Here is a 72,089-nt window from a genome sequence, read left to right on the forward strand (position 1 = left end):
AAAACACTCTCTCACTCCTCTCAAACTTGTCCATACATGCTTTACACTCACCCAAAACTCATCTTTCGCTCTTGCCACTCGGTCCTCTGTCGGCGCATACGCACACACAGTCGCCCACACCTGTATACCTACTTTCATTCTCACCCATACAATCCTTGCACCCACTGTTTAGTACTCTCATATATTCTCCTTCCACTTCTTGCTTATCATCAGACACTGTCCCTCTTTGCCCTCTCATTCTCATTTAACTCCCTCACATATTCCTAAACCGTATTCCCATTCTCTCACCCTTTCACCTTACCATTTAGTTTTAGTCAATCCACATATATCCACTCTTGCATCCTCAAGCACCTGAACAATCTCTCTCTCTCTCTCTCTCTCTCTCTCTCTCTCTTTCATTTCATCATTCACTCCTCTCACATTCCATGTCCCCACCCTTAGAATGTCCTTTGTCCGTTCCTTAGTCGTCAACGTATGGTCCGTCCTGGTCCGAGGCGCTTTATTCGCTTGTTTAGTTAGTTCTTTTTACGGGGTGGGGCACTAAGCCACCACCAACCCTTTTAGTCGCCTCATACGACAAGCAGGGATACTGGGAGAGTATTCTTGAACCTCCCCTACCCCCAGGGGGTAGAAATAAAACCACATAATGGTAACTGAAACTAAATAATGTAGATTCATAATACTGAGAGGGGTGAAGATAAAACTATTTTCAATATACAGTTTCTGTACATTGGCATCTTTATTAGTCGCTTTATATTACATTTTTTTTTTTTTTAATCAAGCCCACAGTAAATTACACAAAAGTTGTCTAGTAAAGTATCATTGCTGTCTGTAAAGCTTGTTTACTAGTTTCCCCAGCTTACAATATCAGTTGTATGGAAAAAGTTGTGATATTTTGATGCACTTTCCTGACTTACAGTGAAGAGTAATTGAACGTGTTTATTGACCGTTCCCTTCGCTCTTATCTGGAGACTTGAACCCTTCGTTGTGACTGAATCTTAAGCTTACTAAAGTTGTCTGTGGCATCGACGATATATTGTACCTAAAGTAGCATAACCCTAGCTAAGGGGTTGACGAAAGCTGTTTTTATTCCTTTCAGTTTTTAATCCTTTCAGAATTGGAAGGAAGAATCCAAAGGTTTTCAAGTAAACACTGGTTAGACAAAAGACATGATCTGTGTAGATGTTACATTGAGCCAATTATGGATTCGGGTTACTGGCCATCTGCTGTGTGAAGATTGGGTGTGAGTAGAAACAGTGTTTTTCTGCACTGCATGTAAACACTGGGTGCAAGAGAAAGGTAGTGAAGTGAGTGGCAGTTTGAGATTGGCGATGGAATCCACGTGTAGTAGATGTAAGGGTATAGCTAGAGCACTCGACGATAGACCAATATGATCCTTGGTTGTCGAAGGTGGGTCACTAGAGATTGTGAATAAAGTCTGCTACCTTTTAATGCTATCAGTGCACGGGCTGGTGCCAGGCAGAGTGACACCGAGGGAATGCGTAGTGGGTGGAAATTTTTCAGTGAACTGCTGCCCATTCTGACATCTCGAGTATTCTCACTGTACACAAAAGGGAAAGTGTTTGGTATCTATTTTACAAGTATCATACAGTGTGTCAATGAAACATAGGATGTAAAAGAGGAGGATATTGTGAGAATGGAACAAAACCACAGTAGAACGATCCACTGGAAATATGGAGCAAAACCAGATGACTGGATATCCTAAGAAGAACTAAGAAGACGGCTGGGACTGGATAGCATCTGAAAGCAAGTAGATAAGAGACTGAGATGATCTGAATATGTCGAGAGGATGGACCAAGCGAGATGGATGAGGAGGTGTGGAGATATAGAGGTGCCGGGCCATTGACGGAAAGGCTGACTGAGGACAAGAGAGCGGTGTGTACTGCCCTTAGATCACGAAGGTATTACTCGAAGGCTGGCGCAGAACACAGCATGGTAAAGTTCTCAGGTGAAGCCCTCTGACTCACACTACATGGAAAACAGACTTGAAACCGAAAAATGATGATGATGATGATGATGATGATGATGATAACTACAGTATTATTATTACTGTATTATTATTATTATTATTATTATTATTATTATTAATATTATGTTATTATCATCCCTGAGTAGCATTACATGAGCAATAAACTCCAACCATCTCTTGGATATAAACCTTCACCGGCTTAATCCGATTAGAGCATCGTAATTACCCACTAAACCACCAGGCGCCAAAATTTGGTTATATGGTTATATTATTATATAATTATATTGTTATTATATTATATTATCATTATATTATATTATTATATTATTATTATTATATATTATTATTATTATTATTATTATTAATGTTATTAGCATCTGCTGCTGGTGCTGCTGCTGCTGCTGCTGATAATGAAGATGATAATAATGATGATGGCTATAATGACGAGACAGAGATCCTTCTTGGGCTTAAATTAATGGCCCAGAAGCAGTCTTAATTAAATTAAGCCATTGTATTAAAGAGATCAAGGCCATTTTTTAAATCTGACATGAATTTAGTTCTTTTACAAACTGAACAAAGCTACACTAGGTATTGTGACAACTTCTTTGTCCGTGTGTGCAGTAACATACAAATTTCTAAATGCACAAATAAACTAAGAATAAATACAATAAAAAATAATAACCCGTACCCGAGTATCACCTTTGTGGTGGTGTGGCCTGATGCAGGGTTGTGATGGTCTAGCACATTTAAGGGTACATGATCAGCCTATTTCCCAAGATGGCATTGCAGCATAATTGCAATGCCTTCATTCCAAGGGGGCATTCGAACCACTAGGCCACCAGGTGCCTATGTCAGTTTCTCTGATGTGAACCTGATTGTTTAAGTCTGAATTGTGTCAAACTCGTACTTCAGATATGCAAGGCACTGTTGTGGCAACTGGTTATTATGGATGTGAACTTGATGGACTACAGACCTATGGCCACTTCAGTAGTGTTCTCAAACAGTTGCTTACCAGTATACTTAAATCCTCACTGTGTGTCGCCTGTTTTATATGATGTTCATCGCCACTTAGTCCGCAATGAATTACATAAAAATACATAGGTGAAAGCTTCGTTGCTACCTGTGTTTTAGATTCGTCGTTTCCTTCATCTCAGAGTAAAATTTGCTTGGAAAAAGATTACATATATTGGAACACATCGTTTATATGGTACGTGGACTGCCTTGAAAGCTTGCCTGTGTTGTGCGATTGAGGTAAGTGAGCTGGTTTTGTGTGAGGGCAGAGTGGATGGCTCGCAGACTGTATTTTGTGTTGGTACTGAAGCAGAGAAGGGCAATGGTTGCATCGCAGTTTGGTAGGATGAAGTACTGTCAGGGAAGGGCAAAATTTGTGAATGAAACAGGTCATGAAGAACGAAATTAGGTTAAAGATACAAGATGGCTGTGGTGGCCTTGAGTTTGTGTAGCATTTCGTTGGGCAGTGATGCGACGTTTTAGACCTTCAGCCCAAGGACGTGTTTTGATTTATTCTTTGCACCATCAAATATATATATATATATATATATATATATATATATATATATATATATATATATATATATATAAATATATTTAAATATATAATTTTTTTTTTTTTTACTTTAAGGACGACTTTCATTATTAGAGGGAATATGTATACAGTAGTCTTTATTATCCTCCACCACAATTATACATCTTCCCAAGTTGAATAACATCGTCTGATGGTAGTCTGATTTAAAATGAAAACATACTGTAGCGAAGGATTTAAAGGCGTGCAGTAGACCTGTGCACAGCGCACAGACACTGCTCATTTATTGTTTCTTTGTGGTGGAGGGGGCGTAGTATAAGGATGGTATGGATTTGTTTTAAAACAATGAATTGTGCTCCTCATTTCTGACTAGATGAAACTGTGTTTCTTGGTGAAGGTGAGATATGTGTGTAAAGATATACGAGTGCGTTTAGTTACTGATTTATAAATTCTGTTATATATGAGTGTGTTGTTCCAGATGACTGGTTGAAGAGCGTGGTTGTAAATGTGTAAAAGGGGAAGGGCGATGCCGTGGAGAGAGAAAATTATGAGGCATGAAGCTTTTGGACTAGGTAATGAATGTCATGGAGAAAGTACTAGATGATGTGATAAGGGAAGTATTGAATATTGAAGAGATGCAGTTTTGGGGTTTATGCCAAGCAAAGGAACCACTGATAAAATATTCATCCTTGACAGCTTCGGGAAAAATACAGAGGAAGAAAGGAAGAGTTGTACTTTGTTGATCTGGAGAAGGCTTTTGACAGTGTTCAAGAAGGTGGTAAAGTCAGCAATGAGAAAAGTTGTGACTGATGAGTGGATGGGAGGAGTCATGTACAGTAGGTAAGTTTTCGCACTCAGGTTAGAGTGAAAGGAGGTTAGAGTGATGAATTTCTCTGAAAGTTAATGTACATCATGGGTCAGATTTAAACCTATTATTGTTTATCGTTATGCTTGAAGTTCTCTCACGTGACTTCAGAAATGAACTTCCATGGAAGGTGTTAGATGCTGATAACTTGATGCTGATAGCGGAGAATGAGAAGGTAGCGGAGGAAAGATTTAGGAAGGATTGAGCTGGAATGGTGCACAAGGGTTTGATGGTAAACGCTGATAAAAGTGATAATAATGTCTTGGGCTGGTGGAGGTACTGTCAAAACAGAAGGAATGTGGCCACGAGCAGTTTACCACAAGAGTGTGGGAAGTAATTCCATCTTGTGCAGTGTTTGTGATTAGTGAGTGCATAAGAGGTGTAGTGGTTTTAGAAGTAGGTTGCAAAATAATGGTGATTTTATGTGTGCGGTATGTAGGGGACAGCATGCAAAAATAATGGTGATTTTATGTGTGCGGTATGTAGGGGACAGCATGCAAAAAGAGACGCAGGAAAGGATTAATCTTGCAGAAGAGTCTCTTGAGTGTTTGGAGGAGTTTTGTTATTTGAGGGACATGGTATGTGCTGGAGGTGGGGCTAGAACTAACTCAGTGGTAAGGGAAAGAAGTGGTTTCAGAAGTTCAGGGAGTTGTTGGGCCTCCTGATACTGAGAGGGCTCTCAGTGCGTGCTAGGAGGTCCTTGTATGCAGCATGTGTGAGGAGTGTAATACCATGCGATAGTGGGACTTGGGCGGTAAATGAGGAGGAGATTTGTAGGCTCAAACGAACAGAGATAATGATGTGTAATGCGTCCTTGAGTGGTAGGCCGGAGTTAGGGGTTTGGATTGCTAATGAAGAATTGAGAGGATGATTGGGACATATGTATCAGTACTGTGATGAGAGAGGGTAGACTGAGGTGGTCTGGGCATGTGGAGAGGATGGAGGATGACATTGGGTACTGAGGGTCAGAAATGTGAACGCTGAGGATAGAGTTGCGAGTAGCAGACCGAGAAATACTTGGGACAGAGTCATAGAGGGTGGCCTCAGGGATCAGGGACTGAATAGAGAGGCTAATAGAGATCGAGCAGCTTGGACAGCCGCCATTAGGTGACTAAGGCTGATGCATGCAAGCATGTTGGAGTCTTTATAACGAACGAACGCATTGCTAACTGGGTTTTGTTTTTTTTAATGTTTTTCGTGTTTGTTCCTGGTGTGGTGGGAGACCAGGTTGAGCTAATGTAATTTTGTTCTGTGCACTGGTACTGTTAATGGACAGTATTTCTTTAGAGTAGTTGCAACACCAAAACTGAAGTCTACGAGGAACATCCAAATGCTTTTGAAAGAGGAATGGTAACACTAATCCCGTATTACCCTTTTAGGAACATATAGCAATAGATTCACAACACTACAAAACTCAGCAATCAGCAGACCAGTTCCAGCAATACCAATACTTACTAGGACACTGGTAAAGACACAGCAAAATAACTGCCTTACTAACCAGACATACCATCACTCTCTTCAGTCCAGACACACACGAATCTTAACACACATCCAGGTCCCCCAGTTTAAGCAATCACTCCCATGAGGAAGAAACCCCAGAATTCCTGGACTTACTTTGGACAGACACATGACCTTTTCTTAACATGCAAACAACATCCGTGCAAATTAAGGCTCATCACAACTTAGAAGCCTTGAAAACACTCACAGGGACACCTATGATCACCACATGACATACTGTAAGTGGTAATAATTTAAGCAGTTCATTCGGAAGACAATTAATTAAACAAGCTCAAGCGGGGTCTTAACCTTAACAACTACAAACATGGAAAACCCACACAAGCACATTACAAAACCTTAAGAATAATAACAGGATACACAAAAGCCAGAAATATATTCCACTTGTGCCAATAAACAAGTACCCTCACTCAGGGATAGTAATATGCATGAGAGGTCAGCATACATAGTTCATTTCTTCAGCACAGGATCCATCCCACCCATGTAACTCATGTTGCACCACCCCCACTACAAAGAAACAAAAAACGAGTGGTCCAACACCATGCAGAATGCCTCAACGACACCCTTCCTCTTCCACCCAACCCTACATTACAGAAACTGATAGCCACCATAGCCATGCATAACCTCCAGCCAAACAGCGTCCTTCAAGAACCCCCACCAGACATTCTTTCCTCAGAAACTGTCCTTGCTAGGGAGACATGAGTGCATCTAGTCTGACTGATGCGGCCATCATCCTTGCCGGCTTTAATACCAACACAAAATACAACTCACAAATAATCCCATAACCCTCTCTGTAGTGTAATGCAGCCTCTACACAACATACTTTGTCACTTCATACACCGCACCATCACAACACACACATTCCTTCAGTATAACCTTAACAAAAGGTCTCGGGGAGCACGCAGCTATAGTGGCCGGTTTCCTGCAGTCCACTGGGCTCACGTTCAGATAAGCCTAGGGCTACAAAAACAATAACAACAAATTGTCTATTAGCCTCGTCTAGGCCCTTGAGACACGCTGTTAACAATGAGCTATATTTTACAGCAAGTTCTGGTGTACAGGTCTGAGGGTAGCCTGCTACAGTTTGATTTCTCTGCTATCTTTAATAGAGTGAATCATAAAGGATTTTTGTATAAACTTGCGTCTGCTGGTGCAAGTGGGTGTGTATGTACTTTGACTGAGGACATTATTTCACGTCACAGGCAGAGAATGTGGGTTGATGGTGTTTTTGGTCGTTGGTGTGGGTTATGTTTGATATTCCTCAGGGTACTTTCTGGGTCTGATTTCCTTTACTTTGTGTACGGCTGATCTGTCCTCTTTGGTCGAGAACTTTGTTTTCAGCCATGCTAATGATACAATCATGGTGCCCCTATTAATAGACAAATGAGCAGGTCTGTGCTGGCTGTGCATCTGGAATTAGTGTCAAATTTGGGACACGAAGTTCAGTGCCAAGAAAACTAAGACCACAGTGTGTGCGTCGATGGTATTTATAGTCGTTGGAGTTAGGTTGTGTCTGGCATTCCTCGTGGTAACGATTGGGTCTGAATCCATTTATCTTACACAGCTGACGGCATTTTACATGACAGAAATCCAACCCTGATGGCATTTTGCACGATTTTGTCGAGTATCTGAAACACTGCTCCTGAGACACGGCAGTCATCCCGATTCGAATGCTCAGTCACACAACCACCATACATTATAGAAACATAAAAATATCTATCTATCTATCTATTGCCAGACGCCTCAATCCCGTTTGGGGTGGCCACAAACAAATCGCCTCCAAGTAGCCCTGTCCCTCGCCATTTCACTGCCCTGCTCCCAACTCACACCTCCCTCTCTCATATACCTCTCCACCCCATCCCTCCATCTCATCCTCGGCCTCCCCCTCCCTCTTCCCCCCTCCACCTCACTCACATACACTCTCTTCGTCAGTCTTTCACCCTCCATCCTCTCCACATGGCCAAACCACCTCAGTGTGTTCCTTATAACGCTTCCTATCACATCCACATCAACACCACAACGCTCCATTATACCCTCATTCGTCAGCCTGTCTCTCCATGTGACTCCACAGGCTCCTCTTAAATAACTCATTTCCACTGTTCTCACTCTTGACTTGTGTCCTTCCAACAACGTCCAAGCTTCACTTCCGTACGTTAGAGTTGGTATCACAATACTGTCATGTAGTAACTTTTTCACTTCCATGCTCACTTCCCTGTTTCTTATCACTGCTTTCAAAGAACCAGCAACCTTTCTTCCCTGCTGTACCCTTTCAAGCACTTCACCCTCCAAACCTCCATCCTTACTCATCACACTACCCAAGTACTTAAACGTACTCACATTTTCCAATTCCTCACCATCCAACCTCGCTGTACATTCACTGACTTCACCTCTCTCAAAGACCATCACTTTGCTCTTCCCTACATTCACCTTTCGATTCCGTTTCTTATACACTCTCTCAAACTCATCCACCAAGCCTTCGTCTTCACTCAACAACACAGTATCATCTGCAAACAACAGTACAGGGAGTTTCCAAACACTATCCTCTCTCACCAGGGCCACGCCAACATCCACTACCCTACCTTGTACCTCTTTTATTACCCCGTCCATGTACAGATTGAACAACCATGGAGACATGACACATCCCTGTTTCAAACCAACTTTCAAAGAGAAAAATTTACTTAGTTCACCATCCACGCTCACTGCAGCCTTCGCACCATTGTACATACTCTTCACAGCATTCAACAACTTCCCATCTACTCCATATATTCTTAACACTTTCCACAATCCTTGTCTATCCACCCTGTCATATGCTCTCTCCAATAAAAATATCAAATTCTGCAATATGACAAGAAGCAACACAGCTTGAAATGTCAGCCCAGTTTTCAATGCACCTCAGTAGTTTCCATTTTGGTGCTCTGTTTTCCAGAGTGCGCAGTGAGCTCAGAGAGATTTGTAGATAGCATTTTCTCGATGTTTGTAAGTTTCTGGTGCAGTTCCTTAATTACATCCTTTTCTTGTGTATCCCCAGGAGCAACAGACTCTGGGTCTGTTTGGTTGGTTGTAACAATTTTAATAGCTTGTTGGAGTGTGTCGGAGGGAATGTAATGTTTTTTCCTATGCCATGCTCTTGATATCTTTCTGTTCACATACACACATTTTTTGGGACTAATGTGTGATAGCCTAAACAAAGCCTTGACCACAAATCGCGGAAACAGCTTGGAGTGTTGGACCATCCTGGCAGTCTTCTCAAAGGTGATTATGTACGTGGTTTGCCTGGAGAGCCGCTCAATCTTTCCCATGCTCTCCAAGCTAGAGATATCATCTACTGCCAGACCCACCAGGAGGTTAGTCATGAGGATGCATACCAGAAAAAGAAAGACAACGAGAATTAGATAGCTTATGTAGGCTGTTCTTGGATTCACCAGGTCTGAGTAATCCACCTCCCCAATCATCATCATCAGTGTCTTCACGAGGCTAGTCCCAAAGGTGGCAAACTCTTCTAAATTACCGAACAGAATATTGAAACTACTTGCAAAACCAACTAAGAGGCAAGCAAAAGCTATAATGAACTTGATGGTGGACTTGGCTATGCGTGTGAACATGAGCACATACAAACCTAAAATTGGGAGGCGACCACACAGCATCATGAACTCGACCCAGCCGAAAAACACAGATACAGCAGCAACCTGTTTTGTCATTGACAGTGGTATCAATGTAAGTCTATCTTCAGAACCTGCAGTTGCATTGAAGCTCATTTGTGCTGGCTCTAAGGTATTCAGGAAACTGTGAGAAAATACTACACATGCTGAAGTAATCAGTGAAATGGCCTTTGTCAGTGTTTCCCACTGATGGAGGTATTTCAGTGGGTTTGCACAGATGGTGACAATCTCAGGGCACAGAATTAAAAGATACATCAGAATATGTAAAACACGAAATATAGTCACGCTGAAAAAATCCTGTCGGATCACTGATGACTTTTGGTACACTGATAAAATGTATGCTGTATGCAACACAATGAAAAACAAATATGACAGGAGATTGGAATAGAAGAAATATTTTATCTTGCTCCACTTGAAGCAAAGACAGCTTTCAATAAGTGGATGTTTTAGGAGGTTCTCTGCCTGAGAGTTACAGAGGCAGCCAATAAGGAAACTCTGGGTCTCTTTTCCTCCAAGTGGAAATATCCCGGAGTAGTGAAAAGTGATGTGGAAATCCTGGTGGTAGCGAGACTCTGAGGAAAGACTGATATTGGCGTCAAACAACCTAGTGAGGAGGTGGGGTGCATTGGGCAGGAACTCCAGCAATAGGTTCACCCTGGACACACCAAACTCGTCCACTTGAGTCAGGTGGTCACCATTTTTTAGCAGGAGTTCACAGCAGGCTATGGAGCTGCTATTGACTGCGTAGTGGAAAGGCTCACGGTTCTTGCCGTCTCGTTTGAGGAGGAGCTCTGAGACTTTGCCAGTGTCCAGCAGGTGCTTAAGGCTTGCAGCACAGCCACTTTTGCAAGCTGCATGCACTGTCGATTGCCCGGTGGCTGTGAGAAGAAATGGGTCAGCTCCAAAAGTTAAAAGCAACTCCACACACCTAGAGAGCTTCAGGTATGCAGCTAGATATATAGGTGTCTCCCCTAGATTATTTTGCAAGTTCACATCCACTCCAGCCTCAAAGAAAGTCTGCATTATCTCCAGCACAGCATCCTCCTTCACTTGCTTTGGAGCGTTGGTGAGGGCAGCATGGAATACTGAGTAACCCTGAGAGGTACTTGAGTGAAGTAGATCCTGACATGCCTTTTCTTTGACCAAGCGGCATATAATGTCAGGGCACTGAGCGCGTGCAGCCAAGTGGAGCAGAGACCATCCCTCACTGTCTACTACAGTCAGGTCAGGATGGTAGTCAAGCATAATGAGAGCAGTCTCGGTGTTGCAAAGTCGAACTGCGCTCTGAAGGGGCGTGTCTTGAGCCGGGGTGTTGCTGTGTGTGTTTGGTGAAGCCCCGTATTTGAGGAGCTCTGCCACCCCGTCACGCCAACCCTCACTTACGGCTGTGTGCAGTGCTGTGTTGCCATGGCCGTCCAATGCATCAACCTGCCGGATCACACTATATTAGTATAATCATCATCATCATGTACCAATAAACTGCTAGAGTATATTAAAGCTCCATATGATGAAATAAAGTGGTAGAGTATAATAAAATGCCATACAGAAAAATTAACTGGTAGAGTATATTAACCTACTGGTGCCCATTGTCCCTTAAAACTGACGGACTGGGTGTTTTCAAAAGTTAATAAATGGGGTAACCCAGGGTACAGACCTATGAGCTTTGCCACTATGAGCCGAGAGGAGGAGGGTGGTATGCTAAGCACTACAGTATTTCAGAAATATTCCACACACAAGAATCTTTTTTTTTTTTTTTAAGACATGGAAGAAGGAACCAAAGCCCAGAAACCCATAAGATTTTTCACTCCAAGAAAAAAAGCAAAAATAAAATAACAGAGAGCCAAATTCAAGATCTATTCATTTCGAGATGCCTGGTCACACTGCATTTGAGGGACTGGAGGTCATAGGCAGTAGGAAATACAGACAGAGGAAGACAAGTTCAGAGTTGACCTATTGCATACATGAAGGACTGGGAGTAACGGTTAAATCGCGTTGAAAAGTTGGACAGGATAGGGATGAGAATTTATTGCTAGACGGGTGCTACACTCCCGCCGTACTGGTAGAGGGATGCAAGCAGACATTATAGAGGAGCAGTGACCATTGAAGTAGCGATAGAAAAGAGATAAAGATGCAACAGTGCAGCAAAGAAATAGAGGTTGAAGGTAACTAGTAAGAGGAGAGTTAATGAGACGAAAAGCCTTTGACTCCATCATGTTGAGAAGAACCGTAAGCGGGATGCCTCCTCACACATGAGAGTTGTACTCTAGACAGGGGCGAATAAAACCCGTGTATAAAGTCAACATCTGTGCATAGGTAAAGAAGGCACGGAGTCGGCTTAACACACCTAATCTCTTGGAAGTAGATTTTACAGGTGAAGTAATATGATCCTTTCAAGATAAATCTCGAGAGAATGAAACCTGAAACATATTTAATGATGCAGGATGGAGCTGGATATGGTTAAAAAAATAGAGGATACTCCTGCAGAAGATTTTCAGAAGTTGAAAAATGTAAGAAATGAGTTTCTGAAGCATTGAAAATAACGAGATTACTTTTACCCCAATCAGAGATATAAGCCAGGTCAGACATTAGGTGTGCCATAGCCTCATCCCTTGTTTATTGGAGTATTTGCTGAGACAGACTGTGGGAGGGGAAGAGAAAAGTGAAGAGTGGAATCATCAGCATATGAGGGGATAGGGTTAGATGAAAAGCTTAGAAAGGGTGGAGTCATCAGTGTATGAGGGGATAAGGTTAGATGTAGAGCTTAGAAGGTCATTGATGAAAAGACAGAAGAAAGTTGGTGATAGGACAGAACCCTGAGGAACACCCCTGTTGACAGCTCCAGGAGAAGAATCGTGGCCATCTAAAACAGCGGTTACAGAACGACCAGAAAGGAAGCTAGAGATGAAGGCACAGAGGGAGGGACAGAAACCATAAGAGGACAGTTTGGAAATTAAAGATGTATGCCAGACTCGATCGAAAGCCTTTGAGATGTCAAGTGCAACAGTGGCAAAGCTTTCACCAAAGTCCCGAAAGGAGAATGACCAGGAGTCTGAGAGGCAAGTGAGAAGATCGCCAGTGAAGCGTCCCTGGTGGAACCCATATTGACGATCAGAAAGAAGGTTGTGATGGGAAAGGTGCTTTAAAAATTTTTTGTTATGAACTGATTCAAAAATTTTGAAATACAGGATGTTAAAGCAGTTGGATGATAATTAGTGGGTTGGGAATGGTCACCCTTCTTTGGGACAGGCCGAATGAGAGCAAATTCCAGCAAGAAGGAAAGGTACAAATTGACTGAGAAAGGTGAAAAAGTTTGCCTAGGCAGGGTGTGAGCATTGCTGCACAGTTCTTGGGGACAAAGGGATGGACCCCATCAGGCCAGTATACCTTGTTAGTATTTAGGCCAGTGATGGCAGAAAATACATCAGATGAAAACATTTTAATGTCAGCCATGAGGAAGTCAGAGGGGGGATGTGATGGAGGAACAGCATCAGAATCATCTTAGGTGGAACTGGAGGAGAAAGTCTGAGTGAAGAGTTTGCTTTATCAGTAAAAGCAATAGCTACAGAACCATCAGAGTGGAAAAGAGAAGGGAAGGATGATGAGGTAAAATTGTTAGAAAGGTTTTTGACTAGATACTAGATGGAGTGGGAAGAATCTGAGTTGGAGAGATCAGAGTATTTAGTACGAATGAAATTATTTTTAGCAGACTGAAGAACAGACTTTGCACGTTTCTGGGCAGAAACATAAAAAACATGAAACTCAGGGGCGGGTTGGCTCCAGTACCTTTTGTAGGTCCTCTCCTTGTTGTGGACAGCATTAGAACAAGCGTGATTAAACCATTTTTTTTTTTTTTGCATTAGTCAGGATAAAAAAAAGAATGTATGCTTCCACGCCCAAGAAAATAGCCTCTGTAATGCACAGTGCACACTCAGATGGCTCTCAGCCATGGAAGCGATAATCATTTCCAAGGAAAATCAAAGAAGTAGTGCTTGAGGGCTTTCCAATCAGCAGCCCCAAAGTGCCACAGCTGCAGCTTTTTGGGAGGGTCCACAGGCCTCACAGGAGTGCTAGGACAGGTTAAGGTGATGAGGTTATGATCGAAGGAGCCAAACAGAGAGAAAAGATTTACAGCGTAAGCAGATGGATTAGTTGTTAAGCAGAGGTCAAGTATGTTGGAACTCTCTCCAAGGCAGTCAGGGATACAGGTAGGGTGCTATACAAGCTGCTCTAGGTCATTAAGGATAGGAAAGATGTAGGGTCGTTCACCAGGTGGATCAGTGAGAGGAGAGGAGACCCAAAGGTGGTGGTGAACATTGAAATCACCTAGAATGGAGATTTCAGAGATAGGAGAAATTGATATGATGTGTTCCATCTAAGATGTAAGATAGTAGAAGAATTTTTCATAGTAGAATTAAGGGAAAAGTAAACAGCACAGATATATTTAGTCAGAATGGCAGGATAGCCAAAACCAGAGAGTAGAGAAATCAGAAGATTCAAGTTCAGGAACACGAGAACAAGATATGTTGTTGTGTACATATTCACAACAGTCACCCTTGGCTCTACAATGAGTATAGGGAAAGTAGGAGGATACAGAGAAGGGTTTGCTATAAGTTGCCTCAGACAGCTGAGTCTCTATGAGGAAGAGAATGTGAGGTTTAGAGGAGAAGAGGTGGTGCTCAAGAAAGGGAAAGTCAGAGGTTAGGCCGCGAATGTTGCAGAAATGAAGAAGTGAAGCAGACAGTGGTGCCAGGCATCTCGCTTGGTCATTACCGGGAAAGGGGCGGATGGTGGGGCTTTTATGGTACCCTCCATTTGGGACTCTGAGGCTTGGTGTTGTGATGTAATTTTTAAATAAATTTTGGAATTTGGAAAGGAAGTGTAGTGTGTAATGTGTATGTAGTTTGGTGTTGACAGAGGAACTTGTATTGAAGAGCATGCTGGCCTACTCTCTGTGTTACTGAAATACTGAAAAAGTTCAGCAAAAGTGGATGGTCAGAAGCTAGTTCCAAGGGCTGATGAAATGGGAGCTCCAGCTCTCCCTGTCATCAGCTTTCCTTCCATCTTGGGAGTACTGCCCTGGTCGACTGCTGCTACAGTCTACTTCCTTTTATATTATTGAGGCTAATAACCAATTTTGTTCAACTAAGAGAAACCATGACGGTCAAAAGCTACAAAACAATAACTATCTAAAGTTACCCTTTCTTTGACGCTGGTATGCCCAGGTTGGAATGCTCAAAACTCTGTTGGAAGGCAGCTTTAAAATCAGCTCTATGTGAAGTATTTAAGTAAGCTTTATGGCTACCTGAAAGTCAGTGCATGATGACCACTAGCTTTATCACAGGGCTTCCCCAAGTTATCCTGCCAATCGTAGATAAGGCAAGTGAAGAAACGAAGTGGACAGAAAAGTGGGGTGAATGAATAGTTGATTAAAGTGAAGGAAAATGAAAATAGTTGAAGGCTGAAAGGGTGGGGGCAGTCACTATTGAGTATTTAAGGATTTTCCTAGAAAATTCAGAGTTCATCTAGTCGTTCTTTACTTCATTCCTCGTTTGCTTTGCAAGGCTGCAGGTGGTGCTGGCTGACTGTTTAAGCATGGTGTTCTTGTTCCCCCGTGGCTGGATCCTGATGACAGCTTCTTCCCTGGTGAGCTGGGCTGCTCATCTTCTGTGGCTTCCTACCCTTTCTTTTGGAGCTCTTGTCTGATTCTTGCCCACGTCCAAATGCGTTCCGTGTAGGAACAGTCGTCGATCATGGTGCACTCCACTGCACCTCCTGGCTCACTAGGTCTCTGGTGGTCTGAGGGATGCAGTTCGAGTCATTAAGTGGTTTGCTGAGGTGCAGCCTCAGTCGTGGAAATTCCAAAGACTTGCCGTCCTTCTTTATGACTTTCTTCTTGTTTTTCTTCTTGTAGTGAAGTTGTGAAAAGAGTCTCTAAGGGATGAAGGTGATGGTGGAAAGAATAGAAATGTGGAAGGGAAGAAGAACTGAATAAATTGAAGTGGTCAAGTATAGAATGATGAAAGAAAGTTTATGAATGAAAGGGTGGCGTTGGTACCCATTGCTGTTTTTATTATCTGGTTTATGTTCGTCTTCCTCCAAGTACTTGCTCTTTGTTTGTCTGTCAGCTCAAGCATTTGTGACGTCACAGGTGCTTGATCTGCATCAGGTGCTGGTGATGTCTTAAGGGAGAAGTAACTGCTGCTACTGCCTGGTTTGGGGCTGGTCTTGGGCCAGTGTTTGGTGGGTGACCTTGATGGAAGCACTGCAGCAGGATTTGGAACTGGATGTCCTCCCAGTGGTACCCTTGATGATGGGCTTCTTCCTCATAGGAGTGCACGAGGCATCCTCTGAGCTGTCTGTGTTGGTGTCAGAGTCGTAGGTAGCCTCTGGAATTTCGGCCGCCATGGTCTGCTTGGTGGTCATCTAGGCCTCCTTGGACAAAAGGCTGCAGTTAGCAGTTCAGTGGCATATCTGATACAGCATCTATCGTGAAGTTCCCCGGGGCTTGTCCTGTGGCTTGTGTCCTCATCTTCCTTATCTTGGATAGCGAGGGAATCATAAGCAGGACGTTGACTGTAGGTTGGCCATTAGTATCAAATTTCGGTAGCGTGGTGGCCAGGCTCGTTCTTTCGCCTACCACCAGGGCATGTGCTGTTTCCAGGCACATGACGATGACAGTCGGTGTGTCCTTTTAGTGGTGCAGCTGGCTGTTTCAGTAATGTCTCAGTTTCCGGCACTGGGTTGTAGTGTATGGTGATCCTTGTACAGCGCCTTCGTCTGATTCAGTGGCACTGTCAGCATCGATGGTGACGGTTGTCTTGCTGCTGCTGTTCCCGGTAAAGATTTATTATTGGCCACAGAACGTCCTTTCTTCTCTGGATTGGGTTTTGTGCTGGCATTCTTATGGATGAAATAATCATTGTCAATTTTTTTGATGTTGCTGTTGATGAAGGTACTTTCTACTTCGCAGCTGGCATGCGAGTGATAAACACAGCACTTTCTGAAGTTGAACCACTTCACCTTTCCTGTGATGTTCTTCATACAGATGTGCCATTCTCTGGCCATGGCGACTAGAGTTGGGCAAGAAACCGGCAAGCTGTGCTACCAGAAGCTCCCCTTGACGAGTCGTGGGCCAGAGAGCATTGAGAAGAGGATGTGGAGAATGGAGAAGTGAATGATGAGGGGAGTGAGTACAAGGATTTATTTCCATAGATGGAACTTGAAGAGCACGAAACATTAAGGGGAAATCTTTCATGTCAGCTGAAACCTTCTCGGTCATTCACAAGGCAGAACAATGAAATGTCAGGCGAGTCATGCTACTTAAAGTATCAACTGAAAGCTGGCTGACTGACTAACATGACATGATAGCAGTGACATCACTCGCATGACATGAAATGTCAGCGCCGACATGACATCTCAGAACTTGCATGGTGTCAGAAGTAAATCCTGACTAAGTAAATTTGTATGGTTTTGTTTATGTCTTCAGCTAGTATTTGCTTAGTTTGCCATAAAGTACCACAGGTTGTACAAGCTCTTAGAGTTGTTTTCCAGGCATAAACTGGCCAGTTGTCCGGTGATGGTTTGCATGAGGGATTGTGGGTAGGATTCTGGCTGAGCGAGGGAATGAAGGGGCCGGGTGTTGTGAAAGAAGCAGTGGGGAACCAGCACTGGCAGTGACTACAAGCTCTAACCATCCCTTTCCATCGGACACGGATGTACAGTATTGGAAAGAGGAATCCCTGTGACCTAACGCTACACTCCTGCCGGTTCATGTGTCTCCCTCCTACCCTGTTAACTCTCTCGTTCAGCTAGATTCCACATGTGTACAGAAACATCTGCAGACGTACACTCCCACCAGATAAGACCCTCCACTAATTTTGTGTTTAACTCTGCTTGTGTTATGTGTTTGTGTTGTGTTGTGTTGTGAGGTTGTACTGGGCACATATCCACGAAGGACAGTGAGTGTAATGTGCGAATTACGTGAACTTAATACTTAGGTTAAGTTAGGTTTAAGGCTTTAAGGATTTTGGTGAGGGTGTTATAATTTTACATAGTATATATACATATATATTGATTGTATAATAAATCTTAATTTTGCTCATTGTTTTGACGTACCCCGACACTGTGTTATTAACTTGATCATCTGGAGTCTTTTTATAACAACCTTGGAGTCAGGGTAATTTATTCACCTTCATTGTCTTACTCTGTGAAGGCATTATCGAAGCCAAACCCTGACACATGGCATCCTATCAGATGACATAATGACATAACATGACAACACTGAGATATGACAACACTGGCTTGGTGAGATATGACAACACTGACATGACATACAGTAGTATAGCACCACTGAATGACATGACAGAACTGACATGGTATGAAATAATTATGACAGCACTGACATGAGATGACGTAATAGCACTGACATGATGTGGCATACCAGCACTGACATGACATGACAGCACTATGACATGAGATGACCACTGACATAACAGTCTGACATTACTAATATGACATGACAGCAAGGCTCTTTATTTCTGGGTCACGGTACGTTACAACCTAGGCTAAGGTTGCTTAGAACCAGCTATAGGCTATTAGCCAGCCTCAGCCTCCTGTGGGTGCTTCCTGCATGTCTCAGCGAGATACACGCTGGATCCACCCGACTTACGACCGTGTGTTGCTTTGAGAACGTTTATATAGCCAAGGCCTGGAATTTATCTGGTCCAGCACCAGATTCTTATGCAGTCAAATAAATAAATAAATAAATAAAATAGAGATGCAGTTTCTTCCTGTATACTGAGAGAAAACATGGAACTGCATACCCATCTCTGCGGTATGTATGCCAACTGTTCTAAAATCCATGTGCTCACAATCCCCTATTTATGATCATTTCTATTTCTGGGAAGGGTAGTCTGACCCCCTCAAGAATCACTGGGGAGTCACATTCCTTAAATATCGCATTGAGGATGAGAGTTTATTGCACAACATGTACCAAGATATCAAAGTCATATCTGGTCTCCTTTCACTATTTCTGAGAGTCACATTATCGTGATCATGAAATAGGATACAAGAACCTACACTGGCAGACGAAAAATGATGTATTCCAAACAGTTTCGGCGACAGCTGTCGGCCTCTTCAGTGGATCGACAGACCAAGACTGGTACATACAAATACTGAGAAGCTGTCGCCAAAACTGTTTGGAAATACATCTTTTTTTCGTCTCCCAGCATGGGTTTTTGAATCCTATTTCTGAGAAAATTTAATCTGGTGAAGGGGGCTGGTCTCCTAAAAAATCATGGTTGGAAACTGTATACTGTATAGTGGAAGACCTTTGGAGTAACCCGACGAAGTCATCTGGGAAGTTTTGTTAAAAGCTTTCTCCCATTTCTGATAGTTTTTATTTTGGGGAGGAGGCTGCCCTCCAAGAATCATGGGGGGGGGCGGGGAAGGGTGAGAATCACGCTCCTCAAGTATTGCAATATGGATGAGAATCCATTGTACATCTCGTACTTAGATATCAAAGCCATATCTGCCCTCTTATCCCAACTTCTGAGAATTATCAATTTGGTGAGGGGGGCTGACCCCCCTAAAAATAATGATGGAAAACTTTATAAGAACAGAAGACATAATTAAGGAACCAGACGAACTGATCTGAGAAGGTTCGTTTATATCCACGTGCTCACTTACCCCTGTTGTCTGATCGTTTTGATTTATTATTATTATTATTTTTTTTTGGGGGGGGTTCTGACCCTCATGAGTCATTAGAGTGGGTCACGCTCCCTAAATATATATCGCAATACGTATAAGTGTTCATTGTGCCACATGTACTAAGATATCAAAGCCATATATGCCCTCCTTTCACTACTTCTGAGAATTTTTTTTATATGGTAATGGAGGATGACCCCCTTAGAAACCGTGGTTGCAGAACTGTATATAGTGGAAAATCTTCCCAGTAACCAGTCGAACTCACCTGGGAAGTTTCCTTCAAATCTATCTAACAGCTGAGGAGTTGTTAAAGCGCGCACGCACGCACGCACGCGCACACACACACACACACACACACACACACACACACACACACACACACACACACACACACACACACACACACACACACACACACACACACACACACAGCCTGAGTCCAGCCAACGGTATGGGGTGCGTTACCGAAAATGATACCATCCTGCTTCACAGGATAAATAAATAAATAAATAAATAAATAAATAAAGATTCTAGCCTGGGTAAGGTGCCATGTACAGAAATAAACTGGCAGAGTGCAACAGTACCGCAATATGTCACGATCTGTTACAAAATACCAACTTTTTTCGTAATACCGGGACTGTGAACTGGGGGGAAATTGAAAGATCAACTTAACAGCTTACCATGGAACATTATTTGGTAGTATTTTTACAGTTTATTGTGAAATTAACTAAAAAAAAAAAAAAAAAGGACATTGAAAAGGAAATATATGAAAAGGATTTATGATTATGAATGCAAACTGTACAGAAATAAACTGGTCGAGTGTATTAGAGTGACGTATACAGAAATAAACTGGCAGAGTGTATGATACTTATACAGAAACATATTGGAAGAGTGTATTAAAGTGGCCTACACAGAATAATGCTGGTAGAGTGTATTAAAGTGGCCTACACAGAATGATGCTGGTAGAGTGTATTAAAGTGGCCTACACAGAATAATGCTGGTAAAGTGTATTAAAGTGGCATACACAGAATGATGCTGGTAGAGTGTATTAAAGTGGCCTACACAGAATGATGCTGGTAAAGTGTATTAAAGTGGCCTACACAGAATGATGCTGGTAGAGTGTATTAAAGTGGCCTACACAGAATGATGCTGGTAGAGTGTATTAAAGTGGCCTACACAGAATGATGCTGGTAAAGTGTATTAAAGTGGCCTACACAGAATGATGCTGGTAGAGTGTATTAAAGTGGCCTACACAGAATGATGCTGGTAGAGTGTATTAAAGTGGCATACACAGAATGATGCTGGTAGAGTGTATTAAAGACGCATACACAGAATGATGCTGGTAGAGTGTATTAAAGACGCATACACAGAATGATGCTGGTAGAGTGTATTAAAGTGGCCTACACAGAATGATGCTGGTAGAGTGTATTAAAGTGGCATACACAGAATGATGCTGGTAAAGTGTATTAAAGTGGCCTACAGAGGAAGATATTGATAGATAATAAATACACAGAAATAAAGTGGGACCCAGTGTACCTGTGCAGTAATAAACTGGTATGAGACAGGAGGGAGGGAGCCTGCAGAGCCCACGAGAATACATCCCTTGGTTTTCCCACCATCATTCCCCTATCAACTTCGTGTCCATACTCTCTCTCTCTCTCTCTCTCTCTCTCTCTCTCTCTCTCTCTCTCTCTCTCTCTAAGCCCTTCACTACGAAATGTCTTCACTAAGGTATACCATAAAGACGTCATCGTACTGAAGTGTCAATGGTGACCGTGTTCAACCCCTTCACTCCACGGCCTCCCTCAGTTTTTTTTTTTTATGCAAAGAAGAAGGAAACAAAGGCCAGTAGCCCCCCAACCGTTCCTTCCAAGAAAAAAAAAAAATACATAAGAGCCAAATTCAAGATCCGTTCATTTCGAGATGCCTGGGCACACTGCGTTTGAAAGACTGGAGATCATAGGAAGTAGGAAATACAGAAAGAGGGAGACAGTTCCAGAGTTGACGTATTGCATAAATGAAGGACTGGGAGTTACGATTAACTCTTGCATTAAAGTGTTCGACAGAAAAGGAATGAGAGTTTGTTGTTAGACGGCTGCAACGCGCCCATTGCAGAGGTGGAGGGATGCAAGCAGACAGTTCAGAGGAGCAGTGACCACTAAAGTAGCGATAGAGAAGAGATAATGATGCAACACTGCGGCGAAGAGACAGAGGTTGAAGGGAGCCAGTAAGAGGAGGAGAGTTAATGAGACGAAAAGCCTTTGACTTTACCCTATTGAGAAGAGCTGTATGTAGGGAGCCTCCCCACACATAAGAGTTGCACTCTACATAGGGGCGAATATCATCTGTCCGGCCATAGCAAAAAAAAAAAAAAATGGTGTCATGGTACTGGAAGGGTTGGCGTGTGCCAAGCTGATCAGCCTCTCAAACCCATCAGAAATACGTCTCGGTCAGCCTCTCCTTCTCCTAACAACTTCTCTCCATATTCCCTTGGTGAAGAGAGAAAGAGAGGGAGAGAGAAAGACAGACAGACAGAGACAGACAGACAGACACAGACAGACAGACAGACAGACACAGACAGAGACAGAGAGAGACTCCTAACCTCAAGGGACATGCAGTCGACAGCAGAAGTTCGTCCCTCTCAGCGTGCGTGACATGAGGCTGTTGATCTGGGAACACTGTATGAGATACAGTTGACAGATATGGTTTAAATGGCTAATATTAAAGAAATGTTTTCGGAGACAAGAACAGCAGGTGGGATAATAACGTTATTGTGAAATGTATGACATTGGTGTATGTAGATCACACTCATGTGCAACACAAGACACACGATGGATTATTTGGACTAGATTGATGTTGCCAGCAAGTTTTATGAGAAACATTATAGAACGTTTGCAGTCCTAAAAGTGAGGTTGCAAGAAAACATTAATTACGATGTCAGTTATACGCTAAACATAGAAACTGACAGTGCGTGTTTCTGGAGTATACGGTTTTGTTTTGCAAGTTATATAAATCACTTCCCTTCCTGACCGATCTCCCCACCCGTCTCTCTTCTTCCCTGTCACGCTCTGCCACCCTCCACGTTTTATCTCTCATGCTTCGTATGTCTGTAGATGGAGTGTGGAAAGTAATCAGTAGAAAAGTATTACTTGAGCTTTTTCTCCTCTATCGGTATGAGGTGTTACCCATGACTTGAATATAAATGTTAGTAATATGCATAAATCGTCACTGTGGTGGCTGGGAGACATTACTCGTCACCATTTATACTATACTTATATAATCATCGTCCATACAGTGCTCCAAATACACTCCCTGTCCACCTCCTCGCCGTCTCCTTCCCTCCCCCTTCCAGTCTCCATCACTCCTCCCCCCTCCCCTGCGCCCCCTCTACCAGTATCCTTTGTTTCTCTCCTTCAACACCCCCAATCTGTCCCCACGGTTTTATTGTACTGATTCTGCCCGACTTGTCTCTCTTATCATTTCAAACAAGGCCTTGATTTCAAATGTCTGCTTTCCTTCTTCATTTTTGTCTCGGGAACCGAACAGTATAACGACGTCTGGGTTTCATATTTTATGCATTTTGGGATTTTAAAAATAAGTTTAAGCAAGAGATTAATGGCCGTGACGGTGGCGGTCAAGGGACAGTAACTGTTCAAAGAACGGCAGTCAGTGCTTCAATTTAGTCATTATTTTATTACTCCTTCTCCCTTGCCATTAATCTCTTGCTTAAACTTATTTTTAAAATCCCAAAATGCATAAAATATGAAGCACAAACGTCCTTCTTTTCCCAAAAGAAAGTGAAAAATGAAAAATAATCATCGTGTGTCTTGTGTTGCACATGAGTGTGATCTACATACATCCAGGAAGTATTTCCTGAATAAGTATTTCCAGTACTCTTGGTGATAATTTGTAGTTCTTCAGGACAGTTTTCATGTATAAGTTATCCTTCAGTACATTTGGCAACCATAATGATCGTAATATACAATGGAGATAATTTGGATGAGTAGTTCTTAGCGCAGTTACAGTTAAACAGTATAGCAGGTGTAATGGAAGCATCTGACAGTCGTGGTGACAAAATTATGGTAACTGTATTCCTATTCATCCACGTTGTCACTTATTATCAAGGCAACCATAATGATCGTAAATAGAATACAATGGAGATTATATTCCTCCGGACGCCAGTAGATTGTTCCACAGACGTCGTTATACTGTTCGGTTCCCGAGACAAAAATGAAGGTGTAAGTGGAAGCATCTGATTGTCGTGGTGAAAGGGTTAATTATGGTAACGGTTCGCTTCCTATTCATCCGAGTCGTTGTCACTTTTGTATCAAGGTCCATAAACCTTATGGGCCTTGGTATCGATAATATCGGCAGTTGCAGTGAGTGATTAAATAGAATAAAAATTGGCGGCGCAACTGCTAGGATCGTATGCCGCCGGACGCCAGTTGCAGAACAGATGTTCAGGGGCTGACGGACAGCCATACCGTTACCTTTTGTTCTGACCATATTATGCAGCAATGGGGATGGAATGATATGGATACCCTTAATGGCTGCATTCTCTGACCTTATGAGGTCATGTGTTGAGGGAGTTAAGATCAAAGTATTTCGATGGCATATTGTTTTAAATTATAAATTAAGTAGACGTATCTCATAGGTCTCACTCTAGTGGGGAATACAGTGTGGGAGGGGGGGGGGGATTATGGAAGTAGGAATACCATGGGTAAGGGAAAGGGTTAGATATATTACAAGCTGAGATACAGGTAAATACGTTCTTTGGTATAAGGAGGAGTGAGGGATACAGAAAGGGGGAAGGAGGCAAGAAAGGAAGGATTCCGCAAGGGGAGGATGGTACTGAACACTGATAGTTACGATGGACATTGCTGTATAAGTAATCTGGTTACTTGTGTGTAATACATTTGGCAATATAACGTGAACGAGTATTGTGTTTATAATGCCACTACAATTACGACTTATATTCCTGTAAATGATGGTAACTGTTTTCAAGTCATGAATAACCGATCAAGTTAGGGAGGTAAAACGATGCAGGGTCAATTAAATAAAACCGTGGGGAAGAGTTGGGGGTGTTGAAGGAGAGAAACAAAGGATACTGGTAGAGGGGGCGCAGGGGAGGGGGGAGGAGTGATGGAGACTGGAAGGGGGAGGGAAGGAGACGGCGAGGAGGTGGACAGGGAGTGTATTTGGAGCACTGTATGGACGATGATTATATAAGTATAGTATAAATGGTGACTAGTAATGTCTCCCAGCCACCACAGTGACGATTTATACATATTACTAACATTTATATTCAAGTCATGGGTAACACCTCATACCGATAGAGGAGAAAAAGCTCAAGTAATACTTTTCTACTGATTACTTTCCACACTCCACCTACAGACATACGAAGCATGAGAGATAAAACGTGGAGGGTGGCAGAGCGTGACAGGGAAGAAGAGAGACGGGTGGGGAGATCGGTCAGGAAGGGAAGTGATTTATATAACTTGCAAAACAAAACCGTATACTCCAGAAACACGCACTGTCAGTTTCTATGTTTAGCGTATAACTGACATCGTAATTAATGTTTTCTTGCAACCTCACTTTTAGGACTGCAAACGTTCTATAATGTTTCTCATAAAACTTGCTGGCAACATCAATCTAGTCCAAATAATCCAGTGCATCTGTGTCCGTAACGAAGAGTCTTCATACACCAATGTCATACATTTCACAATAACGTTATTATCCCACCTGCTGCAAATTAATATTATCATTAGGGAATATGTTCTTTCTCCGAAAACATTTCTTTAATATTAGCCATTTAAACCATACCTGTCAACTGTATCTCATACAGTGTTCCCAGATCAACAGCCTCATGTCACGCACGCTGAAAAGGACGAACTTCTGCTGTCAGTTGTACAAACATAAGCTTGTTTTTCCGTCTTACTCCAGTTTCGGATACATATGACACATTAACCCCCTTGGGCCGACTGAGAGTGAGTCATATGAGTCTGAGATTATTCAGAGTCATCATTTACTCATTCATGGCCAGAACAACTCTCAGTATTCTCTTTTGCGACAAATAGGAGCCTGGTATTGTTCATAATCACCACTGACATTTTCATCGTCAGAAGTATTCTAGTATTTCGGTCCATCTAATGACTGATGAGTTTATCCATCTGATTCATATATAGGAGCCTGAGTGCTATGAAGGCAGGGTGTCCACTTCCTCTACGAGGAATACACTATATATCTCGGTCCACCTCTCCACCTCCTAGCATCTTCGTGCTATGCCATACACTCTTCTGTATAGCCCAAACTCTACACACACACCTCCTGTATCTTACGCTTTTCTGGGTGATATACACCTTAATAAAGAGTACTCAGCGGCCCTGTGCAACACCCATGCCGTACAATTCCCTTGGCCACAAACTCCTAAGAGATGCCAGTGCTCACCTGATAAGTCGGTCACCTGGCTCACACAGTCGCATAGTTTCTAAAATCCCTTCCATGATCATTATTAGTGAACAGTACATAAATTCTGGAATAATGTAATCATTAGTTGTTATACCACTTTTCTAGACATGATTTACTAAGAAAAATACTGCAGAACAGTCACTAAAATACATGAAACAAGTGGTGCGATAGCATTCATCACAGAATCACAAGGCTCGCTGCATGCTGTTTTAAAATGCCTATCACGTAGTTTTCAAACAGATTAATGCTGCATCTGGCAAATGCTGAAGTGAATGTACCGAATGATACTTATGAAAAAAGTAAAATTTTCAAAACCGGAAACATAGGAAAATGAAACCGCCTGCCGAAATCGCTGGCGCCGAATAAGCCTAACACGTGGCGCGTGAGGTCTTCAATTAATCTGTAATAATATTTTGCGTTCAATCGGCTTTATATTATTTTTGTATACAGATATCTATCTATCTATATATTGCCAGACGCCTTAATCCCGTAAGGGGCGGCCACCAACAAATCGCTTCCATGTCGCCCTGTTCCCCGCTATTTCACTGTCCTGCTCCCAGCTCACACCCCCCTCTGTCATATACCTCTCAACTCCATCCCTCCACCTCATCCTTGGCCTCCCCCTCCCTCTTCCCCCTCTCACATACACTCTCCTCGTCAGTCTCTCGCTCTCCATCCTCTCCACGTGTCCAAACCACCTTAGTGTGTTTCTCCTAACGTTTCTTATCACATCCACATCCACACCACAACGCTCCTTGACCTCCTCATTTGTCAGTCTGTTTCTCCATGTGACTTCACATGCTCCTCTCAAGTAACTCATTTCCACTGCTCTCACTCTTGACTTCTGTCCCTCCAACAAGGTCCAAGCTTCATATATAGATTTATGAATGTAAATTTTTCACATATTGAAATAGTAAGGAAAGAATGTGAGTCAGAGTGATTAATTGGTGTTTGAACTCAGAAAAATTTTAGTCCTGGAAATGAGACGGCATGCTAGTGTTTCCATACCACTGAGCTCTATATGGCTAACAAGCATAACTGATGTAGCCACCGCCAGGGCGGCGCTGGTGTAGCGGCAGCCATGTTACACCTCGCATGATGCCCGCGGTTTTTGAACTAAGGTGTTCGTTGGGTTTTTGAAAGCAGACGATGATTCCCTAATATATAGTGCCATGGTCAGCTGTGCAGCTTCTGGATGCAAAAATGGGTACAGGAATTCATTAGAGATGGCATTACATTTCACAGATAAGAAATACATCTTGTTGCTAATTCCATAACATTACTGCCCCTTGGGGTGGGGTAGGAAGATTCTTCCCCGGTATCCCTGCATGAATGAGGCCACTAAAACTGACCCATTTATCTGCAGTCTTTCTCTCCATGTCCTCTTCTCTTCTGTTCACACTCTCTTGTAGATATTTCCATGTTTCTTCCGGCCTTTATCAATCTAGACATTCGGTTTCATGACATGGATAGTGCCCTAAAGGGTAGGCTAAGTTCTGTACTGCAGCAACCTATGGCGTACCCGATATAATTCGTTGAACTAGGCACAAAAAAAAAAAATCATAAACCATATATGTTTTTGTATTATAAGCAAAAAGTGTCTGTTTATCAATAATCACTGCTTAGTGGAAATGAAGTATTTGAATCTGAATTTAAGTGTCGGTGTTTAAGTATGGCCGTCAAAGTCACACGCCTGCGGTGGCGATAGCCTCTCCATATTATATAGCTCAGTGTTCCATACCACTGAGCTCTATAGTATGGAGAGACTGTATCCGTAGCGAGCATGTAACTTTGGCCGCCACGTTGAAACACCCGCACTAGTCGCTTTTACCATGACAATGCAATTGGAACACTGTTCCTAGCTTGCAGTTTCTGTTTCACTGTTGCCTTCATAAGCTGAGCAGTGAGCCATGGCACTATATTTTCCAAATTTATCGGCTGATGTCAAAAGGCGCGGGCGTCGGGTGTAATGCATAAACGTCATCAGCGGCAACCTGGGCCCCTTGTGGCGGGCACACAAACAATGCAGCGTTACCCTTGAGAAAGCCTCTTCATATTAAAGAGCTTAGTATTCCATACCAACCACAATACCGTTTGCGGGTCAAGCGCGTCATTGCATACAGTCTGTGCCTTAGGTCTACCAATCAAATTAATTGATTGAGGTCTTGCAATCAAACTAATTTATATTTGTTTCATATATACTGTGGATATATGGATATGAATTTTTCATTTCATGCAAATAATGGGAGAGCATGAACACTGATGGACTGAGCTATGAACAAAGTTGGTTCCGGAAATGAGAAAGTATGCTAACTTACTTTGGTGATTTCCTTTACTTATCATAATGGAGTGTCTTTTCCTCATTGTAGTGAGTAAGTATGTTAACATTTTACTTGTCACTATGGTGATACTTGAAGCACATAGAAGAAAGTAGTTTATATAGTTGACCAACTTTTAATATATTCAGTTTTCAGGTGATAACTGGCAACTTTTGGGAGTTGTGGCCAAGGCAATTGGTCTTGGGGCCAAACCTTTGACCTTGCCCTGTGACTTTAACCCCGATTTTTCGTAAAATCGAATTGCTTCATCCATCCTTTACTCTCAGACTTTCAGTCAAGCTTGATTCTCAGCCCTTCCGTCAAGCCTGGTCCAAATCACACAAATTTGTTTGAGGTCTATTAACCGATCATTTGACCTTGCCATGTGACCTTGACCACTGACTGATTGTTTTCAAAACTGAATCACCTCATCCTTGGCTAACCCTCACCCCTTTCACCAAGTGTGATTTATACTGGATAAAAACGTTTGAGTTGACCGTACTTTGATTCTGACCCTTGACCTATTTTTCTCAAAGTTAGTTCACACACTTCTTTGCTGATTCTGAACTCTTCCACCATGTTTAGTCCAAACCTGATCAAAACTGTACGAACACTTACAGACAGAAAGATATGTGCACACTCACACACAAGCACACGCCGAGCGATACAATACTCGTACACTCCCCGTGCTCTGTGCTCGGGTGTAGGAAATGGGAATGAAGGAACTTCCCAATTCCACAAGAAACAAACAACTTTCTCGGTATGCCTCCCCTCCTCCTCCTGGTAACTGACCTTTGCGCCGTGTGTGAGGATGGTGGTGAGGCTGGCCAGGTGACGGATGTGTGTGGCGGTGTGTAAGGGGGTCAAGCATCCTCCACCACCACCACACTCCACGTCGCTCTCCCTCAGTGCCTTTTGTAGCCCATCAATGTCTCCCGCCTGGATGGCCTGTCGGGATAAAAGAAAGTGTAAGGATAACTTGCCTCGCCGTCTGTTTGTTCATTTTTTTTTTTTCCTGACTTTTTGACTCTCTGTAACTGGTCATGTGGTTACTTGTCTGTCTGATTGAATAACTGTTTATCTGACCATTTGTCTTTCTATGTATCTGTCTCCTGGCTATCTGTTTAGCCAGGCTATCTACTTCTGAATTTCTTTCTAAAATTGAATAGATTTCCGCACGTCCACAGGTAGCCTACAGGCCTACACATCGGGCTGGTCGCCTATATTTTTCTGGATGTATCTCTCGATTTGTATCTGGCTACTGCTTATCTAACTTTGTCTGTCTCTGTATCTGCCGGTTGAACATCTGTTCGTGTCTATACAAGTCATCTGGCTCCACATCTGGTTAGTGAGGAATTAACCCAACTGGCTGTCAGCTTAGCACTCTGTACACCCACCAAACAAGCATCACGCCCTGGGGTCTGTTGGATATGGGAAAAAACAAGTTCCTCAAAGAAGAATGTATTAACCTCTTCACTCGGACGATGACTCGGTTTTTCTTCGCTCAGCTGAATATGTTTAGCATAGGAGAGATTTTTCGAATCGGAGGGGTCAGATAAAGCATCCCTTACGAGAACCACTACTGAGCTGTTCTACTACGCTGAACTGAATAATATCACGTTAACTCAAGCAAAATGAACAAGTACAAAAGTGCTAGACAGATGCGGGAGTCTCAGGACCCTAATACGGGGCATTGCTAATGCCGCTAAAGTCTACCAGCATGAAGCACCTCCTTTCCGAAGAACGTTAGTGGGTGAAAGACGGACAGGGAGGCTCTCGCATCCAACAATACGTCATCGGTATGAAGGGGTGAGCTGGTACTTCAGACTATATAACATCATATATCGTTTCATTTTATGTAATTTTGAAAACTGAACAATATCAGTCTGCAGTCAGACGCCTTAATCCTGGAAGGCGTGGTCACAAACAAACTGCCTCCATGTTTCCTTGTCCTCCACCGTTAGGCTGCCTTCCCCCCAACTCACACCACCCGCATTCATATACCTTTCCATCTCATCCTCAGTCTTCTTCTCCCGTCTTTCCCTCTCCACAGTATTCACATACATTTTCTTACCTGTTCTGGTAAGCGAACGAAGCAAGCGAACAAAAACACATTAATTTATTAGGGTGTGGCGTACAACACAAACTCTGTTGTCTCGGAAATTATTAAAAATACAGCGGATCTACGTACAAACATCGTTGGAAAACTTATGAAAAGTAACTGATGTTAGTTACATGACATTCATCATAATTCTCCACCACATTGCTGAAAAAAATCCAAAAAGTGCCTAGATTGCACACCAACACTGTGTTGTTGTAGAAACAAATAACCCTTTGTTATGATTTCCCCTGACGGAATAAAATAGTCCAGAGTTTGCTTAAACAGTTTCCCAAGTGTACCGTACCAGTAGCAGCGATGGGGTGACGTGAAATAGTGTTTCAAGCCTCTGAGTCAGTACTTTTATTACTCTAAATAAAATCTTACAGTGTTACCCTGAATAAAGTTCCCTGGTGTACCCACCACAGCCAAAGAGTTAAAGCTACAGCGGACTTAAGCACATTGGAAAACCGATGGAAAAATCACAGGTATTACACAAGTGCCTTTGCTAAAAAATCGCCGATATACCATTGAAAAGATACACACACACACACACACACACACACACACACACACACACACACACACACACACACACACACACACAAAAGCGCCAAATTAAGTATAAAAATTGAATGTGTGGTCCGCCACTCCTTGCCATAAGGGTCCAATGCCCTTATTTAATAGTATGCACATACTGATAATAGACGGGTCATGTCGAAGTGATCGTTGGCATCGGGCAAGTGGGATGGCACACTTTTTTATGTTACCTAAACTAACAATATTATCAGGCTTGTCCGCTGGAATACTTTCAAGTGTGGACGCGTACACTTTCTACACTTTCAAGTGTGGATGCCCATAACTTAACCAGATTCTCATTCTCCATTCTCTCCAGGTGACCAGTCCATCTCAGATACTTCTGATTCTTTCCGGCACGTCCACAGCAACACTACAAAGTTCCTTGACTTCCTTATTTGTCTGTTTGTCTCCATATAATTCCATATGTTCTCAGAAAACTCACTTCCACTCCACTTACTCTTGACATGTATTCAAAGGTCATGATAATTTGTACTAACAGCATAGACTGTTCTACGTATCAAAATGCTCCGTTTATGATTTAGATTGCTAAATGGCGTAAGGAGCGCAATATCTTTATAAATGATTGTATAACTTTACCACCTATCAGTGGCGTAGCAAAGATTTACACAACGTGGAAGGAGAGAACTGATGTATACCAGCAATGATGGCAGGATTTTGTGTGTAGCACATCGAGTAAACACAGCTGGGTTACTGGGAGTCCATTTTATTCCAAGCACGCCACTCCCACACCCTTCTTCACAAACTCACATACCTACACACACTCACACACCCAAACACTCTATCTCATATATCCAAACACCCTCCCTCAAACACCCACACACCCCTCCTCACATACTGACACACCCACGCACACACTCTCACACCCAAACACTCTACCCTACATATCCGAACGCCCTCCTTCACACCCACACACATCCTCACACACCCACACACCCTCCCTCACACACCCACACACCCTCCCTCACACACCCACACACCCTCCTTCACATACCCACACATCCTCCCTCACACACCCACACATCCTCCCTCACACACCCACACACCCTTCCTCACACACCCATACACCCTTCCTCACACACCCACACACCCTTCCTCACATACCCAAACATCCTTCTTCACATACTCACACATCCTCCTACACACACCCATACACCCTTCCTCACATACCCACACACCCTCCCTTACATACCAGCACCCCCTTCCTCCCACACCCACACACCCTCCCTCACACACCCACACACTTTCCCTTATATATACCAGTACACACCCTTCCTCACACACATACACACTCCACACATACCAGCGCACCGTTCCTCACATACTCACACACCCTGCCTCACATACATACTCACCAGAAGGACGGACGACACCGGCTCTACATCCTCTGCAATATGGGGCAGTTGGCTATCCGCTGCGTCGTCCATGCCAATCATCTGGATCGTGTCCCCATCCTCGGCCACCACCACGCTGCTCTCCTCGACACTCACCTTGCTGCTCCAGTCACGCATGTCCCACGGTCGCCGCCTGGGGAAGCAGTAGGTCAAGTTAGATCAGACTAAGTTAGACTGGTTTCGGTTACGTTGGGTCAGATTGGGTTGATTTTGCTCACACTGGATTAGACTGAGTTAGGCTGAGGTGGGTTGGGGTGAATTAGGTTAGGTTAGGTGGGTTGGGCTGAGGTAGTTTAAATGAGCTTCGGTCCGATTTCATTAGGTGACATTGCTTGGACTAGGCTTTATCAAGTTGAGAAAGACTAGTTAAGTTAGAGTATTTCAAAAAGGTTGAGTTGATTTAGGCTTGGTTTTGTTGAGCTGGATTAAGCTTCCTCTAATTGTTTTGGTCTGTACTTGGTTGTGCTGGTTTGGGTTTTGTTTGGTTGTGCTGGTTTGGGTTTTGTTTGGTTGTGCTGGTCTGGGTTTTGTTTGGTTGTGCTGGTCTGGGTTTTGTTTGGTTGTGCTGGTCTGGGTTTTGTTTGGTTGTGCTGGTCTGGGTTTTGTTTTGTTGTGCTGGTCTGGGTTTTCTTTGGTTGTGCTGGTCTGGATTTTGTTTGGTTGTGCTGGTATGTGTTTTGTTTGGCTGTGTTGGATTCGGTTTTGTTTGCTTGTGTTGGATTGGGTTTTGTTTGGTTGTGCTGGATTGGGTTTTGTTTGGTTGTGCAGGTCTGGGTTTTGTTTGGTTGTGCAGGTCTGGGTTTTGTTTGGTTGTGCTGGATTCGGTTTTGTTTGGCTATGCTGGGTTGGGTCTTGTTTGGCTCTGCTGGTCTTGGTTTTGTAGTGCTGGTCTGGGTTTTGTTTAGTTGTGCTGGTCTGGGTTTTGATTGGTTGTGATTGTCTGGGTTTTGTTTGGTTATCCTGGTTTGTTTTTTTCGTTGTGCTGGTGTGGGTATTATTTGGTTGTGCTGGTCTGGGTTTTGTTTGCTTGTGCTGGTCTAGGTTTTGTTTGGTTGTGCTGGTTTGTGTTTTGTTTGGTTGTGCTGGTCTGGGTTCTGTTTGTTGTGCTCATCTGGGTTTTCTTTGGTTGTGCTGGTCTGGGTTTTGTTTTGTTGTGCTGGTCTGGGTTTTATTATGTTGTGCTGGTCTGGGTTTTGTTTTGTTGTGCTGGTCTGGGTTTTGTTTTGTTGTGCTGGTCTGGGTTTTGTTTGGTTATGCTGGCCTGGGTTTTATTTTGTTGTGCTGGTCTGGGTTTTGTTTTGTTGTGCTGGTCTGGGTTTTGTTTTGTTGTGCTGGTCTGGGTTTTCTTTGGTTGTGCTGGTCTGGATTTTGTTTGGTTGTGCTGGTATGTGTTTTGTTTGGCTGTGTTAGATTCGGTTTTGTTTGCTTGTGTTGGATTCGGTTTTGTTTGGTTGTGCTGGTTTGGGTTTTGTTTGGTTGTGCAGGTCTGGGTTTTGTTTGGTTGTGCAGGTCTGGGTTTTGTTTGGTTGTGCAGGTCTGGGTTTTGTTTGGTTGTGCAGGTCTGGGTTTTGTTTGGTTGTGCTGGTCTGTTTTTGTTGTTGTTGTTGCTGTTGTTGTGCTGGTCTGGGTTTTCTTTGGTTGTTGTCACGAATTCGCGCGATTGTGTAGTTATACAAATTCGTGACATTGTACTTTGGTGGGAAACCACGAACTTTAATGGAAAACCCACTGTGTATCACTCAGTTTAACCGTCCATGTATGCACTTTGTGCTCCACTTACTGATTTTATTGCGCTTGTATATCGTTCGCCCTGCCTCCGTTGACCGTTGAAGTTAGGCCACGCCCACTTCCGGTGAACATGGCCATCTCTCACACTGATACCTGGCTTGGTTACATCAGTCAGCTTCGGACTGCCTCTGGAGAAGGTACTCGTTGTGCCAAGCGTTGAGAGCAGGGTCTCCGTTGTACAGCAATTCCCCGCATCTCCACACCGAGTCAGTGATCAGCGTAGTGGGCTTAGCAACGAGCAGCACCTGCCATAGAAACAGACAGACGCCCAGTCTTGTTTAGCTTCAGCTTCATTCCCTCCATTGACCAGTATTTCCGTTCGTTTTCCTAGGTTTAAGTCTAATTAGCTTTTGAATGAGTGAGTGAATGTATTTCCTTTGATACTGAATTCACTAGTCCCCTTGCGACAGTGAATTCCCCTCTTGAATTCATTTTTGAAATTCATGTAATGTAAATTTATTTCATTGTAATTACTCAGTTTACAGTTCTTTTCTTTGAACTTAATGTAAGTGTAGAATCGTGTTTCATTTCTCCACACTGATCTTACTTTAGTGTGCTACTCCCAGTTCGCACAAACTTCTTAATCACGACTGGTATTTTAGCCAGTTCTTCTACACTAAAGCTTGAATAAATTGTGCCAGCCAGGAGTTAAGCACCAACAAGGACCTGTTCATTATTATTATTAGTTATTGATTGTTAAGGGGTAAGGATCACATTTTCTCGGAGGCTAACAGTACTAATGATACAGCATTCGTGAGTAGATAGTCTCCGCTGTGTATTGTTGAGAAAGTTTATAAAATTCTCGTCCTTAGAGAATCGGCAAAGTAAGCCAGAATAAAGTAAAACTTACTACTTGATTTCACAAGTTGATTCACCTTGTCAACAGACTATATACCTACAGAGAATTTTATTTTAAAATTTCACATCCCCCTCATGACATCTGGCGACCTCATTCCGGGATATTAACTCCTACCTCTAAAGTTATTAACGAAATAATACTCGCTCACTCTTACCTAGGTATTTGTTATCATTGAAGTATATAGGCACTATCTTACTGGTGGTTATTCATTCTGGTTTATTAATTTTATGTAAGTTTTTCCAGCCCAGTTGCATTTCTTTTTGTCTTTCTTTACCAGTTTAACTAGATGAAACTGGTCACAGTTCACTAGTCCTCCTGCAACAGTGAATCCTACCAGTTTAACTAGATAAAGCTGATCACAATTCACTAGTCCCCCTGCAACAGTGAAACATCCTCCACAGGAGACAAAACTGGTCGCAATTCAATAGTCCCCCTGCGATAGTGAATCCTCCTCCACAGGAGATAAAACTGGTCACAGTTCATTAGTCCCCCTGCAACAGTGAATCCTCCTCCACAGGAGATAAAACTGGTCACAAATCACTAGTCCCCCTGCAACAGTGAATCCTCCTCCAAAGGAGATAAAGCTGGTCACAATTCACTAGTCCCCCAGCAACAGTGAATCCTCCTCCACAGGAGATAAGCCTGGTCACCACCAGCCTGCGCCTATATTCTTTACCTTTGAATATTAGCATTTCTCTGCGAAACGGCAGTCAGTACTCAGTCATTACTCCTCTCAGTCTTACCTGAAATAGCATCATGGCTACTAGTTTCTTAATGCAGGAAGCCAAAGATATGGGCCTTACCAATTCCCAGGAAATTAAAGATTATGTGCTCTCACGGCACAATTATGAACAGCAACGTGAGAATGAGGCCTGTGAAGAGCAGAAAATTCAATGTGAACATGAGCGAAAACAGCACAAGGAACGTGAGAGAAAGCGTAAACAGGAGAGTGCCAAGCGCGAGGCATGTGAGAAACATGCGCTTAAAGTGTTGAAGCTCAGACGAGACTCCTTGGCTTCAGGCACATCTGGTGCAGCCGACCCGAGCTCCACGAGTGCTCTCCCAGCACATGTTCTGGCAACCCCGTGCCTCAAGCTTCCTTAATATAAGGAAGGCAAGTAAATCCAGCCATTCATAGCTTGTTTCGCAGACATGGCACAGCTGTACCAGCTGGATGAGGCAGCTAATCGGCTCCAGTTTCTTAGCGTGTTTGAGGGCCCTGCCCTCGATATTCTCCACAGAATTCGTGGAGACAATCTCATATATGAGATGATGAAGGCTGCACTCTTGAAAGCGTACGGTCTCACAGCTGACGACGCCAGGAGTCAGTTCACGAGAGCGTCTCTCCAAGAAAAGGAGACTGCTGTTCAGTTCCTCGACCATCTCACTGCTTACTTAGATGAGTGGATAGAGAACGATGAGACTCCTTCCATGCAACGGGGGATAATTGACCTCATGATGCACACACAGCTAGAAAAGCCATGGCCTGCTGAGCTTATGGCTCAGCTTAAGATCTGCCAGGTAAGGGATGCCAGCCAAATGGTGGAAAAGGCTGATGCATTTTTTACTGTGTACAGGTACCAAACTCGTAAGCAACAGACCTGGAACAGGAAAGATACTGCCAAGTCTGGGAAGCCATCTCAGACTGAACCCCAGCATCAAGGCCGTTCTCAGAATAATGGCCAAGGCCCAAACAAACTGCACAAGAAGGACCAGGGACAGAATGCTCAGCAACCTGTCTGGAAGGAGTACAACAAGTACTCTAACCAGCAGCAGTATCAGCCACGCGATCGACAGTCTGGACAATCCTATTCAGCAGCAGCACCAGTGTATCGGAGGAAGGAGGCAAATGTAGCCTTCATTCTCCAACAAGCACATGGTGGTGTCGTCCCTAGCAGCACAGGTAGTTCGCCACAATTCACTAGTCCCCCTGTGACAGTGAACCCTCCTCCACAGGTGGTCAACACTCCAACTCCCCAGACAGTGAGTACGACCCCTCAGGCATCTAGGCATCAGGTCGTCACATTCGCAGAGTTGTGCTCTATGCAGCCGTATCAGTGGCTGGCTGCTTCCTCCACAGGCCCTCCCACAGGTAAATGTGCCTTCCTTGTTCAGCCAGGGTTTGTGGGAGGCATTTCTGCAAACGTTCTGAGAGACAATGGTTCCTCAGGTTGCTCTGACAGGCTGAGTCTATTTTGGCATGATGAGTATACAGGTCGACAGGTCCAAGCTCAGCTTATTGATGGATCAGTGAGATTGTTCCCTGAGGCATGTATCCAGGTAGCATCTCCCTTTTACACTGGTATGACAGTTGCAGTTGTCATGCCAGAACCTTTGTTTGACCTAATTATAGGCAACATACCGTGTGTCAAGTATACTTCCACTGTAGATGGCACTACTCAGACTTCGGCTGCAGTAACAAGAAACAGGGCCAAGGCTCCGAACCATGTCAATCCGTTGACCGTCGCAACGCCGCAAGATCTGATTTGTAGCCAAGATGTTGTCCAAGAACAACACTCTGACCCGACACTTGCTGCTGTGCAGAAAAAGCAAAAAGGTAAAATGATTAAGTATTCACGGGGAGGTCAAGGCAGGTTCCTTCATAAACAAGGATGACTGTTCCGTGAGTCACAAACACCCCAGGGCGAGGTTCGCCTGCAATTTGTCGTTCCCGCGAAGTATCGCCAAGCAGTGTTAGAATGGGGTCATAGTTCAGCACCAGGAGGTCACATGGGCAAAAATAAAACCCAAGGCCATATCTGTGCTGACTTTTTCTTCCAGGAATGAGAAAGGAAATAGATAGGTTTGTGCATTCCTGTAATGTGTGTCAATGTACCACCAATCAGGGATGTGCCCTTCCTGCGCCATTTGAATCCACACCCCTAATCTCTGAGTCATTTGAAAGAGAGGGCAATGGTTTCGCCCGTTGGCCCCACAGGACATATCATGTCCAGGGCCTGTACATACATGTGTACACTAGGTTAAGGGGGAAGTTCGAGACTCCCACAGAGGCAATCTGAGGCTGTATCTGAATTACCTTGTGGTATGTCTCGAGCTGTGGGCCTCTCTGAGGATTCCCAGAGAATGCACATTATCCACATGAGTGTTCACACCCACTTTGGATATTAAAATGTGACCTGTCCGAGATTGCGTAGGGATTCTCAGCTTGCCGATATTAATTGTAAGTGCAGAGTTAGGTTTAACCAGTAAACTAAATGGTCCATTGAGATTCTGTCCTGGGACTAAGTTTCCTGGTTAATAATGTACCCAATAAGAAAATAATAGTGTACTTTTTGTAGCATATGTACTGGCTACTAGGCAGAGAGAGAAATTGTAATTTTAAAAAAATTGTTTGTCACATTGACACTTTTGATACTCCACCATCATTGTTTTCACAGGTTCAGATGGCGGGCATAGCAGTTTTTCCGTGCATATCAGCTTATTGTCTCTGCTGCATGCTGCCACCTCTTCTCTTCTGCCTCATCATCACCATTTACCATTAATTTGTATTATATCATTGCACACATAGGTACAGTTACACTACAACTATCACACCTACACTGTGTATTACATACACCACGCTACATAACAATTAGTTGTTAATGTAAATGTAGTGAACTTCTCACTCAGTTTGACCTGAGTACACGATTTTTCACTGTCGTCACGGAGATTTTCCCTCAAGCTTGCTTCTATTAATGTAAACACGAGGTTTTCACGCTCACTGGCAACAGTGATTTTCTCCAGTAGCAGGATAGTACACACCCCACAATGTGCATCATGTGTGACTGAGTTAGGATTTATATGTATGTATATATCGTAAAAATTTTCAGAGAAAAATCTGATTTTGTTGGGGTATAATGTCACGAATTCACGTGATTGTGTATTCATACAAATTCGTGACACTGTACTTTGATGGAAAACGACAAACTTTAGTGGAAAACCCACTGTGTATCACTCAGTTTAACCGCCCCTGTATGCACTTTGTGCTCCATTGAGTGATTTTATTGCATGTGTATATCGTTCGCCCTGCCTTCACTGACCATTGAAGTTAGGCCACTCCTACTTCCGGTGAACATGTCCATCTCCTACTCCCATACCGACTCCATTTCTTCTTTATCCCTGCACAATTGTTGACTCTATACAGGTGTTTTATCTGCTACTGTGCGGAGTACAACTGTCATGTGTGGGGAGGCTCCCCACATACAGCTTTTCTTAATAGAGTGGAGTCAAAGGCTTTTCGTCTCATTAACTCTCCTCCTCTTACTGACTCCCTTCAACCTCTGTCTCTTCATCAAACTGTTGCATCTTTATCTCTTTCCTGTCACTACTTCAATGGTCAGTGCTCCTCTGAACTGTCTGCATGCATTCCTCCACCTCTGCGACGGGTGCGCAGCACCCGTCTAGCAGCAAACTCTCATCCCTTTTTTGTCCAACTCTCTAATGCAAGAGTTAACCGTTACTCCCTGTCCTTCATTTATCCAACAGGTCAACTCTGGAACTGTCTCCCTATGTCTGTATTTCCTGCTTCCTATGATCTCCAGTCTTTCAAACGCAGTGTGTCCAGGCATCTCGAAATGATCAGATCTTGAATTTGGCTCTCTCTTGTATTGTGTTTTTCTCTTGGAAGGAACAACAATTGCGGGCTCGTGGCTTTTGGTTCCTTCTTCCTCACTTAAAAAAAAACCTGGCTTGGTTACATATGTCAGCTTCAGACCTCCTTGGGAGAAGGTATTCATTGTGCCCAGCATTGGGAGGAGTGTCTCTGTCGTACAGCAATTCCCGGCATCTCCCCACCGAGTTCGTGATTGGCGTACTGGGCTTAGCAGCGAGAAGCACCTGCCATAGAAACAGACAGACACCCAGTTTTGTGTAGCTTCAGCTCCGTTCCCTCCACTGACCAGTATTTCCGTTCGTTTTCCTGGCTTGAAGTCTAATTAGCTTTTGAATGAGTGAGTGAGTGTATTTGCTTTGATATTTGAATTCACTATCCCCTGCGACAATGAATTCCATTCTTGAATTCATTTTTGAAATTCATGTAATGTATATTTATTTAATTGAAACTAATAACTTTACAGTTCTTTTCTTTGAGCTTAATGTAAGTGTAGAATCGTGTTTCATTTCTCCACGTTGAGCTTCCTTTAGTGTGCTACTCCCAGTTTGCACAAACTTCTTAATCACGGCTGGTATTTTAGCCAGGTCTTCCATAATAAAACTTAAATCCCTTGTGCCAGCCAGGAGTTAAGCATCAGCAAGGACCTGTCCATTATTATCAGTTATTGATTGCCAGGGGGTAAGGATCACACTTTCTCGGAGGCTAACAGTACCAATGATACAGCATCCATGAGTAGATAGTCTCCGCTGTGTACTGTCGAGAAACTTTATAAAATTCTCGTCCTTAGAGAATCGGCAGAGTAAGCCAGCATAAAGTAAAACTTATTACTTGATTTCACAAGTCGATTCACTTTGTGTTTATCAATCATATATTTATATCAACTTTTTATTCTTAAAGTCACATCTCCCCGTGACAGTTGTGCTGGTTTGGGTTTTGTTTGGTTGTGCTGGATTCGGTTTTGTTTGGCTATGCTGGGTTGGGTCTTGTTTGGCTCTGCTGGTCTTGGTTTTGTAGTGCTGGTCTGGGTTTTGTTTAGTTGTGCTGGTCTGGGTTTTGATTGGTTGTGATTGTCTGGGTTTTGTTTGGTTATCCTGGGTTGTTTGTTTTTTTCGTTGTGCTCGTGTGGGTATTATTTGGTTGTGCTGGTCTGGGTTTTCTTTGGTTGTGCTGGTCTGGGTTTTGTTTGGTTGTGCTGGTGTGGGTTTTGTTTTGTTGTGCTGGTCTGGGTTCTGTTTGGTTGTGCTCATCTGGGTTTTCTTTGGTTGTGCTGGTCTGGGTTTTCTTTGGTTGTGCTGGTCTGGGTTTTATTTTGTTGTGCTGGTCTGGGTTTTGTTTTGTTGTGCTGGCCTGGGTTTTATTTTGTTGTGCTGGTTTGGGTTTTGTTTGGTTGTGCTGGTTTGGGTTTTGTTTGATTGTGCTGGTGTGGGTTTTGTTTGGTTATGCTGGCCTGGGTTTTGTTTTGTTGTGCTGGTGTGGGTTCTGTTTGGTTGTGCTCATCTGGGTTTTCTTTGGTTGTGCTGGTCTGGGTTTTCTTTGGTTGTGCTGGTCTGGATTTTGTTTGGTTGTGCTGGTATGTGTTTTGTTTGGCTGTGTTGGATTCGGTTTTGTTTGCTTTTGTTGGATTCGGTTTTGTTTGGTTGTGCTGGTTTGGGTTTTGTTTGGTTGTGCTGGTTTGGGTTTTGTTTGGTTGTGCAGGTCTGGGTTTTGTTTGGTTGTGCTGGTCTGTTTTTGTTGTTGTTGTTGTTGTTGTTGTGCTGGTCTGGGTTTTCTTTGGTTGTTGTCACGAATTCGCGCGATTGTGTAGTTATACAAATTCGTGACATTGTACTTTGGTGGGAAACCACGAACTTTAATGGAAAACCCATTGTGTATCACTCAGTTTAACCGTCCCTGTATGCACTTTGTGCTCCACTTAGTGATTTTATTGCGCTTATATATTGTTCCCCCTGCCTCCGTTGACCGTTGAAGTTAGGCCACGCCCACTTCCGGTGAACATGGCCATCTCTCACTCCCATACGCGGCTTGGTTACATCAGTCAGTTTCGGACTGCCTCAGGAGAAGGTACTCATTGTGCCAAGCATTAAGAGCAGCGTCTCCACTGTACAGGGATTCCCAGCGTCTCCCCACCGAGTCGGTGATTGGTGTAGTGGGCTTAGCAGCGAGCATCGCCTCCCATAAAAACAGACAGACACCCAGTCTTGTGTAGCTTTAACTCCGTTCCCTCTACTTACCAGTGTTTCCGTTCGTTTTCGTGGGTTTAAGTCTAATTAGCTTTTGAATGAGTGAGTGAGTGTATTTCCTTTGATATTTGAATTCACTAGTCCCCCTGCAACAGTGAATTCCTCTCTTAAATTCATTTTTGAAATTCATGTAATGTAAATTTATTTCATTGTAATTAATCAGTTTACAGTTCTTTTCTTTGAGCTTAATGTAAGTGTAGAATCGTGTTTCATTTCTCCACACTGATCTTACTTTAGTGTACTACTCCCAGTTCACACAAACATCTTAATCAAGACTGGTATTTTAGCCAGTTCTTCCATATCAAATCTTAAATCTATTGTGCCAGCCAGGAGTTAAGCACCAGCAAGGACCTGTCCATTATTATTGTTAGTTATTGATTGTCAGGCGATAAGGATCACACTTTCTCGTAGGCTAACAGTACTATGGTCGTACCATTCTAAAGTGGCGGTTTGGGTGGGGCACGAACCTCTGTACAGTGTTGCCACGTTTTCCATACTCGCAATGCCCCTCTCTCTCTCTCTCTCTCTCTCTCTCTCTCTCTCTCTCCTGGGGGGATGTGCATCACCCTAGGGAATTTTGTTTCTTTTGTCTTATAAACTTGTGCTTTCATTTCTTTATTTTGTTTTATATTATATTATTGTTTTACATATGACGCCAGATGACCTCGGAGTTACGGCGCCTTTTCATTCAGTCATTCTCGCCCTCCTTCCTTCCTTCCCTTCATCTTTCCCTCAGCTTGACAATGCACTCAACACTGCCCCTTGCCTGCCTTCTCTCTCTCTCTCTCTCTCCTTGGGGAGATGTGCGTCACCCTTGGGAATTTTGTTTCTTTTATGAGTGACTTATAAACTTGTGCTTTCATTTCTTTATTTTGTGTTTATTATATCTAATTATGTTTAAAAATATTATTGTTTTACATATGGCGCCAGATGACCTCGTTGTTGTGGCGCCATGATTTGTTTTCATTCAATCACTCTCTCCCTCCTTTGTTCCCTCCCTTCCTTCATCTCTCACTACGCTGCACTCAACACTTCCCCTGGTCTGCCTCCCCCCCCCCCTCTCTCTCTCTCTCTCTCTCTCTCTCGTCTGTGGTATTTTAGGATACATTTTGGTTATTTTCTTTTACGTTATAATGTACATATTGTAAATTTGTCTTTATTTCCACACCACCCAGGAGGTTAAAGTCTTGGCGCATTTTTTTTTAAGAGGTGTCCCCAAACAGGCTTATTCCTCTATCCCTCACAGATGACCAGGTTGGACTGGGTGTGTGTGAGTGTTGCCGCTCACGAGAGCTTAATGTATATATTTTTTTACTAAGAAACTGGCATATTTTTGCTTATATTCCTTCACATTATCTTATAATCATAATTGTGACATTATTACCAACCCCAGAAATACGGTAAGAGCCAATAAAAGTGACTACTTTTTTTTAAGCAACACTGTAAAATAATTATGCCACGTTTCTGTATTGCCGTATAAATATTTTACGCATAATCAGTTTACTGTTCTTTCATATATTATAATACACACATTACCATTATATTCTTATGTGTTTATCTTATTGTGATGCCTATTACATATATCAGAGCCGTTCACATAGCAGGTATGGAACACGTGGCATCACTGTACAGAGGTTCGTGCCCCACCCAAACCGCCACTTAAGACTGGTACCACCATAGTAATACAGCATTCATGAGTAGATAGTCTCCACTGTGTACTGTCGAGAAAGTTTATAAAATTCTCGTCCTTAGAGAATCGGCAAAGTAAGCCAGAATAAAGTAAAACTTACTAATTGAATTCACAAATTGATTCACCTTGTGTCAACAGACTATGTACCTATATAGCATTTTATTTTAAAATTTTACTTCCCCCCCGTGACATCTGGCGACCTCATTCCTGGATATTAACTCCTAGGTCTAAAGTTATTAACGAAATAATACTCATTCATTCTTACCTAGGTATTTGTTATCATTAAAGTCTATACTGTAGGCACTATCTTACTGGTGGTTATTGATTCTGGTTTATTAATTTTATGTAAGACTTTTCCAGCCCAGTTGCATTTTTTTTCTTTCTTTACCAGTTTAACAAGATGAAACTGGTCACAGTTCACTAGTCCCCCTGCGACAGTGAATCCTACCAGTTTAACTAGATAAAGCTGATCACAATTCACTAGTCCCCCTACGACAGTGAATCCTACCAGTTTAACTAGATAAAGCTGATCACAATTCACTAGTCCCCCTACGACAGTGAATCCTCCTCCACAGGAGATAAAACTGGTCACAATTCACAAGTCCCCTGCAACAGTGAATCCTCCTCCACAGGAGATAAAACTGGTCACAATTCACTAGTCCCCCTGTGACAGTGAATCCTCCTCCAAGGGAGATAAAGCTGGTCACAGTTCACTAGTCCCCCTGCGACAGTGAATCCTCCTCCACAGAATATAAGCCTGGTCACTGCCAGCCTGTGCCTAGATTCTTTACTTTTGAATATTAGCATTTCTCTGCGAAACAGCAGTCAGTACTCAGTTATTAGTCCTCTCAGTCTTACCTTAGTTAGCATCATGACTACTAGTTTATTTATACAGGAAGCCAGAGATATGGGGCTTACCAATCCTCAGGAAATTAAAGATTATGTGCTGTCACGGCACAATTATGAACAGCAACGTGAGAATGAGGCCTGTGAAGATCAGAAAATTCATCAAGAACATGAGCAAGAACAGCATGAGGAACGTGAGAGAGAATGTCAACAAGAGCGTGCCGAGCGCGAGGCTCGTGAGAAACATGAGCTTGAGGTGTTGAAGCTCAAACGAGACTCCTTGGCTTTAGGCACATCTAGTGCAGCCGACCCGAGCTCCACGAGTGCTCTCCCAGCACATGTTCTGGCAACCCCGCACCTCAAGTTTCCTTCATATAAGGAAGGCAATTGAATCGAGCCATTCATAGCTCATTTTGAAGACATCGCACAGCTGTACCACCTGGATGAGGCAGCTAAGCAGCTCCAGTTTCTTAGCTTGTTTGAGGGCCTTGCCCTCGATATTCTCCACAGAATTCGTGGAGACAATCTCACGTATGAGGTGATGAAGGCTGCACTCATCAAAGTGTATGGTCTCACAGTTGACAATGCCAGGAGTCAGTTCATGAGAGCATGTCTCCAAGAAAAGACGACTGCTGTTCAGTTCCTCTACCATCTCACTGCTTACTTAGATGAGTGGATGGAGAAAGATGAGACCCCTCGCATGCAACAGGGGATAATTGACATCATGCTGCACACACGGCTAGAAAAGTCATGGCCTGCTGAGCTTATGGCTCAGCTTAAGATCTGCCAGGTAAGGGATGCCAGCCAAATGGTGGAAAAGATTGATGCATTCTTTACTGCGTACGGGTACCAAACTCGTAAGCAACAGACCTGGAACAGGAAAGATACTGCCAAGTCTGGGAAGCCATCTCAGACTGAACCCCAGCATCAAGGCCGTTCTTAGAATAATGGCCAAGGCCCAAATAAACAGCAGAAGAAGGACCAGGGGCAGAATGCACAGCAACCTGTTTGGAAGGAGTACAACAAGTACCCTAACCAGCAGCAGTATCAGCCACGCGATCGACAGTCTGGACAATCCTATTCAGCACCAGCACCAGTGTATGGGAGGCAGGAGGCAAATGCAGCCTTCATTCCCCGACAAGTGCACGGTGGTGTCGTCCCTGGCAGCACAGGTACTTCCCCACAATTCACTAGTTTCCCTGTGACAGTGAACCCTCCTCCACAGATGGTCAACGTTCCAACTCCCCAGACGGTGATTACGACCCCTCAGGCATCTAGTCATCAGGGCATCACATTCGCAGAGTTGTGCTCTATGCAGCCGTATCAGTGGCTGGCTGCTTCCTCCACAGGCCCTCCCACAGGTAAATGAGCCTTCCTTGTTCAGCCAGGGTTTGTGGGAGGCGTTTCTGTAAAGGTTCTGAGAGACAATGGTTCCACAGGTTGCTCTGTCAGGCAGAGTCTAGTTTGGTCTGACGAGTATACAGGTCGACAGATCCAAGCTCAGCTTATTGATGGATTAGTGAGATTGTTCCCTGAGGCACATATCCAGGTAGCATCTCCCTTTTACACTGGTACGACAGTTGCAGTTGTCATGCCAGAACCTTTGTTTGACCAAATTATAGGCAACATACCAGGTGCAAAGTATAGTTCCAATGTAGATGGCACTACTCAGACTTCGGCTGCAGTAACAAGAAACAGGGCCAAGGCTCCGAACCATGTCACCCCATTGACCATCGCAACTCTGCAAGATCTGATTTGTAGCCAAGATGTTGTCCAAGAACAATACTCTGTCCGACACTTGCTGCTGTGTGGAGAAATGATAAGGGTAAAGTGATTAAGTATTCACGGGGAGGTCAAGCCAGGTTCCTTCGTAAACAAGAACGAGTGCTCCATGAGTCACCAACACCCCAAGGCGAGGTTCAACTGCAATTTGTCGTTCCTGCAAAGTATTGCCAAGCAGTGTTAGAATGGGGTCATAGTTCAGCACCAGGACGTCATATGGGCAAAAATAAAATTCAAGGCCATATCCGTGCTGACTTTCTCTGGCCAGGAATGGGACAGGAAATAGATAGGTTTGTGCTTTCCTGCAATGTGTGTCAACATACCACCAATCAGGGATGTGCCCTTCCTGTGCCATTTGAGTCCACATCCCTAATCTCTGAGTCATTTGAAAGAGAGGGCAATGGTAGTATGGGTGCAGACCTAATGTTTTGCCTGTTGGCCCCACAGGACACATCATGTCCAGGGCCTGTACATACATGTGTACACTAGGTTAAGGGGGAAGTTTGAGACCCCCACAGAGGCAATCTGAGGCTGTGTCTGAATTACTTTGTGGTGTGTCTTGAGCTATGGGCCTCTCTGAGGATTCCCGGAGAATGCACATTATCCACATGAGTGTTCACACCCACGTTGGGTATTAAAATGTTATCTGCCCGAGATTGCGTAGTGATTCTCAGCTTGCCAATATTAATCGTAAGTGTAGAGTTAGGTTTAACTAGTAAACTAAAGGGTCCTTTGAGATTCTGTCCTGGGACTAAGTTTCCTGGTTAAGAATTTATCCAATAAGAAAATAATAGTGTACTTTTTGTAGCATATGTACTGACTACTAGGCAGAGAGAGAAATTGTAATTTAATAAAAATTGTTTGTCACATTGACACTTTTGATGCTCCACCATCATTGATTTTACAGGTACAGATGGTGGGCATAGCAGCTTTCCCGTGCAGATCAGCTGATTGTCTCTGCTGCATGCTGCCACCTCTTCTCTTCTGCCTCATCTCAGTTTATTATTAATTTGTATTATATCATTTTACACATAGATACAGTTACAGTACTACAGTCACACCTACACTGTGTATTACATACACCACGCTACATAACAATTAGTTGTTAATGTAAATGTAGCAAACTTTTCGCTCAGTTTACCTGAGTACAAGCTTTTTCACCATCGTCACGGAGTTTTTCCCTGAAGCTTGCTTCTGTTAATGTAAACACGAGGTTTTACGCTCATTGGCGTCAGTGATTTTCTCCTGTAGCAGGATAGTACACACACCATAGTGTGAATCTTGTGTGACTGAGTTAGGATTCATATGTATGTATATATCGTAAAATTTTTCAGAGGAAAAATTTTATTTTGATGGGGTATAATGTCACGAATTCACGCGATTGTGTATTCATACAAATTCGTGACATTGTACTTCGGTGGGAAACCACAAACTTTAGTGGAAAACCAACAGTGTATCACTAAGTTTAACCGTCCCTGTATCCACTTTGCGCTCCACTGAGTGATTTTATTGTGCGTGTATATCGTTCGCCCTGCCTTCACTGACCATTGAAGTTAGGCCACACCCACTTCTGGCGAACATGGCCATATCTCACTCCCATACCTGACTTGGTTACATCAGTCAGCTTCGGACCACCTTGGGAGAAGATACTTGTTGTGCCCAGCACTGAGAGCAGCGTCTCCGTTGTACAGCAATTCCCCGAATCTCCCCACCGAGTCGGTGATCAGCTTAGTGGGCTTAGCAGCGAGCAGCGCCTGCCGTAGAAACAGACAGACACCCAGTCTTGTGTAGCTTCAGCTCCACTCCCTCCACTGACCAGTATTTCCGTTTGTTTTCCTGGCTTTAAGTCTAATTAGCTTTTGAATGAGTGAGTGAACGTATTTCTTTTAATATTTGAATTCACTAGTCCCCCTACAACAGTGAATTCCCCTTTTGAATTCATTTTTGAAATTCATGTAACGTAAATTTATTTAATTGTAATTAATCAGTTTACAGTTCCTTTCTTTGAGCTTAACCCGTCACGTCCCGAGGTTTTCCGAACCTCCGACATCCCCCAATCCCGAGGTATTTTCGAAAAAAAAATTTTTGGCTAAAACCTTCGCTTTTGGTGAGAAACATCGAAAATTCATAGAGAAATCGCTCACCTGAGATTTAAAATACTCAATCCAGGTAGGAGTTCCTCCTTACCTGACTGGGTTTTCTAACATGCTGGCACCAAAGAAAACGAGTTCTATGGGAGGGTAACTATTTTATCCACTCATAAACGGTATTTATTTATTTACTTGGTACGAATTTATATGTAGTATGAGAGTATATTGGTTTTCAAGCAGTAATAAAGGCATTATTAGCATTGTTTCACTTACTAACTAATCACCATACCTGACCTTTTTTTGCCACATTACCTGATCATTATTTCTTAGTGTTTCTTCTTCTAATGCTATGTAAACATTGTCCTCCACATTGTCATCGATTGGGGAATCACTCTGGCCCTGAATATCTTTACTGGCCAGGTCACTGGTAACAGGTGAATTGCCAAGACAATGGCGTGAGGGGGGGAGGGGGGAGGTTATGCGGTGTAAGATATTGTCCCTGCTTGGCATCTTGTAGAGGAATAGAGGAAGGTGTCCCGTGTATACATACGAAAAATCACGCACGAAAATTGAAAATTGTGCAAATTAGGGACCTTGCAATTGCACGACGTACCGGTACGTCGCCAGGACTGGCAAATGCAAATCGTTGCAACGTACCCATACGTCGACGGGACGGGGCGGGTTAATGTAAGTGTAGAATCGTGTTTCATTTCTCCACATTGAGCTTCATTTAGTGTGCTACTCCCAGTTCACAAACTTCTTAATCTCGACTGGTATTCTAGCCAGTTCTTCCATCTTAAAACTTAAATCCGTTGTGCCAGCCAGAAGTTAAGCATCAGCAAGGACCTGTCCATTATTATTATTAGTTACTGATTGTCAGGGGGTAAGGATCGCACTTTCTCGGAGGCTAACATACTAATGATACTGCATTCGTAAGTAGATAGTCTCCACTGCGTACTTTCGAGAAAGTTTATAAAATTCTCGTCCTTAGAGAATCGGTGGAGTAAGCCAGCATAAAGTAAAACTTACTACTTGATTTCACAAGTCGATTCACTTTGTGTTTATCAATTATATATTTATATCAGCCTTTTATTCTTAAATTCACATCCCCCCGTGACAGTTGTGCTGGTTTGGGTTTTGTTTGGTTGTGCTGGATTCGGTTTTGTTTGGCTATGCTGGTTTGTGTCTTGTTTGGCTCTGCTGGTCTTGGTTTTGTAGTGCTGGTCTGGGTTTTGTTTAGTTGTGCCGGTCTGGTTTAGTTTGCTGGTGCTGGTCTGGGTTTTATTTGGTTGTGCTGGTCTGGGTTTTGCTTGGTTGTGCTGGTCTGGGTTTGTTTGGTTGTGCTGGTTTGGGTTTTGCTTGGTTGTGCTGGTTTGGGTTTTGCTTGGTTGTGCTGGTCTGGGTTTTGTTTGGTTGTGCTGGTCTGGGTTTTGTTTGGTTGTGCTGGTCTGGGTTTTGTTTGGTTGTGCTGGTCTGGGTTTTGTTTGGTTGTGCTGGTCTGAGTTTTATTTGGTTGTGCTGGTCTGGGTTTTGTTTAGTTGTGCTGGTCTGGGTTTTGTTTGGTTGTGCTGGTCTGGATTTTGCTTGGTTGTGCTGGTTTAAGTTTAGTGTAAACTGGGATGGTTTAAGTTTAGATTGGTTGGGATGGAATAGCTTAGGCTGAGATGCGTTAGTGATAGTTTAGTTGAGGTGGATTAGGTTATGCTAGATTTTGTTATGTTGTCGGGCTGGGGTAGGTTAGGTCATCCGTGTGGAGAGAGGAGAAAGACTATCCAAGTAATCCTCGTGTATTAAGAATGTGACTGAGAACGACAGAACGTGAGACCAGACACCCTTCTTGTTTGTATGAGAGTAGCAGTATACTGATCCCACCGCCTAGCACTTATGTTGCAATCCACCTTGTACAGCCACGGACACGCATATCGATTCATTTCATAGCGATATAGAGGGGGACACTGAACACTGACGCTCTGAACCCAGCGATGCGACCTTCAGAGTCCAGTTAAGTTTTCAAAATATGGTGTGAGAGTTCCATAACTGTTGGACTAAAAACGAGTGATATTCTTGTTCACAGCTGCACATAACACAGCAGAGGAAAAGGACAGATGCTAAAATACCATTCGGGATCCTCCTTTGTACTCTAATTTATGTCCCTCAGTAAGACTCCTGCACTGGGCCTTGCCGTACAATGTGAGAGTGAGTGTGAGCGTGGAAGTGAGTGAGTGTGGAAGTGAATGTGGGTGTGGGAGGAAGCGTGAGCGTGGGTGGGAGCATGAGTCTGGGAGGGAGCGTAACTGAGAATGACTGAGTGTGAGAATAAGTGTGGGCGTCAATGCGAGTCGGTATGAGTGTACGTGAAAATAAGTATGTGAGTGAGTGTGGGAGTGAGTAAAATTGGACGTGAGTGAGTGTGGGAGTGAAGATGAGAGTGAATATGAGTGAGAGTGAGTGGATGAGTATAAGGAATGGGGTTAGAGTGATGACAAGTGAAGCGAGATGAATTACGTTGGGAATAACTGACTGACTGACAGAATGAATGAATGAATGTCAGAGAATATGATAAGGGAAATACTGACATAAGTAATAATTCATACTACCCTCCTCGGACCGTAGGGGCCAGAGGCAAGGCTACTATAGTTCAGAAATTTCAAGGGTCGGAAACCGACCTACGCTCCTGGCAGCATATCACATGATAGCAAAACCTTCTGTATCCTCTGGAATATTGGAACCGTTGTACGTGAGGCTCCATCTTATCGGACTCGAGAAGCTTATTGTTCCACTGGAACTAGAAAAGAGGTTGTAATAGGAAGCAACTGGGATAATATAGGAAGACCATCTTCATAGACCTGCGGATCTAATCAACTCAAAATTTCAAGCTGAGCAACTTCGTATTTCATAATAACGTTGCTAAAATGCCTCCTTATATCCGAAATTGAAAACCGCCTGATAGTCAGCTGACATGTCAAATCAACTAAAAATCTCAAGCTGAGCAACTTTACTTCATAATAAAATCGCTCAGAGCTCTCCAAGAGTAAATAATCGAACTTTCCTTGAAGAAGAGAGAGAAAGAGAAAGAGAGAAAAAGATTCCCCAGGTGTACCGCTTATCGACCTGTCGGCTTCGCCACTGGTAGAAAGAGAGGATGAAAAAGGATGTATTTTAAAATCTAACTTTGTTACCTTTTGGCGATATATTTTTCAGTTTTCGAGAGACTTTTTGCAGTAAGTGGTTAGGGATCAGATGTTTCCTGCTGATAACAGACATCGGGTGGTAGTGAGAATAAAATAGATAATACGTCATCGGCTTGAAGGAGTAAACAGTTTTTCCATGATGAGAATAATTTGAGATTTGGTCTAGTAGAGGGAAGAGTGAGAGATGGACAGTGTTAGTGTATGAGTCAGGTGTATGTGAGGAAAAAAAGACGAAGAACAAGATCGAGGAACATATGGAACAAATGGAGAGTGAGAACTATAGTGAGAAGTATGGAGTGTGAGCACTATATACAGTAGATGGTTGCAGGTAAGCAGCTGCACCCATAGGGTTGTCCCATAGGTTTCCAACATACACCGATTATAAGGGTCTGTGTCTTAGTGAGGCATGTGCTGTGCAGTACTCCATTATGCTCCATGATGTGTGTTATGTTTTGTGGGCCCTTTCTACAAACGGGGCACGTGTCATCTGTAATTCCACTTAACCCAGATCAGATCTAACCTAATAGTTGAGGAAGGCTGGGTGATGTCCTGATTTAAAACTAGCTAAATGAACTCGATCATATCTGTTAAGGGCACTTCTGATGGGTGGATGCGGGGCTTGTAATATAATGTTTAAATCGAGGTACTGCAATGCCCTGTGCAATGTTGATTCACTGCTATTGTTGGAATATCCGGAGGTAGGATGCATAAGGTTTGATAATGTTCACAGGCTGCTACATAGAATCGTGTGCTTCTTATATAAGTTTCAGAGTGAAAATGAGCTGGGGAGGTGGTATTGGTGCACCCAGAGGTGATGCTTAAGGCGTTGTTCTGTACGGTTTGCAAGGCGTTGTAGAGAGTATTGGATAAGATGAGAGCCCATGCCAGGGAAACACCAGACATCACTGATCTAATGCATTGTCTGTAGAGTAAGGAGAGTGATTCTTTTTGTTGCCATGATGCCGTCAGATGATTGTTGTGTGAGAGTCAGTAAGGTGTTTGCAAAGTGTAGTGCTCTAAATCTGTGTTGCGAAGGAGCAAGAGGGATATGAGGTAGGATAAATACAGAAAAAGCAGATTTATCATCCTGATTCTTAAACGAGAGAGAGAGAGAAAAAAAAAAAAAGTTTGTTTTGTTGAGACAGGCGTCAGGGACAGATCCAGGAATATTTAGGATGTGTTGCCCTTATAACTTCCCATGACATGTGTATAAGGATGTAGTCTACATAACAAAATACTGTATATTATTCTTCAGTCTGTTAAGGCAGGGCTGTTGCCCGGGGCAGCATGGGCAACACCCTTGGATCCGCCCATGGGCGTTCAGTTATTCTGTATGGTGTGGTAAGTAGTGTTATAGATCTGTACAAAGAATTATGTGTTGGTTCCTTTTTGGTTTAATTACAGCGGTAATTGTTCAATGTTTCCTAATAATGGGAATGCTACAGTGTGCGTATGAATAACGCTGATGTTTGTGAAAGCCTGGATGCCATGCGGTTTTAAATATTACAGGCGTAGGTTGCTGATGCCAATTGGCCCTGTGTTTGTAGAGTTTTGTTCTCTTCATAATGCACGTGTCTGTTCTGGAGTGAAGGGGGTTGCACTGTGGTTGATTGGAAAGGACTGCCTGTGTTGAGAAGACTGTTCTTCACTCTCAGTGCGTGTTTAAGAGACTTATGTTTTCCCAGTGGTTTACGAGAATGTTTGTTCTTTGTAGGAAGGGATGTGTTGGGTGTTGGTGGTGATGGAGGTGTGGGTCTTGGAGATACTTGTCTGTGGTTTAGTGATGTTAACTATTTTGTAAAGCCGAGAGGTGTCTGTGGAATGATTAAATGTTGTTACACAGGCCTTCTAGTTTTCCATTTTCTTTGTAGTCATTTTCTTGTTGATCTCACTGCTTAGTTTTGGGGCCTTTTGATATCATCTTGTGGTTGTTTGTGTGTAGGAGAGAGGAGCAGTGTTTAACGAGTTGTGTTGTCTTATCAAGTTGGCAATCTCTGGTGAAAAGTTAGGATTGTAATATCTCCTGTTGCCTCGTGCATAGAGTAAGGTGGCTGAGTGAAGAAGTAAAGCATGAACAAGACGGAGGAGTGGAGTATACGGAACAGACAGAGAATGAGAACTTGACTCGGAGTGTGAATGAGAGTGAATTGTGCGCGAATTGGATTGAATTCTCAGAGACTGATGATTGGAAGAAGAGATAGATGAACAGCAAATTGGAGGGATAAACTGAGACCAAGAAGGAGCATTCAGAGAGTGCAACACTGCAACAACCGCAGGCCCAACATTTGATTTTGTCAGTGCGTTTGACCTTAGACCGATTGGTCTAAAAATCTAGGTACTTCATTCTTTCCTGACCCTTAGCACTTCCACCAGCTATAGTCCGAATTAGAAAAAGAGCTATTTAAGGTGACCTTCTCAAGTAACCTTGATCTTTGACCTATTCCTGTGACCTTAACCTTTGGATGGTTGTTCTCAAAATGGAATCCTTGACATACCCTGAACCCTTCCACAAAACATGGCCTATCGATCTATGTATCTATAGCCAGACACCTTGATGCCGTTAGGAGTGGCCACAAACATATTGCTTCCATGTTGCCCTGTCCCCCTCCATTTTGCTACCCTCCACTCAGCCCACACTCCCTTCACTTACGTACCTCTCTAATCCATCCCTTCATCTCGTCCTCAGTCACCCCATCCCTCTCCTTCCTCCACCTCACTCATATACACTCTCCATCCTCTCCACATGGCCAAACCACCTCAGTGTATTTCTCCTAATGCTTTCAGTCACATCCACATCCACAAGACAATGCTCCTTCACTTCTCCGTTTGTCAGTCTGTCTCTCCATGTAACTTCTCGCCCTCCTCTCAGATAACTCATTTCCACTGCTGTCACTCTTGGCTTGTGTTCTACCAACAAGGTCCAAGCTTCTCGTCCATACGTTAGAGTTGTTATCACAATACTATCATGCAGCAATTTTTTTTACTTCCATACTTACTTCCCTGTTTCTAATCACAGCTTTCAAAGATCCAGCAACCTTTCTTCTCTGTTGTACCCTTTGAGGCACTTCATCCTCTAAACTTCCATCCTTGTTCATCAAATTACCCAGGTACTTAAATGCATTCACATTTTCCATTTCCTCATCATCTAACCTCACAGTGCATTCAGTGACTTCATTTCTCTCAAAGACCACAACTTTACTCATCTCTACATTCGCCTTTAGATTCTGTTTCTTTCACACTCTTCCTAACTCATTCACCACTCCTTGCAGTTCCCCTTTGTCTTCATTTAACAAATATTGTAGGCCTATCATCTGCAAACAGCAGAACAGGAAGTTTCCAAAAGCTGCCCTCTCTCATTAGGGTTGCTCCAGCATCCATTATCCTAACCTGTATCTCTTTTATAACTCCATTGGGAAATTATGGCCACCACAGAACAGAAAAAATTACAAAACTGACAGCAGAATCCACCCCTATCACTGCCCACTTGCCGCCACCAACCAAACTCCTCCCTCCACAGCTTCTACTGTACAAAACTAACACCCACAATACCCACCTTACCCACGATTGCAACGCTGAGTAGAATGAGTCAAGTGGCCAAGTCAGTGGGATCGTTGCGTCAGCCCGAACACTCACCCGCACTCACACGCGCACAAACCACACGTCCTGAATTAAGTGATAGAGCGACACATCCTTCTCCTCTTGCCTCTCCTCTCACACTGGCTGAGTTGGTTAACCCTAGTCCTCCAGTGCCCGGATTCACAAGGTTACGTAACAGTTAACTCCGTTCAACTCAAATTTATTTTCCGCGAAGGACGAGGAGAGTATGTCATTTTCCCATGTCTCTCGTTGCTCTTGCAGAAAGAAACATCAGTCACGAAAGGAAACTATTTATAGCAAATCTCTGTTACTGCAGGAAGAGCAAAGAGATTAGTGCCGATTTTTTTTCATTCCTTTGTTTTTCCTGGGAATCAAAACTTGATTGTGAATTGATGGTAAGCTTGTTTATGGAGCTGCTTCCAGGTCTTTCCCTGGCATTAGCCTTATGCAGCTTGATCCGCTTCAGAGCCTTTCATCGTCGTCGTCATCATCATCATCATCATCATCAGCAGCAGCAGCAGCTGGAGCACAACCCCGTTTGAGATGTAGGGCAATTTCTCAACCACTTGCCCACCTATATTCATTTTTTTTTTTTTAATCGAGGCGAAGATGCAATTGACAGGTTGGTGATGATTGGCTGAATGCAACATTACTTCATAATCTCTGTACTCGTTAGCATTATTAATTGACAGCATACCTGTATATCTGAGGGGTAAATTTGGGTTAGTAAATGTTATTCGGACTTGCTGCATTCAGCCAATCATTAGCCTACCAACTTGTCATGTGCATCTTCGTCTCAATAAAAACAAAAAATAAGCATAGGCTTGTGTCAGTATGGTCAGGGCACAGCGTACTTGTATATACATCATCATCATCACCATTATCATCATCTTCATCATCATCATACTTCCCACTGATACACAGGGCGGGAGGAGTCCAGCAACAGGAACAGGAAATGAAGCTGAAAAACTATCATCAGAGTAACGAATCAAATACTGTAAGCCAACCAGCAATTTACTAATTATATCAGCCTTCGGAATTATAAGTTGTATCTCACACAAGACATGGCTTCAAAACGTTGAGTAAAGACCATTCCATTGACTGCCAGGTTGAAGGTATGCAACCTTGTATAGTAAAGGGACAAAAGTTCGCCTACTATTGCATAACATCTATTTCACACTTACGGCATGTCTACCACTTTCCTCCCTGATACGTCTTTTCAACGAGCATCGTCCACGGGCAGGGAAACATACCAAGTCTCCCACAGCTTAGAAATATTATTCAACGGAAGAAAGTGAGAAGTAAGGAGGTGAAAACATAGGAACTTTAGTTCTCGACTGTATGTATATTTCCATAAATATCCCTTCATTTATCCATTCCTATCACACACCAATTCTTTTGCTTCCTCAGTAATCACACCTCGCTTAACTTCGTACACATATTATCTCCATCCACCTTCTTGTTCTACCACGTCGCTTCCTACCCTGGGACAGTACATCGTTTTCACATTCCTGTTCCCACCCATCCTTTCAGTACAGCCACACCATCTCACCACACCTTCATTTACACCTTAATCATTATACTTCCTTTTGTAACAGTTTTTTACTATCTTTTATACTTATCTTTTCTGCATCTGTGATGCTAGATCGTAGCGTAATCGTCTCGAGATACGTTTGCCCTAAGTCTAGGGTTCAAATCTATGCAGTGGCGGATATTTACAGTAAAGTGAGTACTGGTAGAAAGCCTCTTCATATGCTTGCATTTGTTCGCAACCAATCGGTTCTAGCAATGGCATATACTGACGCTAACACAAACATAGCAGTTACAATACTTCAACTTTCATATACAGACACCCTTTCTCTATTCGCATATCGCCCAGGTGGGGAGGGGTTAAATCTAGCCATCACCCTCCCTTTGAGGTAATCGCCCAGTCCTGCAGTGGACCTAATATGAAGTGATGCAGATAGTTACAAATTATCCTTTCCAACCTACGCAAACCACATGGATTCCTTATATACACGTGCCTTGTCTGCGATGTAATAAGATCCAGATGTGGTGGAGTGGAAGGACTGAGAGCAAGAGTGGGAGTGCATGTTCATCTTCTCCTGGGATTTGATTTAGCTGCAATCACAGTGGCACATGCCATAACCAAAACATAAATGCCTGGTGATTTAGTGTACTAAGATGTTTCAGCCGGATGCGGGTTCATAATTTGTTCAAATCCGATGGATTGCATGAGTTCATTTCTCATATAATACCACCAACGAGAGAGTGACTAGTCATTCTTGCGATGAATGTCTGAACTGAACAGTTTAGACCCAGACCCCTAAGCTCCCGATGAGACCACAAAGGCGTAATGTAATGAGAGAGAGAGAGAGAGAGAGAGAGAGAGAGAGAGAGAGAGAGAGAGAATCTTGTCTGGCATGGTAAGTTGTAGTTAAAGGCAGCATAAGTTTGACAGCTTGTAATGAGAGCTATACGGTTAACTACTCTTTATGGTGACGTCTTCAAACAGTTTACTTTTTAATATCTCCAGGCGATTTCATTGAACTTAGAAAAGATCTCTCATAATGAAGGGATTAATGAAAGCTGTATTATGACCTCCCCAGTTTGAGAGCGAAAAAAAAAAAAAAAAACATTCCTAAGATTGTATAAAAGCGTGCGGGGACGGTAAGAGTAAATAAATCAATAAAAAGACTCGCCGTAGGAAAATCTATAGCCCTTAAATCCGATGATCGCACTTTATAACTTGTTCTTGCTGCCATCAGACGATTTTATTCAGCTTTGAAGAAACTTTTCCAACGGGAGATGTTATATAGCCTTCAATAATCCCTCTCCACTGCTAAAGGTATGTGCTTAGTTATATACACTCGTCTGGTGGTAGCAAGAGTTATATATATATATATATATATATATATATATATATATATATATATATATATATATATATATATATATAGCCAACGTTATGAGATTAAAAATGTAATAGGTGTAAACCCGTTCATACCTATGACTTACTTTTCAGCTTATAATTGCTTCCTCCAGATTAATTAATTTCAACTTAGGCAAGACCTCTCGTGCTGAAAGGGTTAATGATAACTGTACCTACCTCCTGCAGCTGGAAGTGTCTCCTAAGTTGAAATCGTGTGGAGGTACTGAGGATGAGACAAGATGGACCTATTCAGAGGGCAGAACACCCACACCCAGCTGTTGGTACAAGAGACCAGCATCTGACTCTGCCCTGTAACTTTGACCTTCGATCCAATGTTCTCAGAACTGAATGGCTTTACCCTAAACTGACTCAGCGCTTCTGCCAAGTTTGGTTAAATCGGAGTAAAGTGAATAATACTGTTAACACACACACACACACACACACACACACACACACACACACACACACACACACACACACACACACACACCTGGCAATAATTATACTTGTAGCGTTATTACATGCCCGGGTGTTATGAGAACAAGTGATGCCAGGCACAACAGCACATACTGGCTTGTTTCTGCCAATTAGTGTCAGTGCACAATTAAAGTCAAAGGTAATGGCGCAAATGTTTCCAAGTTATGCCCTCTGAAAATCCGTGATCTTGCATTTGACATTTCAAGGTCACTTATGGTCAAAGGTCAAGGTGCCAATTAAAAACCCATATGGGATTTCCTGTACGTTGATAACTGTCATGAATCAAATTCGCGACATTTCCCTTTTGTGAGAAGCCACGAACTATTAGTGGAAAACTCACTGTTTATCGTTCAGTTAACCGCTCATTCAGATGGAAGCTTTGTCAAATCAATTTTTCATTGTCATGCGTGATCGTCTCTGTGTGAGACATTAGCGCTTCCGCTGAGCGATTTGTTTTGGGCGCGTTTCGCTCATTCGACCGTTAAAAAATGCGGCCTACTGCTCCCTTTTTCTTTCCCACGACTTACTCAGTCCAGTGTTTGCTCTGACGGAGGAAGGATCTGTGCTCCAACAAGTGAGAAGTCAGCCAGGCTCTACTCAGACCACAGTCTCCAGTGCTCCCATCCTTTGGTGATACAAAGCATTCATCGACTAGTATTTCTTTTTTGTATTATCCTAGTTTTAAGAGCTTAGTTAAGGTGTTTTTCCTAGGCGTAAGAATTTAGCTCGTGTGTGAGTGAGTGAGTGCGATCTCATTAAATTGATTTGAAATGTAACGTTAAATTTATTTTTGTAATCAATAAATTTAACAGTTCTTTTTATTGAGCTTAATGTAATGTAAACTCTTGTTTCATTTCTCCGCAGTTAAGCTTATTTCTCTTATAGCTCCTAGCTTGCATAAACGTTTGCCATTCATAACTGGTACTTAGGCCAGTTTTGTGTATTAAGCTTAAAATCCGTTGTGCCACCTAGGAGTTAAGCATCAGCAAGAACCTGATATTATTATTAGTATTAGTTATTTATTGTCAGGGGTGAAGTAACTTTCTCCAGAGGCTAACAGTACTAATTCAGCATTTGTGAGTAATTAGTCTCTGCTGTGTACTGTTGAGAAAGTTTATAAAATCTCGTTCTTAGAGAATCGTAGCAAGTCAGCGTAAAGTAATCGTTGCTTGATGTAGCAAGACAATCATTGTCCCCTGCTCTTCAATATTGTTGAACATTATTATCAATTAAATAATATTTAAGCATTTATTTTAAAAATTCCGTGATATTTTAAAAACCCCGTGACAATAACAGTAAATATATCTCAATCTTCAACCAGTTTCGAGTTATAGCCCCCTGAATATCCGTGACCTTGAGTATGACCTTTCATAGTCGTTCAAGGCCAAAGGTCTTGGTGTCAAATGAAAGCCCATATTACGAGTTCCTATATGTTCCTAATAGTATCTCTATCTTCACCTGTTTTCAAGTTACAGTCCTCTGAAAATCCATGACCTTGATTTTGACCTTTCAAGGTCAATCAGTTACCTCCAAAATTTGATTACATTATTTGGCGACCAGTGCCCACATCCTGAAAGTTTCATGCAATTTCACTCAGCCGTTTTTCCGTAATGCTGCTAACAAATATAGAAACAAACAAACAAGCAAACAAACTCCACCAATAACAATACCTCGTTGGACTCCGTCCGGGTGAGGTAATAAATGTCAAGGGACTGAAGAATGTTGACGCGTATGAGGTTGAGGCAAGTGACGTGGGAGTTCATAGTGGTGCCTTACGTGGCATGGAAGGTGTATGAGGAGGAAATGGACAATGTGAGTGTATTTAAGTACTTGGGTAGTGTGATGAGTAATGATGAAAGTTTAGAGGGGGAAGTGCTTGAAAGGGTGCAACAGGGAAGAAAGGTTGCTGGTTCCTTGAAAGCAGTGATAAGAAACAGGGAAGTGAGCATGGAAGTGAAAAAGCTGCTACATGACAGTATTGTGATACCAACTCTAACGTATGGATGTGAAGCTTGGACCTTGTTGGAGGTACAGAAGTCAAGAGTGGTAGCAGTGGAAATGAGTTATTTGAGAGTAGCATGTAGAGTCACATGGAGAGACAGACTGACAAATGAGGAGGTGAAGGAGAGTTCTGGTGTGGATGTGATTGGAAACATTAGGAGAAACACACTGAGGTGGTTTGGACATGTGGAGAGGATGGAGAGCGAGACTCTGACGAGGAGAGTGTACAGTATGTGAGTGAGGTGGAGGGGGGGAGAGGGAGGGGGAGGCAGAGGATGAGATGGAGGGATGGAGTGGAGTGGTATATGAAAGAGGGGGGTGTGAGCTGGGAGCAGGGGAGTGAAATGGCGGGGGACAGGGCGACATGGAGGCGATTTGTTTGTGGCCACCCCTTACGGGATTAAGGCGTCTGGCGATAGATAGATAGATAGACAGATAGATATTGTTCGTTGATACGTCAAGAACGACACACAAACAGGCCAGGATGTTAATGAAAGGCTGCTGAATGCTTTAGGGTTTTATTCCTTCAATGGCCAACGGCCATACCACGTTGAGTACACCGCTTCCCGTCCGATCAGCGAAGTTAAGCAACGTTGGGTCTGGTTAGTACCTGGATGGGTGACCGCCTGGGAACACCAGATGCTGTTGGCATCCCTACGTGTCAAGTGGGGTTGGTGGAGGATTAGTGCCCCTCCCTGTAAAACAATTAACTCTAAGCCCTTTTCCACCCCGTTTGGGATACATGGCGTCTGGCAATGAATGAAAAAAATGAATGAAGTCACAGCTGGGGTACTCGTACTGTACATTTGCAAAACACCAGTCTCTCTCTCTCTCTCTCTCTCTCTCTCTCTCTCTCTCTCTCTCTCTCTCTCTCTCTCTCTCTCTCTCTCCTAATTGCTCACTGTCCGTTCATTGACTGCCAGTCACTGACTCTCTGACAGACTACTCCATCCTTCACTGACTAAACTGTCTGACTGGCTCTTGCTCACTAACTACCACTGGCTCACTGACACGCTGCCACACACGAAACTAAATTCAGGGGCGGATTGATCCCTCTAAATACCCCCCTCCCCCAACTCCACCTCCAGAACAATACAGGATATTCTAGAGCCCAGGAGAGAACTCATTTTCTCGTGCAAATCCGTGTATTCTAGACCCTAGGAGAGAACTCACATTTTCCTATACAATAATTTACTAAAATTAACAATATACATTAACATTGACAAGAATTAATTCCTAAGATAGAACAGTGAAAATCAGACATATTGAAGCCTCTAGAAAATACCTCACATCTCTAGATATAAAACATTAACCTAATTCAATGGCATATTACTTAATTCTAGAATGTTCCTTATATCTTTATATATAAACCATTAACCTAAGCCTCCAGTACAACACTTAGTTTCTAGAATGGTCCTCATATCTCCAGATATAAGCACTAGTCTAAACCTACTGTACAGGCAAAACACTGCCGCTTCCTCAACACAGTCGTCCCCGACACAGCCACCTACTCATACTTATATACAAGTATATACAGGAAAAACTTATAGACTGGCAGGCCGTCAATGTCGCCTCTGCTGTCTAGGTTACATGACATGAAGACCTGGACTGCCAGTGATAATGACTGCCACTCTCCTGGGACCTCCAGTGTCCAGCAGGTCCTCGGCTTCACTCCAAGTGAACTTCCCAGGTGTCCATGATATCCCCCTGTGTAAATACATCAGCACACTTCACTAAGAATCCTTTCAGCTGCTCCATCAGTGGCTTCTCCAGACGCTTGGTGCTCCTAGCAAAGTGGTTCGGTGTTTCTTCCTGGGGCTTCACCATAGTCCTCTTGCATGCACTGCTCAGTGGCCCCTGATCGACTTCTTGGCACAACCTCTCAGCTATGCCCTGATGGATCTTCTAAGAACGAGGTGAGAAGCCAGTTATGATGATTGGTACTTCTTTCTGTGTAGGGTCAACCATAGGTCCTGCCCACCATCGCTTCCCCTTCTATCATGCCACGGCTCCTCTGCTCCACCAATCCCAGGGCAGCGTGCAGTGCACCACAGATCTTGCAGGACAGCAGCATCTCTGACTCATGGGGTATAACTGTAGTCCATCTGGTCGCCACTAACAGACTTCCACGACCCATGACCCTCAGCAGAATACTCCTTCCTCCTAGCCACATTCGCATCAAATGGAAGTCAAGCAGGCAGCGGCGGGACACCAGGCAGTCCAAGCCCAGGAAGCAGGACCCCCCAGTGTTGGAAACACGCCTAGCCAGGATCCTCTCCTTCCCTGCCCACCGCATCCCGACACTTACCGGTCCACCAAGCCCAGCACAGTGCCCTGTGACTCCACACAACCACTGCAAAGTCCCTGGATACTGCCAATGACCACTACGTCCAGCTGCACCAAAGTCCTGTCTGATCCTGTGTCAGTGACCACTGGGCCTGTTACTCCCTCAATCTTACCATCCCCCCTCTGCACACATGTCACTTTCACACGTCACATTCCTTGCTGAGCCCGGCTACTGATCACTTGTGAGCAGTGCTCCGAGCCTTACCAGCCATTAAAACGATTTGTGACTGTTGTGTGATTGTTTTTGCCTGTGAGATTAATTCATTGCTAGAGTTCGTTTTAACAGGTGTGTTGGTGCATAACTGTGCCATATATTGTGCGTATCCCTGCTTGTCGTATGAGGCAACTGAAAAGGTTGGTGGTGGGTTAGTGACCCACCCCGTTAAAAGAATTAACTATACAAGCAAACAAAGCGCCTCGGACCAGGATGGGCCATAAGTTGACGACCAAGGAACGGACAAAGAACATTCTCAGGGTGGGGACATGGAACGTGAGAGGAGTGAATGATGAAGTGAAAGAGAGAGAGATTGTTCAGGTGCTTGAGGATGCAAGAGTGGATGTATGTGGACTGAAACTTAATGGAAAGGTGAAAGGATGAGAGAATGGGAGTATGGTTTAGGAATATGTGCAGGAGTTAATGAGAATGAGAGGGCAAGAGAGGGAGTAGGTCTGATGATAACCAAGAAGTGGAAGGAGAATATAAGAAAGTATGGAACAGTGGGTGCAAGGATTGTATGGGTGAGGATGAAAGTCGGTATACAAGCTTGGGCGATTGCATGTGCCTATGCGCCGACAGAGGACCGAGTGGCAAGAGTGAAAGATGAGTTTTGAGCGAGTGTAGAAGCATGTATGAATAGGTTTAAGAGGAGCGAAAGAGTGTTTTTCATTGGAGACATGAATGGGAAAGTTGGGAATGTACGAGTGGATGGAGTGGTTGGTCAGTGGGGTGTGTCAGCTGAAGTAGATGGTAACAGCAGTGTTTTGGTGGACATCTGTGCTGGTAAGGGGTTGGCAATACCCAACACCTTCTTTCGGCATAAGATGTTCCACAGGTATACATGGTGAGTCATGAGGAGGATGGATGGTGAACTTGTTGAACGAAAGGCAATGATAGACTACGTGTGTGTGGATGAGCGAATGAGGAGGCAAGTGTTGGATGCAAGACTGTGGAAAGGGTGGGGGAATGGAATCTCGGACCATCACTTAGTGATGGCCAAGGTAAGGCTGCAAAGAAAATGGGTGAAGAGACGAAGGGGAAGCCAGGAGGAAATAGCTCCTGTGAGAAGAGTGGAGAAGCTGCAAGAGAGTGAGAAAATGGCAGAGTATAAGAGCACAGTGGAAGAAAGATTGGGAAGGTATGAGTTAAAGCAGATGGAAAGGGTTGAAGAAGTATGCAAGATATTCACGAAAGAGATAGGCGCAGCGTGTGAGCAGGGTTTGTGGAGTAAGGAGATGCAGGGGTGTGCAAGGGACAGCATGGTGGAGTAATGAGGTAAAACGAACTGTGGAACAAAAGAAGAAGGCATGTAGTGACTTGCTAGCGAGTATAGGTAGGGAAGATGAGAGAGAGAAGAGAGAGGTATATGTGAGCAGGATAAGGGAGGTAAAGAGAATTGGTGAAAGAGAGTAAGAAGAGAGTGGATGAAGAGTTTGGGAAGAATCTGAGTGTGAAATGGAGAGAAAGAACTTTTTTTTTTTTTTTTTTGGAAGGAGGTAAAGAAAGTAAGACAGTGTGAAAGGGGAAATAGTAGGGAAGTGAACGAACAGGATAATAGATTGTTGGTGGAGAAGAGAGAGAAAATGAGGAGATGGAAGGAACACTTTGAAGATTTGTTGAATGTAGAGAATGAGAGCAGTGCGAGTATAAGTGGTTCGGGAATGGCTGGGAGAAGAAGAGATGAGAGGAGGGAGGAAGAGATCAGTAGGGCGGAAGTAGTGGAAGCACTGAAGAAAATCAAGATGGGAAAGGCCCCAGGAATTGATGGAGTGTGTGGTGAAATGCTGAAGTATGGGTTTGAGATTGTTGTGGAGTGGATATGGAAGTGTAAATTGGCCTGGGAAGAGGGAAGGGTTCCAGAGGACTGGAAATCAGGTGTAATTGTTCCTTTATGAAAAGGAAAAGGAGAGAGAGAAGAATGTGGTAACCATAGGGGTATTTGCCTTCTTAGTGCGATTGGAAAAATATACGGTAGAATGCTTATTGATTGGGTTAGACATATGACAGAGGAGCTAGTTGGAGAAGAACAAGAAGGATTTAGGAAGGGAAGAGGGTGTGTAGTTCAGATATTTGTTCTGAGATGTTTAGTGGTGACATATCTAAAGAAGGGAGTGAAAGTGTATGCTGCCTTCATGGACTTAGAGAAAGCATATGTCAGAGTAGATAGGTAAGGTATGTGGAAGGTGTTAAGAATATATGGAGTGGATGGGAAATTGCTGAGTGCTGTGAAGAGTATGTACCAGGGAGCTAGGGCTATGGTGCGAGTGGTTGGTGAGCTGAGTGAGTTCTTTGATGTAAATGTGGGACTGAAACAGGGTTGTGTGATGTCTCCATGGCTGTTTAATATATACATGGATGGGGTTGTAAAAGAGGTGCAAGGTAGGGCAGTGGATGTGGGGATGGCTCTCATGAATGAGGGTGAGGTGTGGAAGATTCCGGTGTTGTTTGCTGATAATACAGTATTGTTGAGTGAAGATGAATGGGAGTTGCAAGGTTTGGTGAATGAATCTGGGACAGTGTATAAGAAGAGGAATCTGAAAGTTAATGTAAACAAGAGTAAAGTGATAGTGTTTGAGAGGAAAGAAGTCACAGAATCCAGTGAGGTTGGATGGTGAGGATATGGAGAATGTGAGTGCATTCAAGTACTTGGGTAGTGTGATGAATAAGGATGGAAGTTTTGGGGATGAAGTGCTTGAAAGTGTACAGCAGGGAAGGAAGGTTGTTGGTTCACTGAAAGTGGTGATGAGAAATAGGGAGGTGAGTATGGAAGTTAAGAAGTCACTAAATGATAGAATTGTGATCCATATCCTGACGTATGGAAGCGAGGCGTGGACCTTGCTAGAGGGGAAAGAGTCAAGAGTGAGAGCAGTGGAAATGAGTTATTTGAGACGAGCATGTGGAGTGACAGGGAGGGACAGGTTGACGAATGAAGAGGTAAAAGAACGTTGTGGGGTGGATGTGGATGTGGCAGAAAAACAGGAGAAATACACTGAGGTGGTTTGGACATGTGGAGAGAATGGAAAAGAAAAGACTGACTAAGAGGGTGTATGTAGGTGAGGCGTAGGGAGGGAGAGGGAGGGGGAGACCGAGGATGAGGTGAAGGGATAGAGATGAGAGGTATATGAGGGAGGGGGGAGTGAGTTGGGGTGAGTGTAGTCAAATGGTGGGTGACACAGCGACTTGGAGGCGTTTTGTCTGAGCCACCCTTTGCGGGATTAGGGCGTCGGGCTATTGACAGACAGACAGTGAAGCAGTTTTGGGGGCAGACTGATGTACGTCTCGTCGGAGGAGGGGGGGGGGGAGCTGTATGTGTTTACTCTGTCTTTTGTTTGCAGGTTAGATCCAGCCGTGTGTGTCCACGAACATGCTGTAATGTAAACTCAGGAAGTCTAGATTTCCCATCAGTGTCATATTATTTAGTTTATTAGAGTTAAACACAGATTCTCTTGCACTCTCTGTGTTTTGGTGCTGTAACACGCCAGGCCCGACAGTAACATATCTTGATTACACCATCTAACTGCATGAACGTAATTTGTTTCTCCCTACATCACAGGTACTCAAATATCGATAATAATAATTGCTTCTTTTCAGATTAGAACAGTTAGGTCTGGCTAGTTCCTTTTCATTATTATTATTATTATTATTATTATTATTATTATTATTATTATCATTATTATTATTATTGACCCCAAATAGTTCTCGGCAAAACTAGTTCATCGGCGTCCCACCAAGTGAACTAGTACAGTGTTCTAGTCCTGAGGATCGCAGTAACTGTATATTCTTTAAGAGCTAACTACTGGGTTTTGCTATGGTTTTATTTTGTGACTAATGTTTTTTTTTTTTTTTCTAGCCTTTCCACAGTTTTTTTTGTAAACCAGCATAGGCTTTTACTTTTGGTTATTTTAACAGCGCCTCTTTTCTGTCTACCGGTACTCTGCATTTAATTATCTTGTATTATCTTGCTTTTGTATTTAGAGTTCAGGTCTTGTTGAGTCAGCTATATACTTTATATTTTAATTGCAGCAAATTATTTTGTTTATTTTCCTGGCTCAGAATTACTATTTATTTTCCTTTTTAAAGGCAATATTACCTTGTGCTGATACTGATAATTTGAAGTTTTATGCTTTCTTCAGGTATAACCCTGAGTCAACGTTAATGTTTTTATTGTATTTGCCAATAACTTTTTCCTTTAAGCCTTCAGAATGCATTCCAACCTGAAGAGTTGCGCAACGTGTTGCAGCCAATTCACTTTTTTTTTTTTTTTAGTGACCTCTCCCAAGTTTGCGCCACGTGCAAAGACTGATGGCGTATGAAGGAGAAGCTGACGAAGGGAAATAATCGGATAGATTTTTGACCCACAGGATCGATGCACTGGAGGAGTTCGCTGCAAACGTCAGTCGCAGTGCAGAACGAGCCTGTGAGGGTCAATGAAGAGATCCGGTTCCCGATGTGTCACCCTGCAGGATCTTACCGAGTACAGGAGTCTGGGAGGGTAAACAAAGGGACCCAGTTCCCATTCCATCACCTTGGAGGATTCTCCCGAGCATCCCTATGGATCCAACTCCAACAGCTAACAACATTACCGTATAGAACTTTGTACCAGAGTGCAACGGAGCGAGGGCAATGAAGGAGCGAAGTGTTCTCCTGATACCTACCAACAACAAAATTCAGATCCTTGTAGAGGTAGAAGAGGAGCCCCAAGAAGTTTGGTTAGTAGGGGACTCCATCATCCTAGGCCAGTTGATGGAGTTTTGTGGCAGGGCACCTACTAACAGAAAACTTTTCCATATTCCAGATGCAGGTGTTAATGGTGTCAGTGAGGCCATCAATGTGGTAACTAGCGGTTCCTCCAGTAAACCATTTGTAGTCATACATACATGAGCAAACAACGTGGTCTGAACCAGTTCAGAGGAATTGATGCAGTGATTCCTGATGATGCTCCAGCAGTACAAGGCTAAGACTAAAATCATTTTGATTTCATGGGTACTACTTAAGATTGTGGCTGGCAGTACATTCTACAGTAAGGACTTCAGTCGTAATAATAGTTTAAAGTCTCTTTGTCAATAGGAAGTCACTGACTTTAACAGCACATGGAACAATTTTTACCAACAGCTGGGTTTGTTTGCAAGAGATGGTCTGCACTTGAACGCAGTTGGTCCTGCCAGTTTAGGCCGTGTCCTGGATGAAGACATGTGGACCTACTGGAGGAAAAATGGACAGCGCTTAGGGCGAACATACACACTGACATAAACTGTAATCAGGGAATGGCCAATGTCTCAGACTACCCTCGTCGAAGTGGGGATAATGTTAAAGTTTTTCTTGTAAGTGCACATAGTTTGAGAAATAAGTTTCCAGATTTAGCAGCCTAAGTATTTGTTGAAGACTACAATATTGTTGCCATTACTGAATCTTGGATAGATACTCAAGAAATAGATTTTATAGCAGAATTCTGAAATTACTGTAACCAGCATTCCTGGTTACAGTAATTTCAGTAATGAGAGGAATGGGAGAATGGGAGGTGGCGTATTGCTATATATGAAAAGTAACCTTCATCCAGTTGTAATCCCTAAACCATTAATTGACAATATTTATATAATTTATGTTCAGCTTAGAAATGAATAATGGAAAGTTGACACGGATTAATTTATCATCCACTGGCCCAGTCTTGTGAAACTGACAATAAGATACACAGACAAATAATGGAAGCCTGTTGGTTGCACCCAGAATACTGTAATTGTTGGAGATTTCAATTTCCCAGTAACAAGATGGACTGGGTCCTTATTTCCCATACAGGGTTCGACTTGTATACCAACTTACTTGAAAGCTCACTATGTCAGTTCATAAAGCAACCCATGCATGGAGAAAATATCCTAGATCTCATACTGGCAACATCAGAAAACTTACTGTAATTCATGATGTTCAAGTAGGAGAAGAATTTAGTACGAGTGATCATCACGTAGTCACATTCAACCTCATTTTCTGTAACACCGACCAAAATTGTAGTTACGGGAAAATCCTGGACTACAAAAAAGCCAGTTTTCACAAATTGAAGCTAACTTTATGTAGCAATGAATGAGAACCGATTATTGAAAGTACAAATATACATACATCATGGACAGAGTTCACAGAAATCAATAAGGCAGTTAAGGAATGTGTACCAGTGCGTAATAGAAGATCATTGGAAAGTAATAAGCCAAAATGGTGGAACAGCTATATTAAGAGAAATCTTTCAGCAAAGAAACTTGCTTATCAGAAATACAAAGCCACTGATAATGAAGAGGATAAAGATACTTACCATAACTTACGCTGAAAAGCTAAAATGTTAATAAAACAAAGTAAGAAAAACCTTGAAGCGCACATTGCAGGCATCAGTAAATCAAACCCCAGAGAATTTTTCGGTTATATCAGAAATAAGAAAACATTAACACCAATAATAGGACCACTAGTATCAGCAGATAGTAAGCATACAAATGATGAAACAATGAAACCGAAATGACTAAAATACTTATTACTTTCTTTACATCAGTTTTCACAGTAGAAAGTTCATGCTTGATCCAAACATTGTCCTCTGAACGTGTAGATGAAGATAACACACTCAAAGAAATTATTATCAGTGAAAGAGATGTACTCCTTGCACTAATAAAACTAGAGATAAATATAACACCAGGGCCAGAGAGAATATCTCCAAGAGTCTTGAAGGAGGCAGAAGATGAGACAGTGAAATCCTCAGCACATTTGATCAATATCTCTCTGAAGTGGCACTGTATCAAGCAGCTGGAAATTAGCAAATGTAACTCCAGTATTCAAAAAGGGAGACAAATCTCAACCCAGCAATTACCGACCAGTAAGCTTGACAAGAGTTGTTTGCAAGTTGTTGGAAACCATAATTTAACTGGTCAAGCATTTAGAGCTGAGCAATCTCGTCAAAGACTGTCTGCATGGATTCCGAAATAAGCATTCATGTTTTACTACTGTAATCTGCTTGATTTTTTTCAATGATATTTTCAACATGTATGACAGAACTAAATCAGTCGATGTCATTTACCTTGATTTCAAAAAAGCATTTGATAAAGTTTCACATTCGACTTTTCAAGAAACTGCATGTCTATGGTATTGGTGGCAGTGTACTTAAGATGGATTGAAGGCTGGCATACAAACCGTAAACAAAGAGTTGTAATCAATGGTGAGGATTCAGAATGGAAGAATGTTATAAGTGGAGTACTGCAAGGCTCAGTTTTGGGTCCTATATTGTTCTTAATTTATACAGACGACATTGATGTAAGCGTGTTTTGTAAAATATCAAAATTTGCTGACGATACAAAGCTCGGTAATAAAGCAGACACTTCAGAACAATGAATGTTGATTCAAAGGGATCTTGATAAACTGCTTAATTGAGCGGAAAATTGGCAAATGGATTTTAATATTGATAAATGCAAAGTTCTAAATACGGTATTGGGAGTTAAAAAGAAGAAATTCAGTTATACGAGAAACCATTCTCAACTCATGAATGTAAACCATGAAAAGGATCTAGGAATAATTGTAACAGATGATCGGAAGCCATGTAAACAGTGCACAGATGCAATAAAGAAGGCTGACAAACTAGTTGGATTTATAGGTAGATCATTTGAGTTTAGATCTGAAAATATAATTCTTACCCTGTTAGTGCTTCCACATCTAGAGTACTGTTTGCAGTTCTGGTCACCATATTGCAGGAATGATATAGAGAACTTAGAGAGCGTGCAATGATGAGTAACAAAAATGATAGCCAGACTGATGAACAAATCATACCAGGAGCGATTATATGTGCTATCTGGCTGATGAACAAATCATACCAGGAGCGATTATATGTGCTATCTGGCTGATGAACAAATCATACCAGGAGCGATTATATGTGCTAAAGTTACTTAACCTTTCAAAGCACAGACAGTGAGGGGATCTTATTCAAGTAAAATACCCGCCGCCGCCGGACCACCCACCCCGCCACCCCCCACCCCACCACCAAGCCACTACCATACCGCCACCCCAGGAGGACACCACGGCGGGGTTATTGACCCGGAACAAGAGGGTCACCTGGACACTCCTGTCCTGAGTCCCTCTTCCCCGCAACTGTCCCAACACCAAGTAAGTGGGAAGAGACAACGACTCTGAGAGCGGGCCAGCCTTCACCAGAATTGGGGTGGGACTGAACTAGAGTCAGTCCCAGGTAACACCGCTCTCATGGCCACTGTACGTGACGGGGAAGGAGCGGCCACTGTACGCCCTTCAGTTACCTCCCGAAGGGCAGGCAGGCCCAAGGCTACGGCCATAGTACGTACCAGGGTAGATAGACCCACGGCTACGGCCATAGTACGTACCAGGGTAGATAGACCCACGGCTACGGCCATAGTACGTACCAGGGTAGATAGACCCACGGCTACGGCCTCTATACGTACCGGAGAGGGCGCGGCCTCTGTGCACCCCTCTCTTGCCTTTCCCTCCTATGGGAGCAACACCGCATTCACGGTCACTATATATGACAGAGAAGGAGCAGCCACTGTACGCCCTTCAGTTGCTTCCCAAAGGGCGGGCAGGCCCACGGCTACGGCCATAGTACGTACCAGGGTAGATAGACCCACGGCTACGGCCTCTGTATGCACCGGAGAGGGCGCAACCTCTGTGCACCCTCTCCTGCCTTTCCCTCCTATGGGAGCAACACCACGTTCACTGCCACTGTACGTGATGGGGAAGGAGCGGCCACTGTACGCCCTTCAGTTGCTTCCCAAAGGGCGGGTAGGCCCACGGCTATGGATGCTGTACGTACCAGGGTAGACAGACCCACGGCTATGGCCTCTGTACGTACCGGAGAGGGCACGGCCTCCGTGCACCCCTCTCCTGCCTTTTCCTCCTTCAGGAGCAGCACCCCCAGCACGGCCACTGTACGTGCGGGGGAAGGAGCAGCCACTGTACGCCCTTCAGATGCGGGCCCTAGGAGTCACGAAACCGCGCTCACGGCCACTGTACGTGACAGGGAAGGAGCGGCCACTGTACGCCCTTCATTCTTGGTTCCGAAGGCCCTCCCGATGCAGGAAGTCACTTGCGCGACCGATCCCTTTCCTCTCGGCTGCGTGGGACGCCCTTTGTCCCCTTACAGGAGTGTTTCCCCGGAGGTGCTGCCGGAGTGGTGGCGTGGCCCGATCCAGGCCCTACCACCTACCCCTGGGAGGTCCCTGCCCCTGCTGGACACCCGACGGCGCTTCCCCCTACAGGCGGCCACAGCCCCAGGACCCCCA

The 72,089-nt window shown here is 43.3% G+C and overlaps 1 protein-coding gene and 1 non-coding gene across 2 annotated transcripts; one reads left to right on the top strand and one right to left on the bottom strand.

The window, feature by feature from the left end:
* Positions 1-8,795: 8,795 nt before the first annotated feature.
* On the bottom strand, positions 8,796-44,211 carry LOC145417525 (transient receptor potential cation channel subfamily A member 1 homolog). The gene is made up of 5 exons (XM_080286234.1): positions 44,200-44,211; positions 34,064-34,185; positions 32,114-32,285; positions 28,856-29,011; positions 8,796-11,000 (listed from the first exon to the last, which is right to left on the bottom strand). Exons 1-5 carry the CDS (start codon positions 44,209-44,211, stop codon positions 8,796-8,798), a joined length of 2,667 nt encoding a protein of 888 aa, XP_080142360.1.
* A 16,578-nt stretch (positions 44,212-60,789) lies between these two features.
* LOC145417606 (5S ribosomal RNA) lies at positions 60,790-60,908 on the top strand. The gene has a single exon (XR_013900511.1). It is a non-coding gene; the product is annotated as a 5S ribosomal RNA (ribosomal RNA).
* Positions 60,909-72,089: the final 11,181 nt, after the last annotated feature.

The sequence above is a fragment of the Coenobita brevimanus genome, chromosome 110 (genome assembly GCF_032717465.1).
Source record: "Coenobita brevimanus isolate Jiangsu-jjx chromosome 110, ASM3271746v2, whole genome shotgun sequence".
Classification (NCBI taxonomy): Eukaryota; Metazoa; Arthropoda; class Malacostraca; order Decapoda; family Coenobitidae; genus Coenobita; species Coenobita brevimanus.

What these genes read in the sequence shown, in the direction of transcription:
- LOC145417525 (XM_080286234.1), bottom strand. An exon ending in CGGTGTCGTCCGTCCTTCTG is followed by an intron (nt 29,012 to 32,113) that starts GTGAGTATGTAT and finishes TTATCCCGACAG; the next exon opens with GCCATCCAGGCGGGAGACAT. An exon ending in TCCTCACACACGGCGCAAAG is followed by an intron (nt 11,001 to 28,855) that starts GTCAGTTACCAG and finishes GTGATCCGGCAG; the next exon opens with GTTGATGCATTGGACGGCCA.